Source organism: Oncorhynchus mykiss, chromosome 2 (genome assembly GCF_057628025.1).
Source record: "Oncorhynchus mykiss isolate SJ-2025 chromosome 2, ASM5762802v1, whole genome shotgun sequence".
In the NCBI taxonomy this organism is placed as follows: Eukaryota; Metazoa; Chordata; class Actinopteri; order Salmoniformes; family Salmonidae; genus Oncorhynchus; species Oncorhynchus mykiss.
In genome coordinates, this window is record NC_143023.1 from 19,277,390 (window position 1) to 19,342,807 (window position 65,418).

Below are 65,418 nucleotides of genomic sequence, written 5' to 3' on the forward strand. Positions count from 1 at the left end.
CAGCTCTCTCCGCCATACCCAGCCCAGCTCTCTCCCCCACCCAGCCCAGCTCACTCCCCCATCCCCAGCCCAGCTCTCTCCCACATCCCCAGCCCAGCTCTTTCCCCTATCCCCAGCCCAGCTCTCTCCCCCATCCCCAGCCCAGCTCTCTCCCGCATCCCCAGCCCAGCTCTCTCCCCCATCCCCAGCCCAGCTCTCTCCCCCCATCCCCAGCCCAGCTCTCTCCCCTATACCCAGTCCAGCTCTCTCCCCCATCCCCAGCCCAGCTCTCTCCCGCATCCCCAGCCCAGCTCTCTCCCCCATCCCCAGCCCAGCTCTCTCCCCCCATCCCCAGCCCAGCTCTCTCCCCCCATCCCCAGCCCAGCTCTCTCCCCCATCCCCAGCCCAGCTCTCTCCCCCATCCCCAGCCCAGCTCACTACCCCATCCCCAGCCCAGCTCTCTCCCCCACACAGCCCAGTTAACTTCCCTATCCCAAGCCCAGCTCACTCCCTCATCCCCAGCCCAACTCTCTCCCACATCCCCAGCCCAGCTCTCTCCCCTATCCCCAGCCCAGCTCTCTCCCCCATCCCCAGCCCAGCTCTCTCCCCCCATCCCCAGCCCAGCTCTCTCCCCAATCCCCAGCCCAGCTCTATCCCCTATACCCAGCCCAGCTCACTCCCCCATCCCCAGCCCAGCTCTCTCCCCCCATCCCCAGCCCAGCTCTCTCCCCTATACCCAGCCCAGCTCTCTTTCTAGATAGATATCCCCCTGCGGCAATGGAGGAGACGGGTCCAGCCAAGACGCAGCCACTCTGGAGAGTGAGAGGCAGTGAAGGGGATGAGGAAGAGATGAGGAAGAGAGAAGAAAGAGAGGAGAATGAGAGGAAGAGGAAGAGAAGAGGAAGAGAGGAGCAAGAGAGGAGAAAGAGAGGAGAAAGAGAGGAGAACAAGAGGAGGAGGAAGAGAGCAGGAAGAGAGGAGAAAGAGAGGAGCAAGAGAGTAGGAAGAGAGGGGGGGGGGGTGACAGAGCATGGCGGCCATGCCAAACAAACAACCATAGATCTGCAGCAGCTGCCCCTGCAGCTCGGACTCCGGCGGCGACTTGACAACTCCCACTGACATGGGAAGAAGCGCTTGAGCATCATCTGTCTTTTTATTTCAGAGGCCCTGCTGCAAACGAGCGATGCAGAGCTGGATATGAACGTGGGGTCTCTGTTCTGGTTGGCTGGTGCTGGTGGTGACAGCTGTGGTGAGGCTAGTTGACACGTGGGAGGCAGGCTGAACTTGTAGCGGGCTGGTGTGTGAGAGAGTTTGGCCGGGAAACAGCTGAGCACCAGAGCTCCAGATGGTACAAAGAGAGCGTATGGGGAGGCTGTGGGTGAAAGCGTAAAAGCCAGTCTGTCAGACAGAGAAAGATGCGGGGGGATGGCCTGTTCCTGAAAACATTTCTTCCCTCTGCTCCACCCTCCAATGATACATACACCTGTCATGAGAGGGTAGGCCATGCCTCATTACTCCAGCTTAGTTATTAACCCCACCACCTGTAGGACCCTGCATGGGTTACCATGACTGACAGCCTGGGCTAAGAACTAAGCAGTGGTCACCAAGTTCTTTCTCCAGCCCTACACTAACCGGATTCATCTGATTCAACGAATAAAGGCCAGTACAATCGGGGGATAAGTGGGGAAAGGTGTGGTCTGTCTGGAGCTTTATGTCACAGATGGAAGTGCCTTCAGTCTACCAAATGGTTGCTGGTTTAAGTCACACTTTATTTGTGCACCCTCAATATCAGTTAGTAAATCCAATTGATTCTGCAAAGCAAATGTGAAGCACGGTGCTCTGTAATAGATAACCGTGCTTCATTTCTTCTATCTGTCGTTAGTGGTAATGATATAGACAGTAGCAGTGTTGTCCACATGCCAACACACACACAGCAATCTGATAATAATATTCTCCTGTCAGCATTAAAGGCAAGATGGCGTGTCAGTTTCATAACTCACTCTCAGACTGAGTCACTGTGTTCACCAGCAAGGACACGCGCACACACACACACACGCAGGCACTCTCATAATCACTGCCTTTTTCTCCCAAACACACTGATCAAGGGTTGTCACCCTACACCGTCACCGAGACACTCACATAATTGAGCAACAGAATGATGACGCATCGGCAAGGCCAGATGACACACACACACACACTTTCACTGAAGTAGTTCTTCACTGAGTCGTTCACCTTGACTGTGTTTATGTGTCAGTTGATTCAGTCCTCAGCCAATCAATGCTCCAATCACTGTGCTTGTGAAAAAAGGGTTCCAAAAGGGTTCTTCAGCTGTCCCCATAGGATAACACTTTTTGGTTCTGGATAGAATCCTTTTTGGTTCCAGGTAGAACCCTTTTGGGTTCCATGTAGAACCCTCTGTGGAAAGAGTTCTACAAGGAACCAAAAGGGTTCTTCAAAGGGTTCTCCTATGGGGACTGTCGAAGAACCCTTTAAGGTTCTAGATAGCACCTTTTTTTCTAAGAGTGTGGAGTGAATCGTATCTGTCTGTCTGTCTGTCAGCATTTTTTATCAAATCAATGTCAGGGAATCCCTTTCAGTAATGAAATATCATAATCAAAGCAGTGTAATGGAGTAAGCTGGCGGCAGTCAAGCATGCGTGCACACACACAGTTTATACATACACACTGTATACATTGTCGTGTCTTTGGCTATGCCGGATTAAGTGATATGACATGCTATTCTATAAAATAATTTATCTGTAATTAATATTACCTGATTAAGCTAATCAGGTAAATGTAATTAACTAGAAAGTCGGGTTACCAGGAAAGAATATTTATAGAGCTGTTATCTTCCAAATAAACTCTTAAAGACCTAGTAATCTTTTACATCAGTAGCAGTCAATATTTAATCATGACTTTATTCATTCTCATCTAAAAGTTGTAAATTCTTCACGAACCCTAGCTAACAAGTTGAATCAGCAATACAACATTTGGTTTAATTATTTATTTACTAAATACCTAAATAATCACACAGAATTGATCATACATTGATTACAAATTATGTCATAAAGGAAAACGTCCCTAGCGGACAGAACAGATATGACAGCTGGTTACACAAAGAAAGGGAGTTGGGTTTTGAATGAAAGAGCGGGAAGACTGAGTAACAAAGGGAAAAGCTATGCTATCGTAAATACAGAATCTTACGCATTCTAAATAACCTCCCATTTGGAAAAGGAAAATGCAAGGAATATTTACTCTGAGCTGTGCTTCAATAGGTTTGTCGTAGATGGAAGGCCGGGTTGCCCAGCAGGGATCTCTTGTCCTCTGAAGAATGTCTTTGGTGGTAAACTGGATACGTTGTAGTATCGTTGTGTGTGTTAGACTGCATACGTCGTCTGTCCTTTCCTAGCCCACAATCAACAGTGGCTGCTGCTAACTCAACGGCTAGGAGGTATCACTTCTGGAGTGAATAAGAGTTCAAGGTTCATACCAAGTTGCCATACTTTTAAGATCGTGCTATATTTTTGCAGTTATAGTCGAAATTCATCCTTTCGGTGTGTTGATAGTCACCTTCACATTGAACACAATGCTAATTTCGTTAGGTTATTTTCTGAGCCCTTTTAACGTAGGACTGTCATCCTCACGTCCTCGGAACAGAAAGTTGAATTTTCTTGTATGTTTCATAGTTTACAACCAATGTCTGTTCACTTGGGCGGGCCTCTGAGTGAGCAGAGTTTCTCTATGACACACCGTTCTCTCATTTAAGAAGCTAAAATTACATTTAATCTTTTCACAAATAGTTTCATATTTAAGCATTTAAGCATTTAATCTGATAACTAGAATGTGTCGACTTTCCAAGGTACAGTTTATGTCATCCTGTCATTAGTAGTAATATCTCAGACAACAACTGATCTGAGATCATATTCATTAAGTACCAACGCATATTTTCAACTGGTTGGATTACCGAAATATGGTTCCGTTTCCCACCTTTTGGATGTTACCAGACTCTCTATGTTACAAAGTCTTTACAAGAGTCAACTCTATAAAGTAGAGAGAGAGAAAAGGGGAAAGGTATTTATAGGGGTCATAAACCTCCCCCAATAGGCCAACGTCATGACAACATACACATACAACACACACACTAAAGCACACACCTCAAAAAGAGGAGAGAGTTTGCACACACACACAAACACACACACACACACACACACACACACACACACACACACACTAGAGCACACACTCCAAAAAAGTATGCTCACACACACACATGGGTCATTCTCACGGAACTGACATTTGACGCAAAAATTCTCACGTGTAATTTTTCTTGTCATTTTCTCTTGGATCACTAAGATTAGGATCTGTACTTACAGTGCCTTGCGAAAGTATTCGGCCCCCTTGAACTTTGCGACCTTTTGCCACATTTCAGGCTTCAAACATAAAGATATAAAACTGTATTTTTTTGTGAAGAATCAACAACAAGTGGGACACAATCATGAAGCGGAACGACATTTATTGGATATTTCTAACTTTTTTAACAAATCAAAAACTGAAAAATTGGGCGTGCAAAATTATTCAGCCCTCTTAAGTTAATACTTTGTAGCGCCACCTTTTGCTGCGATTACAGCTGTAAGTCGCTTGGGGTATGTCTATCAGTTTTGCACATCGAGAGACTGACATTTTTTCCCATTCCTCCTTGCAAAACAGCTCGAGCTCAGTGAGGTTGGATGGAGAGCATTTGTGAACAGCAGTTTTCAGTTCTTTCCACAGATTCTCGATTGGATTCAGGTCTGGACTTTGACTTGGCCATTCTAACACCTGGATATGTTTATTTTTGAACCATTGCATTGTAGATTTTGCTTTATGTTTTGGATCATTGTCTTGTTGGAAGACAAATCTCCGTCCCAGTCTCAGGTCTTTTGCAGACTCCATCAGGTTTTCTTCCAGAATGGTCCCGTATTTGGCTCCATCCATCTTCCCATCAATTTTAACCATCTTCCCTGTCCCTGCTGAAGAAAAGCAGGCCCAAACCATGATGCTGCCACCACCATGTTTGACAGTGGGGATGGTGTGTTCAGCTGTGTTGCTTTTACGCCAAACATAACATTTTGCATTGTTGCCAAAAAGTTCAATTTTGGTTTCATCTGACCAGAGCACCTTCTTCCAAATGTTTGGTGTGTCTCCCAGGTGGCTTGTGGCAAACTTTAAACAACACTTTTTATGGATATCTTTAAGAAATGGCTTTCTTCTTGCCACTCTTCCATAAAGGCCAGATTTGTGCAATATACGACTGATTGTTGTCCTATGGACAGAGTCTCCCACCTCAGCTGTAGATCTCTGCAGTTCATCCAGAGTGATCATGGGCCTCTTGGCTGCATCTCTGATCAGTCTTCTCCTTGTATGAGCTGAAAGTTTAGAGGGACGGCCAGGTCTTGGTAGATTTGCAGTGGTCTGATACTCCTTCCATTTCAATATTATTGCTTGCACAGTGCTCCTTGGGATGTTTAAAGCTTGGGAAATCTTTTTGTATCCAAATCCGGCTTTAAACTTCTTCACAACAGTATCTCGGACCTGCCTGGTGTGTTCCTTGTTCTTCATGATGCTCTCTGCGCTTTTGACGGACCTCTGAGACTATCACAGTGCAGGTGCATTTATACGGAGACTTGATTACACACAGGTGGATTGTATTTATCATCATTACTCATTTAGGTCAACATTGGATCATTCAGAGATCCTCACTGAACTTCTGGAGAGAGTTTGCTGCACTGAAAGTAAAGGGGCTGAATAATTTTGCACGCCCAATTTTTCAGTTTTTGATATGTTAAAAAAGTTTGAAATATCCAATAAATGCCGTTCCACTTCATGATTGTGTCCCACTTGTTGTTGATTCTTCACAAAAAAATACAGTTTTATATCTTTATGTTTGAAGCCTGAAATGTGACAAAAGGTCACAAAGTTCAAGGGGGCAGAATACTTTCGCAAGGCACTGTATCTATGCTTTTTCTATTAGATATGATGTATTTTACCACAACGATCAACACAAACATTCTCATTACCGAAACAATCCAAAAAAGTCATAAACAAATCCATTTTTTTTTACACTGCTCCCCTAATTAATATTGTTTTAGCATTATCACGTCATTATTTTATTAGTGTATTTACAGTACCAGTCAAAGGTTTGGACACACCTACTCATTCCAGGTTTTTACATTTTTTTGAACTATTTTCGACATTGTAGAATAGTGAAGACATCAAAACTATGAAATAACATATATGGAATCATGTCCAAAGGTTTTAGATTTTAGATTATTCAAAGTAGCCACCCTTTGCCTTGATGACAGCTTTGCACACTCTTAGCATTCTCTCAACAAGCTTCATGAAGAATGGTTTTCCAACAGTCTTGAAGGAGTTCCCACAAAAGTATTCATCCCCTTTGGCATTTTTCCTATTTGTTGCATTACAACCTGTAATTTAAATAGATTTTTATTTGGATTTCATGTCATGGAAAAAAACTACTTAAACGAAAACGGAAAAATGGCATATGAATTCACCCTTTTGCTATGAGGCCCCTCAATAAGATCTGGTGCAACCAATTACCTTCAGATGTCCACCTGTGTGCAATCTAAGTGTCACATGATCTGTCACATGATCTCAGGAAATATACACCAGTTCTGAAAGGCCCCAGAGTCTGCAACACCACTAAGCAAGGGGCACCACCAAGCAAGTGGCACCATGAAGACCAAGAAGCTCTTCAAACAGGTCAGGGACAAAGTTGTGGAGAAGTACAGATCAGGGTTGGGTTATAAAAAATATCTGAAACTTTGAACATCCCACTGAGCACCATTAAATCCATTATTACAAAATGGAAAGACTATGGCACCACAACAAATCTGCCAAGAGAGGGCCGCCCACCAAAACTCAAGGACCAGGCAAGGAGGGCATTGATCAGAGAGGCAACAAAGAGACCAAAGAAGACCCTGAAGGAGCTGCAAAGCTCCACAGCGGAGTTTGGAGTATCTGTCCATAGGACCACTTTCAGCCGTACACTCCACAGAGCTGGGCTTTACGGAAGAGTAACCAGAAAAAAAGCCATTGCTTAAAGAAAGAAATAAGCAAACAAGTTTGGTGTTCACCAAAAGGCATCTGGGAGACTCCCCAAACATATGGAAGAAGGTACTCTGGTCAGATGAGGCTAAAATTTAGTTTTTTGGCCATCAAGGAAAACGCTATGTCTGGCGCAAACCCAACACCTCTCATCACCCCCCAAGAACACCATCCCCACAGTGAAGCATGGTGGTGGCAGCATAATGCTGTGGGGATGTTTTTCATCGGCAGGGACTGGGAAACTAGTCAGAATTGAAGGAATGATGGATGGCACTAAATACAGGGAACTTCTTGAGGGGAACCTGTTTCAGTCTTCCAGAGATTTGAGACTGGGACGGAGGTTCACCTTTCAGCAGGACAATGACCCTAAGCATACTGCTAAAGCAACACTCGAGTGGTTTCAGGGGAAACATTTAAATGTCTTGGATTGGCCTAGTCAAAACCTAGACCTCAATCCAATTGAGAATCTGTGGTATGACTGAAAGATTGCTGTACACCAGCGGCACCCATCCAACTTGAAGGAGCTGGAGCAGTTTTGCCTTGAAGAATGGGTAAAAATCCCAGTGGCTAGATGTGCCAAGCTTATAAAGACATACCCAAAGAGACTTGCATCTGTAGTTATTGCAAAAGGTGGCTCTACAAAGTATTGGCTTTTGGGGGGTGAATAGTTATACACGCTCAAGTTTATTTTTTTGTCTTATTTCTTGTTTGTTTCACAATAAAAAAATATTTTGCATCTTCAAAGTGGTAGGCATGTTAAGTAAATCAAATTATACAAACCCCCCAAAATCCATTTTAATTACAGGTTGTAAGGCAACAAAATAGGAAAAATGCCAAGGGGGGTGAATACTTTTGCAAGCCACTGTAAGCTGAGCACTTGTTAGCTGCTTTTCCTTCACTCTGCGGTCCAACTCATCCCAAACCATCTGGGTTGTGGAATTATGTTTTACAAATGAATTAAAAACGAAAACCTGAAATGTCTTGAGTCAATAAGTGTTCAACCCTTTTGTTATGGTAAGCCTAAATAAGTTCAGGAGTAAATATTTGCTTAACAAGTCACAAAGTAAGTTGCATACGCTGTGTGCAAAAATTGTTTTTATCATGATTTTTTAATGACTACCCCATCTCTGTACCTCACATATACAAATATATGTAAGGTCTCTCAGTCGAGCAGGGAATTTCAAACACAGATTCAACCACAAAGACCAGGGAGGTTTTCCAATGGCTCACAAACAAGGGCACCTTTTGGTAGATGGGTAAAAAAAATAAAAAGCAGACATTGAACACCCCTTTGAGCATGGTGAAGTTATTAATTACACTTTGGATGTTGGATGGTGTATCAACACACCCAGTCTCTACAAAAATACAGACTACCTTCCTAACTCAGTTGCCAGAGAGGAATCTGCTTGAAAATCTATGCCATGACCTTAAAATGGTTGTTTAACAAACAATTTGACAGAGCCTGAAGAATTTTGAATGGAATAATGGCCAAATGTTGCACATTCCAGAGTGGAAAGCTCCTAGATATTTATGCAGAAACACTCACAGCTGTAATCACTGCCAAAGGTGATTTTAACATGTATTGACTCAGGGGGTTGAATACTTATTTAATCAAGACATATTAGTGTTTTTTTGTTTTTTGTTTTTACAAAATGACAGTTAAATCCATTTGAATCCAACTGTGTAACACAACAAAATGTGGAAAACATTTTCTGAATGCACTGTAGGTAGAGAACATTGAACAAAACAAGGCTATGTCAATAATTAAGAAGCTCTCGATTACCAAAATGAATGTTTTCTTTCCCAAAATGACATGGTAATGAGAAGTTTGTGTTTTGGTAATAAGGGACCCTTAGCTCAATCTGCAAATATTAGGAAACAGCCATTATGATTCAGATAAAAATTGACCACATCGCTAAAGTCCATTCGTGCCTCCACATTGGTAAAGTAATGGTTCTCTGACTTTTCCAATTTTAGTCGTTCTGGTAATGAGGACAAGTGGGGTGAAGGGGGAGTTTGAAAATAAGAACCACATTCTGAAGGCATATAAGCAAATAAACTAACAAAGACATCCTCCAGCCATTTTAGAACTTCTACTGTTGAAAACCGATATGCCAAGCATAAATACAGTAAATTACACACACTAAAGGATGAAATAATGTGTTTTGAGCAAAATAGAGCTTTTTAGACACAACTGCAAACTTCAAGGAGTAGGCCATTGAAGGAGTCGGTCTGATGGTGGCCTCTGATGTCATCAGCCTCCCCCCTTGATTGAGGAACAAAATAGGAAAGCGCCACTGGTGTTACAGAAAAGTGATGTGGTATAATGTAGGAATCAACACCACTGGTGTTACAGAAAAGTGATGTGGTATAATGTAGGAATCAACACCACTGGTGGTACAGTATAGTGATGTGGTTTAATGTAGGAATCAACACCACTGGTGGTACAGAATAGTGATGTGGTATAGATATCAACACCACTGGTGTTACAGAAAAGTGATGTGGTATAGGATTCAACAACACTGGTGGTAATGAATAGTGATGTGGTATAGGATTCAACAACACTGGTGGTACAGTATAGTGATGTGGTATAATGTAGGTATCAACACCACTGGTGGTACAGAATAGTGATGTGGTATAGGATTCAACAACACTGGTGGTACAGTATAGTGATGTGGTATAATGTAGGAATCAACACCACTGGTGTTACAGAATAGTGATGTGGTATAGGATTCAACAACACTGGTGGTACAGTATAGTGATGTGGTATAATGTAGGAATCAACACCACTGGTGGTACAGAATAGTGATGTGGTATAATGTAGGAATCAACACCACTGGTGGTACAGAATAGTGATGTGGTATAATGTAGGAATCAACATCACTGGTGGTACAGAATAGTGATGTGGTATAATGTAGGAATCAACACCACTGGTGGTACAGAATAGTGATGTGGTATAATGTAGGAATCAACACCACTGGTGGTACAGAATAGTGATGTGGTATAGGAATCAACACCACTGGTGGTACAGAATAGTGATGTGGTGTAATGTAGGAATCAACACCACTGGTGGTACAGAATAGTGATGTGGTATAATGTAGGAATCAACACCACTGGTAGTACAGAATAGTGATGTGGTATAATGTAGGAATCAACACTACTGTTGGTACAGAATAGTGATGTGGTATAATGTAGGTATCAACACCACTGGTGGTACAGAATAGTGATGTAGTATAATGTAGGAATCAACACCACTGGTGGTACAGAATAGTGATGTGGTATAATGTAGGAATCAACACCACTGGTGGTACAGAATAGTGATGTGGTATACTGTAGGAATCAACACCACTGGTGGTACAGAATAGTGATGTGGTATACTGTAGGAATCAACACCACTGGTGGTACAGAATAGTGATGTAGTATAATGTAGGAATCAACACCACTGGTGGTAAAGAATAGTGATGTGGTATAGAAGGCGAGGTCAGTACAGGTGCATCAAAGCTGGGACCGAGAGAATGAAAAACAGCTTCTATCTCAACAGCTTCTATCTCAAGGCCATCAGACTGTTAAACAGCCACCACTAACATTGAGTGGCTGCTGCCAACACACTGACACTGACTCAACTCCAGGGCGACACCCTGGACCCAAACTGTTACAGACCTATATCCATCCTGCCCTGCCTATCTAAGGTCTTCGAAAGCCAAGTCAACAAACAGGTCACTGACCATCTTGAATCCCACCGTACCTTCTCCGCTGTGCAATCTGGTTTCCGAGCCGGTCACGGGTGTACCTCAGCCACGCTCAAGGTACTAAACGATATCATAACCGCCATCGATAAAAGACAGTACTGTGCAGCCGTCTTCATAGACCTTGCCAAGGCTTTCGACTCTGTCAATCACCGTATTCTTATCGGCAGACTCAGTAGCCTCGGTTTTTCGGATGACTGCCTTGCCTGGTTCACCAATTACTTTGCAGACAGAGTTCAGTGTGTCAAATCGGAGGGCATGCTGTCCGGTCCTCTGGCAGTCTCTATGGGGGTGCCACAGGGTTCAATTCTCGGGCCGACTCTTTTCTCTGTATATATCAATGATGTTTCTCATGCTGCGGGCGATTCCCTGATCCACCTCTACGCAGACGACACCATTCTATATACTTCCGGCCCGTCCTTGGACACTGTGCTATCTAACCTCCAAACGAGCTTCAATGCCATACAGCACTCCTTCCGTGGCCTCCAACTGCTCTTAAACGCTAGTAAAACCAAATGCATGCTTTTCAACCGTTCGCTGCCTGCACCCGCACGCCTGACCAGCATCACCACCCTGGATGGTTCCGACCTTGAATATGTGGACATCTATAAGTACCTAGGTGTCTGGCTAGACTCTAAACTCTCCTTCCAGACCCATATCAAACATCTCCAATCGAAAATCAAATCAAGAGTCGGCTTTCTATTCCGCAACAAAGCCTCCTTCACTCACGCCGCCAAACTTACCCTAGTAAAACTGACTATCTTACCGATCCTCGACTTCGGCGACGTCATCTACAAAATTGCTTCCAACACTCTACTCAGCAAACTGGATGCAGTTTATCACAGTGCCATCCGTTTTGTCACTAAAGCACCTTATACCACCCACCACTGCGACTTGTATGCTCTAGTCGGCTGGCCCTCGCTACATATTCGTCGCCAGACCCACTGGCTCCAGGTCATCTACAAGTCCATGCTAGGTAAAGCTCCGCCTTATCTCAGTTCACTGGTTACGATGGCAACACCCATCCGTAGCACGCGCTCCAGCAGGTGTATCTCACTGATCATCCCTAAAGCCAACACCTCATTTGGCCGCCTTTCGTTCCAGTTCTCTGCTGCCTGTGACTGGAACGAATTGCAAAAATCGCTGAAGTTGGAGACTTTTATCTCCCTCACCAACTTCAAACATCTGCTATCCGAGCAGCTAACCGATCGCTGCAGCTGTACATAGTCTATTGGTAAATAGCCCACCCATTTTCACCTACCTCATCCCCATACTGTTTTTATTTATTTATTTTTATTTTTCTGCTCTTTTGCACACCAATCTCTACCTGTACATAACCATCTGATCATTTATCACTCCAGTGTTAATCTGCATAATTGTAATTATTTGCCTACCTTCTCATGCCTTTTGCACACAATGTATATATAGACTCCCCTTTTTTCTACTGTGTTATTGACTTGTTAATTGTTTACTCCATGTGTAACTCTGTGTTGTCTGTTCACACTGCTATGCCTTATCTTGGCCAGGTCGCAGTTGCAAATGAGAACTTGTTCTCAACTAGCCTACCTGGTTAAATAAAGGTGAAATAAAAAATAAAAATAAAAAAACTCCAGCCACTTTAATAATGGGAATTGATGGGAAATGATGTAAATATATCACTAGCCACTTTAAACAATGCTACCTTATATAATGTTACTTACCCTACATTATTCATCTCATATGCATACGTATATACTGTACTCTATATCATCGACTGTATTCTTATGTAATACATGTATCACTAGCCACTTTAACTATGCCACTTTGTTTACATACTCATCTCATATGTATATACTGTACTCGATACCATCTACTGTATCTTGCCTATGCTGCTCTGTACCATCACTCATTCATATATCCTTATGTACATATTCTTTATCCCCTTACACTGTGTACAAGAGAGTAGTTTTGGAATTGTTAGTTAGATTACTTGTTATTACTGCATTGTCGGAACTAGAAGCACAAGCATTTCGCTACACTCGCATTAACATCTGCTAACCATGTGTATGTGACAAATAACATTTGATTTGATTTGATTTGATTTATAATGTAGGAATCAACACCACTGGTGGTACAGAATAGTGATGTGTTATAATGTAGGAATCAACACCACTGGTGGTACAGAATAGTGATGTGGTGTAATGTAGGAATCAACACCATTGGTGGTATAGTTTAGTAATGTGGTGTAATGTAGGAATCAAAACCACTGGTGGTACAGAATAGTGATGTGGTATAATGTAGGAATCAACACCACTGGTGGTACAGAATAGTGATGTGGTGTAATGTAGGAATCAACACCATTGGTGGTATAGTTTAGTAATGTGGTGTAATGTAGGAATCAAAACCACTGGTGGTACAGAATAGTGATGTGGTGTAATGTAGGAATCAACACCATTGGTGGTATAGTTTAGTAATGTGGTGTAATGTAGGAATCAACACCACTGGTGGTACAGAATAGTGATGTGGTATAATGTAGGAATCAACACCACTGGTGGTACAGAATAGTGATGTGGTATAATGTAGGTATCAACACAACTGGTGGTACAGAATAGTGATGTGGTATAATGTAGGCATCAACACCACTGGTGGTACAGAATAGTGATGTGGTATAATGTAGGTATCAACACCACTGGTGGTACAGAATAGTGATGTGGTATAATGTAGGTATCAACACCACTGGTGGTACAGAATAGTGATGTGGTATAATGTAGGAATCAACACCACTGGTGGTACAGTATAGTGATGTGGTATAGGAATCAACACCACTGGTGGTAAAGAATAGTGATGTGGTATAATGTAGGAATCAACACCACTGGTGGTACAGAATAGTGATGTGGTATAATGTAGGAATCAACACCACTGGTGTTACAGTATAGTGATGTGGTATAGGAATCAACACCACTGGTGGTACAGAATAGTGATGTGGTGTAATGTAGGTATCAACACCACTGGTAGTACAGAATAGTGATGTGTTATAATGTAGGAATCAACACCACTGGTGGTACAGTATAGTGATGTGGTATAATGTAGGAATCAACACCATTGGTGGTATAGTTTAGTAATGTGGTATAGGAATCAACACCACTGGTGGTACAGAATAGTGATGTGGTATAATGTAGGAATCAACAGTGATGTGGTGTAATGTAGGTATCAACACCATTGGTGGTATAGTTTAGTAATGTGGTATAGGAATCAACACCACTGGTGGTACAGAATAGTTATGTGGTATAGGAATCAACACCACTGGTGGTACAGAATAGTATAATATAGGAAACACAACTGGTGGTACAGAATAGTGATGTGGTGTAATGTAGGTGTCAACATCACTGGTGGTACAGAATAGTGATGTGGTATAATGTAGGAATCAACACCACTGGTGTTACAGTATAGTGATGTGGTATAATGTAGGAATCAACACCACTGGTGGTACAGTATAGTGATGTGGTATAATGTAGGTATCAACACCACTGGTGGTACAGAATAGTGATGTGGTATAGGAATCAACACCACTGGTGGTACAGAATAGTGATGTGGTATAGGAATCAAAACCACTGGTGGTACAGAATAGTGATGTGGTGTAATGTAGGAATCAAAACCACTGGTGGTACAGTATAGTGATGTGGTATAATGTAGGTATCAACACCACTGGTGGTACAGAATAGTTACGTGGTATAATGTAGGTATCAACACCACTGGTGGTACAGAATAGTGATGTGGTATAATGTAGGAATCAACACCACTGGTGGTACAGAATAGTGATGTGGTATAGGAATCAACACCACTGGTGGTACAGAATAGTGATGTGTTATAATGTAGGAATCAACACCACTGGTGGTACAGAATAGTGATGTGGTGTAATGTAGGAATCAACACCACTGGTGGTACAGAATAGTGATGTGGTATAATGTAGGAATCAACACCACTGGTGGTACAGAATAGTGATGTGTTATAATGTAGGAATCAACACCACTGGTGGTACAGAATAGTGATGTGGTATAGGAATCAAAACCACTGGTGGTACAGAATAGTGATGTGGTATAGGAATCAACACCACTGGTGGTACAGAATAGTTACGTGGTATAATGTAGGTATCAACACCACTGGTGGTACAGAATAGTGATGTGGTATAATGTAGGTATCAACACCACTGGTGGTACAGTATTGTGATGTGGTATAATGTAGGAATCAACACCACTGGTGGTACAGAATAGTTACGTGGTATAATGTAGGTATCAACACCACTGGTGGTACAGAATAGTGATGTGGTATAATGTAGGAATCAACACCACTGGTGGTACAGAATAGTGATGTGGTATAGGATTCAAAACCACTGGTGGTACAGAATAGTGATGTGGTGTAATGTAGGTATCAACACCACTGGTGGTACAGAATAGTGATGTGGTGTAATGTAGGAATCAACACCACTGGTGGTACAGAATAGTGATGTGGTATAGGAATCAACACCACTGGTGGTACAGAATAGTGATGTGGTATAGGAATCAAAACCACTGGTGGTACAGAATAGTGATGTGGTGTAATGTAGGAATCAAAACCACTGGTGGTACAGTATAGTGATGTGGTATAATGTAGGTATCAACACCACTGGTGGTACAGAATAGTGATGTGGTGTAATGTAGGTATCAACACCACTGGTGGTACAGAATAGTGATGTGGTGTAATGTAGGAATCAACACCACTGGTGGTACAGAATAGTGATGTGGTATAGGATTCAAAACCACTGGTGGTACAGAATAGTGATGTGGTGTAATGTAGGTATCAACACCACTGGTGGTACAGAATAGTGATGTGGTGTAATGTAGGAATCAACACCACTGGTGGGACAGAATAGTGATGTGGTATAGGAATCAACACCACTGGTGGTACAGAATAGTGATGTGGTATAGGAATCAAAACCACTGGTGGTACAGAATAGTGATGTGGTGTAATGTAGGAATCAAAACCACTGGTGGTACAGTATAGTGATGTGGTATAATGTAGGTATCAACACCACTGGTGGTACAGAATAGTTACGTGGTATAATGTAGGTATCAACACCACTGGTGGTACAGAATAGTGATGTGGTATAATGTAGGAATCAACACCACTGGTGGTACAGAATAGTGATGTGGTATAGGAATCAACACCACTGGTGGTACAGAATAGTGATGTGTTATAATGTAGGAATCAACACCACTGGTGGTACAGAATAGTGATGTGGTGTAATGTAGGAATCAACACCACTGGTGGTACAGAATAGTGATGTGGTGTAATGTAGGAATCAACACCACTGGTGGTACAGAATAGTGATGTGTTATAATGTAGGAATCAACACCACTGGTGGTACAGAATAGTGATGTGGTATAGGAATCATAACCACTGGTGGTACAGAATAGTGATGTGGTATAGGAATCAACACCACTGGTGGTACAGAATAGTTACGTGGTATAATGTAGGTATCAACACCACTGGTGGTACAGAATAGTGATGTGGTATAATGTAGGTATCAACACCACTGGTGGTACAGTATTGTGATGTGGTATAATGTAGGAATCAACACCACTGGTGGTACAGAATAGTTACGTGGTATAATGTAGGTATCAACACCACTGGTGGTACAGAATAGTGATGTGGTATAATGTAGGAATCAACACCACTGGTGGTACAGAATAGTGATGTGGTATAGGATTCAACACCACTGGTGGTACAGAATAGTGATGTGGTATACTTTAGAAATCAACACCACTGTTGGTACAGAATAGTGATGTTTTAAACCATATGTAACAACACCACAGGTGGTACAGAAAAGTAACGTGATGTACTCCAGGAATCAACACCACTGGTGGGACAGAATAGTGATGTGGTAGAATGTAGGTATCACACCACTGGGGGTAGAGAATAGTGATGTGGTATAATGTAGGAATCAACACCACTGGTGGTACAGAATAGTGATGTGGTATAATGTAGGAATCAACACCACTGGTGGTACAGAATAGGGATGTGGTATAATGTAGGAATCAACACCACTGGTGGTACAGAATAGTGATGTGGTATACTGTAGGAATCAACACCACTGGGGCTAGAGAATAGTGATGTGGTATAGGAATGAACACCACTGATAGTACATTATAGTGATGTGGTATAGGTGGTATAGTATCTCAATGTGGTATAATGTAGGAATCAACACCACTGGTGGTACAGAATAGTGATGTGGTATAGGAATCAACACCACTGGGGCTAGAGAATAGTGATGTGGTATAATGTAGGAATCAACACCACTGGTGGTACAGAATAGTGATGTGGTGTAATGTAGGTATCAACACCACTGGTGGTACAGAATAGTGATGTGGTATAGGAATGAACACCACTGATAGTACATTATAGTGATGTGGTATAGGTGGTATAGTATCTCAATGTGGTATAATGTAGGAATCAACACCACTGGTGGTACAGTATAGTGATGAGGTATAGGAATCAACACCACTGGTGGTACAGAATAGTGATGTGTTATAATGTAGGAATCAACACCACTGGTGTTACAGAATAGTGATGTGATATAATGTAGGAATCAACACCACTGGTAGTACAGAATAGTGATGTGATATAATGTAGGAATCAACACCACTGGTGTTACAGAATAGTGATGTTGTATTGGAATCAACACCACTGGTGGTACAGAATAGTGATGTGATATAATGTAGGAATCAACACCACTGGTGTTACAGAATAGTGATGTTGTATTGGAATCAACACCACTGGTGGTACAGAATAGTGATGTGGTATAATGTAGGAATCAACACCACTGGTGTTACAGAATAGTGATGTGGTATAGGAATCAACACCACTGGTAGTGCAGAATAGTGATGTGGTGTAATGTAGGTATCAACACCACTGGTAGTACAGAATAGTGATGTGGTTTAATGTAGGTATCAACACCACTGGTGGTACAGTATCGTGATGTGGTATAATGTAGGAATCAACACCACTGGTGGTACAGAATAGTGATGTGGTATAATGTAGGAATCAACACCACTGGTGTTACAGAATAGTGAAGTGGTATAGGCATCAACACCACTGGTGGTACAGAATAGTGATGTGGTATACTGTAGGAATCAACACCACTGGTGGGACAGTATCGTGATGTGGTATAATGTAGGAATCAACACCACTGGTAGTACAGAATAGTGATGTGGTATAATGTAGGTATCAACACCACTGGTGGTACAGAATAGTGATGTGGTATAATGTAGGTATCAACACCACTGGTGGTACAGAATAGTGATGTGGTATAATGTAGGTATCAACACCACTGGTAGTACAGAATAGTGATGTGGTATAATGTAGGTATCAACACCACTGGTGGTACAGAATAGTGATGTGGTATAATGTAGGTATCAACACCACTGGTGGTACAGTATAGTGATGTGGTATAATGTAGGAATCAAAACCACTGGTGTTACAGTATAGTGATGTGGTATAGGAATGAACACCACTGGTGGTACAGTATAGTGATGTGGTTTAATGTAGGAATCAACACAACTGGTGGTACAGAATAGTGATTTGGTATACAGTAGGTGTCAACACCACTGGTGGTACAGAATATTGATTTGGTATACTTTACGAATCAACACCTCTAGTGATACAGAATAGTCAATCAGTTAGCAGGCTATTTATCAGGTGCTTACTAAGAACTGACATTGCATATGTAACCAATGTGAAATGGCTAGCTAGTTAGAGGGGAGCGCACTAATAGCGTTTCAAACGGTGACGTCACTCGCTCTGAGACCTTGAAGTAGTTGTTCCCCTTGCTCTGCAAGGACCTCGGCTTTTGTGGAGCGATGGGTAACGATGCTTCGAGGGTGGCTGTTGTCGATGTGTGCAGAGGGTCCCTGGTTCGAGCCCAGGTACGGGCGAGGAGAGGGACGGAAGCTATACCGTTACCGCTTTGCTCCAGTGTGTAGATACTCTGTCTTACTCCAGTGTGTAGATACTCTAGTCTTACTCAAGTATGTAGATACTCTAGTCTTACTCCAGTGTGTAGATACTCTGGTCTCAGCCCAGTGTGTAGATTCCCTAGTCTTACTCCAGTTTGTAGATACTCTGGTCTTACTCCAGTATGTAGATACTCTTTCTTACTCCAGTACGTAGATATTCTGGTCTTACTCCAGTGTGTAGATACTCTGGTCTTACTCCAGTATGTAGATACTCTGGTCTTACTCCAGTATGTAGATACTCTAGTCTTACTCCATTATGTAGATACTCTGTCTTACTCCAGTGTGTAGATACTCTGTCTTACTCCAGTGTGTAGATACTCTGGTCTTTCGCCAGTGTGTAGATACTCTGTCTTACTCCAGTGTGTAGATACTCTGTCTTACTCCAGTGTGTAGATACTATGGTCTTACTCCAGCGTGTAGATACTCTGGTCTTTGACCAGTGTGTAGATTCCCTAGTCTTACTCCAGTGTGTAGAAACTCTGTCTTACTCCAGTTTGAATATACTCTGGTCTCACTCCAGTGTGTAGATACTCTAGTCTTACTCCAGTATGTAGATACTCTGTCTTACTCCAGTATGTAGATACTCTGTCTTACTCCAGTGTGTAGATACTCTGCCTTACTCCAGTGTGTAGATATTGTATTCCTCTGTCTCCTCCTGTTGATCTGTGGTTGGCAGGGAGGACTGCAGCTGAGGAGGCTGATCAATACTGGACACTAAACCCATTCTCACCCAGGACAAACACTGTTGCCACACCCAGGCAGGCAGACCTACACACCACGCTGCTCTCTCCAGCTCTTTACACTGCAGTATCAGCAGCACACACTCACTTCTTCACTAAATCAAGTGTTAAACAACAGCTTAGAAGAACCCTAGCCTAAATTCAGTCACCATGGTGGTCAAAATCGTAAGACAGAAACATTGCCATAGTTACAACATGCTTGACATTTAAGAATGATTCTGTTTTTCACATTTCCTGACATTTAATCATTGTAAAAAAAATGCCTGTTTTAGGGCATTTAGGATCCCCACTTTATTTTAAGAATGTGAAATGTCAGAATAATAGTAGAGAGAATTATTTATTTCAGCTTTTATTTCTTTCATCACATTCCCAGTGGGTCAGAAGTTTACATTGACTCAATTAGTATTTGGTAGCATTGCCTTTAAATTGTCGAACTTGGGTCAAACGTTTCGGGTAGCCTTGCACAAGCTCCCATTCCTCCTGACAGAGCTAGTGTAACTGAGTCAGGTTTGTAGGCCTCCTTGCTTGAACACACTTTTTCAGTTCTGCCCACAAATTTTCTAAAGGATTGAGGTCAGGGCTTTGTGATGGCCACTCTAATACCTTGACTTTCTTGTCCATAAGCCATTTTCCCACAACTTTGGAAGTATGCTTGGGGTCATTGTTAATTTGGAATACCCATTTGCGACCATGCTTTAACTTCCTGACTGATGTCTTGAGATGTTGCTTCAATATATCCACATCATTTTCCGACCTCATGATGCCATCTATTTTGTGAAGTGCACCAGTCCCTCCTGCAGCAAAGCACCCCCACAACGTACTTCACGGTTGGGATGGTGTTCTTCGGCTTGCAAGCATCCCCCTTTTTCCTCCAAACATAACGATGGTCATTATGGCCAAACAGTTCTATTTTTGTTTCATCAGACCAGAGGATATTTCTCCAAAAAGCACGATCTTTGTCCCCATGTGCAGTTGCAAAGCCTAGTCTGGCTTTTTTTATGGCGATTTTGGAGCAGTGGCTTCTTCCTTGCTGAGCAGCCTTTCAGGTTATGTCGATATAGGAATCGTTATACTGTGGATATAGATACTTTTGTACCTGTTTCCTCCAGCATCTTCACAAGGTCCTTTGCTGTTGTTCTGGGATTGATTTGCACTCTTCGCACCAAAGTACGTTCATCTCTAGGAGACAGAACACGTCTCCTTCCTGGGCGTTATTACGGCTGCATGGTCCCATGGTGTTTATCCTTGCGTACTAAGGATGAACCAGACTTGTGGAGGTCTACAATTATTTTCTGAGGTCTTGGCTGATTTCTTTAGATTTTCCCATGATGTCAAGCAAAGAGGCATTGAGTTTGAAGCTAGGCCTTGAAATACATCCACAGATACACCTTCAATTGAGTCAAATGATATCAATTAGCCTATTAGAAATATCTAAAGCCATGAAATCATTTTCTGGATGTTTCCAAGCTGTTTAAAGGCACAGTCAACTTAGTGTATGTAAACTTCTGACCCACTGGAGTTGTGATACAGTGAATTATAAGTGAAATAATCTGTCTGTAAACAATTGTTTGAAAAATTATTTGTGTCATGCACAAAGTAGATGTCCTAACCGACTTGCCAAAACTATAGTTTGTTAACAAGACATTTGTGGAGTGGTTGAAAAACGAGTTTTAATGACTCCTACCTAAATGTATGTCAACAAGTTCAGGCAGTTGAAACAATGATAATAGTGGGTAGCTTTACATTTGTTAACTGAATTTCAAGTAATTTCCTGCTGAATTTAAATGGAATTGATCCCATCCTTGTTCACCTCTAACCTACCTGTGTCCTTCAGCCATTTAAAACTACTAGGTACTGTACCTCAGTGCTGAGAAAGACTACTACAATACTAATATCACTTCAAGTAAGTAGCCTCCAGTATGTCTAGAGGTTTTTGCTTAAAGGGAAAATCCACTCAAAAACGACATTTTGCTATTCTTTTCAGTAGTCCACTGTTGATACAGTCCGAGTTTTCAAGCGATTGGACATTCAAGAAGCAACGTGTCCCCGGCCACATCATCATGCTGTACTGAGTGTTCAGGAATCATTATGTATTGAACATTCGTTTGTGATTGTACAAAGTGGATGACAAATATTTCACAATGCACTTTATGTAAGTACTTTAGGCCTATATTTAAATCCAAAGTAAACCCGATGAACACATTTTGCACACAGAACAGACCAATGCAGTCATCATCTATAGACTACTGGGACGTCCTCCTCTGTTTTTCTGTAGCATATCACAATCCACTTGTTGTTGATGTTTCCTATTGAAGATGCTACTGTACACATTAATCATTTCATATTCTCATTCTGTACATACATTATATGATTTCTGAGGTGTGTTTACCTTTAATCGTATGCATTATTGTTTACTACCTCGCCCCCCCACCCCACCCTGACTCCTCAGCAGTCCTGACGTTGATTTACCTAAAGTGTCACAGATGGGTATTGTCCAGGACAATCTCAACCTGAACAGCCCTCCATGCAATCCCATACACTCTTTCTCTCACGTATTCCCCTCCCTCTCCCCCTCTCCATCTCAACCCCTCCCTCCAGCTCCTCTCCTCTTTGCCTGCAATACAATTCAGCATGTCTTCCCTCTCTCTGCTTGCCTTTCTCCCTCCAGCCCACCTCATCTCTCTTTCTCTCTCTCTGTCTCTGCCTGCCTCTCTCCCTCCAGCCCAGCTCATCTCTCTTTCTCTCTCTCTCTATTTATACACATAATACTACACTATACAGTAGAATATTCCCCTCTTTCTTCCCTCTCATTCTCTTGCTTCATCTATCTTTCCCTCTCCTTCTCTTCCCTTATCTATCTCTCCCTCTCTGTGAACAGCAACTGTCATAGCATTTTCAATCTGCCCCCCCCCCCCCCCCCCCCCGTCTCCCCCGTCTCCTCCTCTCCATCCTTCTCACTCTTTCCCTCCCACACACACATATACTCTGCCAGGCATCATCCTGAATCAAGGCAGGAGAAGAGGGTGGGATGGAGGGAGGGAGGGAGAATGCACACACTCAGCAGCGCATTTTAACACATATTGTCTCTGACATCTTGGCCAAACGTGAATTGTCAAGTCCCATTTAAACAGTGACGTGGTTACCATCCACCCCCTTCTTCATCCCGCGGTCCTCACAGCCTACACACACACACACACACACACACACACACACACACACACACACACACACACACACACACACACACACACACACACACACTGTACGTAACAGCAGCAAGCAGGACCCCTGTCCCCTCACCCAAGCCCCAGCCCCCAGCCCCAACCCCAGCCCCCAGCCATAAGGGAAGAATAGCAGGTCTTACTGAGTCTCCGTGAGCCGATGCATCCCATGGTGTATTCACAAAGGCCCTGGATACAAGCAAGGAAGCGTTACCCTGACACCATACATTCTCTCTCTCACGCTTCTCTCTCTTGCTCGCTTCGCTCTCACTCGCTGTCCTGCACACTGTCTCTCCCTCCCTCTCTGGCTCTCTCTCTTCTGCGCTTGCTCGCTCAGTCTCTCTCCCTCTCTCTTTACCAGTGCAGTGAGAGTCTTATACGATCCCGTTAGTAAGTTAGTATGACTGAGGGAGACAGCTTTTAGTTAAAAATGGAAGAGTGATATCATTATTATTATTATTGCTATAACTGTAACTTGTATTATTACTATTATTATCATCAACATGTGTTGACATTGTGAACATTATTATTACCATAATTGTATTATATCTGTAGTGAAATCCAAGAGATATGGTGATTGGGAAATCAGGCTAATAGGAAAGGGAAACATCATATTATTGACAGGCAATAATCTTGTCCATTAGCCTGTGAAGGGCAGTGTGTTGAATGCTGTGGCTTGTAACCATACCATTAGAGGTTCAATAGCAGGGGACTGAGTGGTGGGCTTTGTCATTGTTGTCATTGTTGTGGATATAACTGCACTGCTGTAATCTTGGAGCTCTAAAACGGGGTTCTCTCTCTGTCTCCCTCTCCTGTGCACGAGCTGCCTAACAATGCACTGCAGCGGTTTCCCAGCCCTCTACCCATCCTTCTCTCCCCCGCTCTCTGTCACGCTCACGCTCTCAAATAACACACACACACACACACACACACACACACACACACACACGCACACACACACACACACACCACACACACCACACACACGCACACGCACACACACACGCACACGCACACCACACACACGCACACACACACACCACACACACGCACACACACACCACACACACACGCATACACACGCACACACACACGCACACCACACACACCACACGCACACACACACACACACACACAGAATCATGACAAAACACAGGAGGGTATTCCTTCAGCATCAAAGCTCTCCAAAGCCTTTGCTCTGTGTCATCCCTCTCTCCATCGATCCTATTCTCTGTCATCTCTCTCTCTCATCTCCCTCCTTCTCTCTCTTGATTTAGCTCTCTCTGTATTCTCTCCATTTATTCTCTCTCCCTCCCCCTCTCTGTTTTTCCCTCCCTCTCCTCCTCTTACCATCCCTCTCTCTCTCACTCTTCCCCTCCCCTCCACCCCCCTCTTTCGTAGTGACAAAAACAATGAGAGGAGTGGCCTAATTATCTGCACCCATCTATCTCTCTCATCTCATCTGACCTGCATACACCTCCCACCATAAACTCACAGAAGTTTCAAAAGAATAAAGACATTTCAAAGTAAAATTATGTATATATACATTGTTGTAACGATGTGCAAATGGTTAAAGTACAAAAGGGAAAATATATAAACATAAATATGGGTTGTTTTTACAATGGTGTTTGTTCTTCACTGGTTGCCCTTTTCTTGTGGCAACAGGTCACAAATATTGCTGCTGTGATGGCACACTGTGGAATTCCACCCAGTAGATATGGGAGTTCATCAAAATTGGATTTGTTTTCGAATTCTTTGTGGATCTGTGTAATCAGAGAGTAATATGTGTCTCTAATATGGTCATACATTTGGCAGGAGGTTAGGAAGTGCAGCTCAGTTTCCACCTCATTTTATGAGCAGTGTGCACATAGCCTGTCTTCTCTTGAGAGCCAGGTCTGCCTATGGCGGCCTTTCTCAATAGCAAGGCTATGCTCCCTGAGTCTGTACATAGTCAAAGCTTTCCTTAAGTTTGGGTCAGTCACAGTGGTCAGGTATTCTACCACTGTGTACTCTCTGTTTAGGGCCAAATAGCATTCTAGTTTGCTCTGTTTTTTTGTTCATTCTTTCCAGTGTCAAGTAATTAATTATATTTGGTTGGGTCAAATTGTGTTGCTGTCTTGGGGCTCTGTGGGGTCTGTTTGCTTAGGGGACTCTTCTCCAGGTTCATCTCTCTGTAGGTGATGGCTTTGTTATGGAAGGTTTGGGAATCACTTCCTTTTAGGTGATTGTAGAATTGAATGGCTCTTTTCTGGATTTTGATAATTAGCGGGTATCAGCCTAATTCTGCTCTGCATGCATTATTTGGTGTTTTACGTTGTACACAGAGGATATTTTATCAAAATGCTGCATGCAGAGTCTCAATTGGTTGTTTGTCACATATTGTGAATTCTTGGTTCGTGAGCGGACCCCAGACCTCACAACGAAAAAGGGCAATGGGGTCCATAACTGATTCAAATATTTTTAGCCAGATCCTAATTGGTATGTCGAAATTTATGTTCCTTTTGATGGCATAGAAGGCCCTTCTTGCCTTGTCTCTCAGCTCGTTTGCAGCTTTGTGGAAGTTAGGTGTGGCACTGATGTTTAGGCTGAGGTATGTATCGTTTTTTGTGTGCTCCAGGGCAATGGTGTCTAGATGGAATTTGTATTTGTGGTCCTGGCAAATGGACCTTTTTTGGAACAGCATTATGTTTGTCTTACTGAGATTTACTGGGCTCCCGAGTGGCACAGCAGTCTAAAGCACTGCATCTCAGTGCTAGAGGCATCACTACAGACCTGGTTTGATTCCAGGCTGCATCACAACTGGCCGTGATTGGGAGTCCCGCACAATTGGCCCAGCTTCGTCCGGGTTAGGGTTTGGCCAGGGTAGGCCATCATTGTAAATAACAATTTGTTCTTAGCTGACTTGTTAAACATTGTTTTCACTGAGGAATTGTATGAGTCTGCTGTTAATGATAATGCAGAAGATTTTCCCAAGGTTGCTGTTGACGCATATCCCATGGGAGTTATTGGGGTCAAATTTGTCTCCACTTTTGTGGATTGGGGTGATCAGGCCTTGGTTCCAAATATTGGGGAAGATGCCAGAGCTAAGGATGATGTTAAAGAGTTTAAGTATTGCCAATTGGAATTTGTTGTCTGTATATTTTATCATTTCATTGAGGATACCATCAACACCACAGTCCTTTTTGGGTTGGAGGGTTTGTATTTGGTGCTGTAGTTCATTCAATGTTATTGGAGAATCCAGTGGGTTCTGGTAGTCTTTAATAGTTGATTCTAAGATTTATATTTGATCATGTATATGTTTTTGCTGTTTGTTCTTTGTTATACGGCCAAAAAGATTGGAGAAATGGTTGATCCATACATCTCCATTTTGGATAGATAACTCTTTGTGTTGTTTTTTGTTTAGTGTGTTCCAATTTTCCCAGAAGCGGTTAAAGTCTATTGATTCTTCAATTACATTGAGCTGATTTCTGACGTGCTGTTCCTTCTTTTTCTGTAGTGTATTTCTGCATTGTTTTAGTGACCATAGTGAAGGCGTAGACTCAGGTTTTCTGGGTCTCTATGTTTTTGGTTGGACAGGTTTCTCAATTTCTTTCTTAGGTTTTTGCATTCTTCATCAAACCATTTGTCATTGTTAATTTTCTTGTTTGACATTGTTAGATTTGATAGGGAAGCTGAGAGGTCATATATACTGTTTAGGTTTCCTACTGACAAGTTTATACCTTCAAAATTACAGTGGAACATTTTGTCCAGGAAGTTGTCTAAAATGAATTTAATTTGTTGTTTCCTAATTGTTTTTTGGTAGGTTTCCACACTACATTCCTTCCATCTATAACATTTCTTAATGTTATTCAGTTCCCTTGGCTTTGATGCCTCATGCTTGAGTATTGCTCTGTTCAAGTAGACTGTGATTTTGCTGTGATCTGATAGGGGTGTCAGTGGGCTGACTGTGAACGCTCTGAGAGACTCTAGGTTGAGGTCAGTAATAAAGTAGTCTACAGTACCACTGACAAGAGATGAGCTATAGGTGTACCTACTCTCTCCCTCTCTCCATTCATCTCTCTCTCTCTTTATTTCTATCTACCCAGGCTAACCTCCTGTCCCTCTCTAGAGGGACTATATATATTTATGATGGGCTGTTTCTGTTTCTAGAAGTGTTTGTCTGCCAAATGACGCAGGGCTGGCACAAGCAGCAGGCATGGTCAATCATGTTTCCTTGAGTTCACACACACTGAGGAAGGCAGACAGAGGAGGGAGAGAGAGGGGGAGGGACAGATGGAGACAGAGAGCATGAGGGAGGCAGATGGGGGGGGGGAGATAGTGAAAAAGAGCGGGGGATGCTTTGAGTCATGGAAGGCTGAGCAGAGGTGAAGACGAGACACTCAAATTAGTATTGCAGGAGGGACGGAGAGAGGGAAGGAAAGAGGGAGGGAGGAGAGAGGGAGGGAGGGAGGGAAGGAAAGAGGGAGGGAGGAGAGAGGGAAGGAAAGAGGGAGGGAAGGAAAGAGGGAAGGAAAGAGGGAGGGAGAGAGGGAAGGAAAGGAAAGAGGGAGGGAGGGAGAGAGGGAAGGAAAGAGGGAGGGAGGAGAAAGGGAAGGAAAGAGGGAGGGAAGGAGAGAGGGAATGAAAGAAGGAGGGAGGAGAGAGGGAAGGAAAGAGTGTGGGAAGGAGAGAGGGAAGGAAAGAGGGAGGGAAGGAGAGAGGGAAGGAAAGAGGGAGGGAAGGGGAGAGGGAAGGAAAGCGGGAGGGAGGGAAGGAAAGAGGGGGGGACGGAGAGAGGGAAGGAAAGAGGGAGGGAAGGGGAGAGAAAGAGAGATGGAGGAAGAGAGGATGGGGAATTGGAAGGGGGAAGGTTTTAGAGAAGTGGAGAGAGATGGAGGAGTTGGGGAAGGATAGTTAAATTTGTATGCAATAACTGGCCAGACATTTCAGTTCAGTTATAATCTGTCCAATCCTGGTATTGTTGCTATATATAGACCATTGGCTCCCCTCTCAGCTCCTTAAACTGTTGAGTGTGAAAAACCCACTAGCGTTGCAGTTCTTGACACATTCAAACTGGTGCGCCTGGCATCTACTACCATACCCATTGAAAGGTACTGAAATATTTTGTCTTGCACACTACACAATCCATGTCTTAATTGTTTCAAGTCTTAAAAAGTCTTCTTTATCCTGTCTTCTCCCCTTCATCAACACTGACTGAAGTGGATTTAAAAGGTGACATCAATAAGGGATCATAGTTAAATATGGAAGATTCACCTGGTCAGTTCATGTCATGGAAAGACATTGTCTAATGTTTTGTACACTCAGTGAATCGTGAAAGGGGACATTTATTTTGTGAAGTTAAATGTGTGGTTAAGTGTGTGTGTTTGTGTACAGTGAAGACAAAAACAATTTACAGTAGAGAGTAATGTGAGCTGCTAGATGGAGGAAGGTTTGGGGTTAGATGTGATGTCACAAGGTGACCACTAGGGGGTGAATAAGGTAGGAATTAGATGTGATGTCACAAGGGGACCACTAGAGGGTGAATAAGGTAGGAATTAGATGTGATGTCACAAGGTGACCACTAGGGGGTGAATAAGGTCCAGGGGTTAGATGTGATGTCACAAGGTGACCACTAGGGGGTGAATAAGGTAGGGGTTAGATGTGATGTCACAAGGTGACCACTAGGGGGTGAATAAGGTAGGGGTTAGATGTGATGTCACAAGGTGACCACTAGGGGGTGAATAAGGTAGGGGTTAGATGTGACGTTTCTCTCGCTCTCAATTCACTTCAATTTAAGGGGCTTTATTAGCATGGGACACATATTGCTACATTGCCAAATTAAGTTAAATAGCTTAATAAACAAAAGTGAAATAAACAAAAACAATTTTTACAGCAAACATTACACTCACAGAAGTTCCAAAAGGATGAAGACATTACAAATGTAAAGTTTTTAAATAATATAGACATTTCAAATGTTATATTATTGGCTAAGTACAGTGTTGTAACAATGTGCAAGTAGTTTAAGTATGAAAGGGAAAATAAATAAACAGATAAATATAGGTTGTATTTACAATGTTGTTTGTGCTCCTCTTGTTACTTTACTGTTTTCTCAAGGCAACGGGCCACAAATCTCGCTGCTGTGATTGCACACTGTGGTATTTCGCCTAACAGAAATGGGAGTTTATTCAAGTTTGATTTGTTTTCTAATTCTTTGCGGGTCTGTGTGATCTGTGGGAAAAATGTGTCTCTAATGTAGTCATACATTTGGCAGGAGGTTATGAAGTGTAGCTCAGTTTCCACTTCATTTTGTGGGCCATGGGCACATAGCCTGTCTTCTCTTGAGAGCCATGTCTGCCTATGGAGGCCTCTCTCAACAACAAGGCTATGCTCACTGAGTCTGTACATAGTCAAAGATGTTCTTAATTTGGGGTCAGTCACCGTGGCCAGGTATTCTGTCACTGTGTACTCTCTGTTTAGGGCCAGATACCATTCAAATTCTCTCTGTTTAGGGCCAGATACCATTCAAATTCTCTCTGTTTAGGGCCAGATACCATTCCAATTCTCTCTGTTTAGGGCCAGATACCATTCCAATTCTCTCTGTTTAGGGCCAGATACCATTCAAATTCTCTCTGTTTAGGGCCAGATACCATTCCAATTCTCTCTGTTTAGGGCCAGATACCATTCCAATTCTCTCTGTTTAGGGCCAGATACCATTCCAATTCTCTCTGTTTAGGGCCAGATACCATTCCAATTCTCTCTGTTTAGGGCCAGATACCATTCCAATTCTCTCTGTTTAGGGCCAGATACCATTCCAATTCTCTCTGTTTAGGGCCAGATACCATTCCAATTCTCTCTGTTTAGGGCCAGATACCATTCCAATTTTCTCTGTTTTTTGGTAGATTCTTTTTGCTTTTTCAACATTTGTTTTGGTCTAAATACGTTTCTGTCCTCGGGCTCTGTGAGGTCAGTTTGTGTTTGTGAACAGAGACTCTTTTCTGGCTGAGGGGCCTCTTCTCTAGGTTCATCTCTTTGTAGGTGAGGGCTTTGTGGTGGAATGTGTGGGCATCGCTTCCTTTTAGGTGTTTGTAGAATTTAACAGTTCTTTTCTGCACACACACACACACACACACGCACACAAGATATTCCACCTGCATGGTTAACACAGCCAGGGTATTTGCTTCATCCAAACCGAATCACTCAAGTATCTCGCTGTCTCTCTCCATCAACTGACAGAAGTGGATGTCCTTGACTGCTTTCATGTTTAAAGACAATGTGTTCATTCATTTTAGATATGACTTGTTGAAATCAAAGATTAACAGTACAATGGGAACACAAGGCTTCAAAATGACTTGACAACAAGAAAATCTATCTTGTCTTCTGACTGCATAGTAAATTATCTCCTTCTCTCCTTGACTCTAACTTCACTTTCTCTCCTCTCTATCACCATGCCTTACTTTCTCTCTCCTTCTCTCTATCACCATCCCTTACTCTCTCTCCTCTCTATCACCATCCCTTACTCTCTCTCCTCTCTATCACCATCCCTTACTCTCTCTCCTTCTCTCTATCACCATCCCTTACTCTCTCTCCTTCTCTCTATCTGTCACGACTTCTGCCGAAGTCGTTGCCTCTCCTTGTTCGGGCGGTGCTCGGCGTTCGAAGTCACCGGTCTTCTAGCCATCATTGATCCATTTTTCATTTTCCATTGGTTTTGTCTTGTCTTCCCACACACCTGTCTTCAATCCCATTCATTACCTGTTGTGTATTTAACCCTCTGTTTCCCCTCATGTCTTTGTCAGAGATTGTTTATTGTCAGTGTAGTGGTTTTTGTATAGGTGCGCGACGGGTCTTAGTACCCATATTTGTTTATATAAATTTTTCTATTTAGTGTTATGGAGCATGTTACTTGGAGATTTATTAAAAGACTCCATTTTACACTCCGTTTGACTCTCCTGCGCCTGACTTCCCTGTCACCTATACATATATATCTGACACTATCACAATCCCTTACTTTCTCTCCTCTCTATCACCATCCCTTACTCTCTCTCCTCTCTATCATCATCCCTTACTCTCTCTCCTCTCTATCACCATCCCTTACTCTCTCTCCTTCTATCATCATCCCTCACTCTCTCTATTCCTTCTCTCAATCATCATCCCTCACTCTCTCTCTCCTTCTCTCTATCACCATCCCTTACTCTCTCTCCTCTCTATCACCATCCCGTACTCTCTCTCCTCTCTATCACCATCCCTTACTTTCTCTCCTCTCTATCACCATCCCTTACTCTCTCTCCTTCTCTCTATCATCATCCCTCACTCTCTCTATTCCTTCTCTCAATCATCATCCCTCACTCTCTCTCTCCTTCTCTCTATCACCATCCCTTACTCTCTCTCCTCTCTATCACCATCCTGTACTCTCTCTCCTCTCTATCACCATCCCTTACTCTCTCTCTCCTTCTCTCAATCATCATCCCTCACTCTCTCTCTCCTTCTCTCAATCATCATCCCTCACTCTCTCTCTCCTTCTCTCTATCACCATCCCTTACTCTCTCTCCTTCTCTCTATCACCATCCCTTACTCTCTCTCTCCTTCTCTCAATCATCATCCCTCACTCTCTCTCTCCTTCTCTCAATCATCATCCCTCACTCTCTCTCTCCTTCTCTCTATCACCATCCCTTACTCTCTCTCCTTCTCTCTATCACCATCCCTTACTTTCTCTCCTCTCTATCACCATCCCTTACTTTCTCTCCTCTCTATCACCATCCCTTACTCTCTCACCTCCTCTCTATCACCATCCCTTACTTTCTCTCCTCTCTATCACCATCCCTTACTCTCTCACCTCCTCTCTATCACCATCCCTTACTCTCTCTCCTCTCTATCACAATCCCTTACTCTCTCTCCTCTCTATCACCATCCCTTACTCTCTCTCCTTCTCTCTATCATCATCCCTTACTCTCTCTCTCCTTCTCTCAATCATCATCCCTCACTCTCTCTCTCCTCTCTATCACCATCCCTTACTCTCTCTCCTCTCTATCACCATCCCTTACTCTCTCTCCTCTCTATCATCATCCCTTACTCTCTCTCCTCTCCATCACCATCCCTTACTCTCTCTCCTCTCTATCACCATCCCTTACTCTCTCTCCTTCTCTCTATCACCATCCCTTACTCTCTCTCTCCTCTCTTTCACCATCCCTTACTCTCTCTCCTCTCTATCACCATCCCTTACTCTCTCTCCTTCTCTCTATCACCATCCCTTACTCTCTCTCTCCTCTCTTTCACCATCCCTTACTCTCTCTCCTCTCTATCACCGTCCCTTACTCTCTCTCCTCTCTATCCCCATCCCTTACTCTCTCTCCTCTCTATCACCATCCCTTACTCTCTCTCCTCTCTATCACCATCCCTTACTCTCTCTCCTTCTCTCTATCACCATCCCTTACTCTCTCTCCTTCTCTCTATCACCATCCCTTACTCTCTCTTCTTCTCTCTATCACCATCCCTTACTCTCTCTCCTCTCTATCACCATCCCTTACTCTCTCTCCTTCTCTCTATCACCATCCCTTACTCTCTCTCCTTCTCTCAATCACCATCCCTTACTCTCTCTCCTCTCTATAACCATCTCTTACTTTCTCTCCTCTCTATCACCATCCCTTACTCTCTCTCCTTCTCTCTATCACCATCCCTTACTCTCTCCTTCTCTCTATCACCATCCCTTACTCTCTCTCTCCATCTAATCTCCCTGTTCTCGCTCGGTGTATGTGTGTGTGTGTGTGGTGGGGAGAGGGAGGAGGGAGGTTTGTTGTTAGGCTCTGATGTAACCAGAGGAGGCTGGTGGGAGGAACTATAGGAGGATGGGCTCGTTGTAATGACTGGAAAGGAATAAATGGAACGGAGTCAAACGTTTGGTTTCCATATGTTTGATGTGTTTGATACCGTTCCATCGATTCCATTACAAGGAGCCCGTCACACTAAAGCTCCTCCCACCAGCCTCCTCTGAATTTAACCTCACACCACCATTTGGACGAAAACAGCCCCTGGGAGAGAGAAAGCAAGATGGGAGGGGGAGGAGAACTTGTAGTAGGGTCAGAGGGGAAGGTGAGAGAGAGAGAGAGAGAGAGAGAGAGAGAGAGAGAGAGAGGAGAGAGAGAGAGAGAGAGAGAGAGAGAGAGAGAGAGAGAGAGAGAGAGAGAGAGAGAGAGAGAGAGAGAGAGAGAGAGAGAGAGAGAGAGAGAGAGAGAGAGAGAGAGAGAGAGGAGAGAGAGAGAGAGAGAGAGAGAGAGAGAGAGAGAGAGAGAGAGAGAGAGAGAGAGAGAGAGAGAGAGAGAGAGAGAGAGAGAGAGAGAGAGAGAGAGAGAGAGAGAGAGGAGGACAACGAGAGAAAGAGGGGAAGTTGTTGTATTATTGGGGAAAGAGGCTGTTTATGTCTGATAAGCTGTCTGTTTTGCCTGGCAATGCTAATGAAAATATGATTGTATGAGTCTGGGTGCAATGTAATCTATGTAATGTTTCTAGAATTTATATCATGTACTGGTATGTGTAATATTTGGGGTTAGTTTTCACCTTGTAAATGTGCAATGTTTGAGTGTGATTCATGTAAATGTCAATGTGGGCATGAAGTATGTGTGATGTGTGTAAAGGTCTTCGAGGAGATATATTAAACAGGCTGGGCCACACCAGACAGCTCTAATAGACAGCACACATGGCAGTGGGCGGAGAGCACACATAAGTCATGTCTCAAGGTCTCTGTGTGTGTGTGTTAGGAGATCCCAGTTCTCTTCTATAATTCAGTATTATTCTCTCTCTCTCTCCCCCTCATTCTCTCTCTCCCTCTACTCCTACTCTCATTCTCTCTCTCTACTCTTACACTCATTCTCTCTCTCCCTCCCTCTTTACTCTTACCCTACATTCTCTCTCCCTCCTTCTCTACTCTTACTCAACATTCCCTCCCTCCCTCCCTCCCTGCCTACCTACTCTTACCTTTCATTATCTCTCTCTACTCCCCTCGGTATCTAGACCACCACACTGTTTATCATTCATCTTCAGCCCTCCCCTGTATTAGTCTACACTCCTCCGCCTCAGCCTCTCCATCTGTCCAGTCCATATCTATCTCTCATCTCTGTCTGGTATAAGTACCTGGCTTTACCTCCAAAGACATCCCTCTCTTCATGTCCTCCTATCTCCATCCTTCTCTCTAACTGTGAGCCCTCAGACAGTCAGTGTAGTGTCATCTTCCCCAGGGCTCGCTCGCTCGCCCTCTCGCCCTCTCGCCCTCTCGCCCTGCCTGCCTGCCTGCCTGCCTGCCTGCCCGCCCGCCCGCCCGCCCGCCCGCCCGCCCGCCCGCCTGCCTGCCCGCCTGCCTGCCTGCCTGCCTGCCTGCCTGCCGCAGATGAAGATGTGCTACAGTGACACCTGCTGGGAGAAGAGGGAACTAGTCTGAGTTAGCCATATCAGTGACAGTGCTGTCGACAGGGGGCCAGTTGGCAATAGGAGGGTTTTTCCTCTGAGCAGTGGGGACTGGGAGAATGTGTATTGTTAGAATGTGCAGGTGTTTATCCTGTCTCTAATGTGCTGGGAAACTATTATACACTACTGTTCATATGTTTGGGGTCACTTATTAATGTCCTTGTTTTGAAAGAAAATACATTGTACATTAAAATAACATCAAATTGATCAGAAATACAGTCTAGACATTGTTAATATTGTAAATTATTATTGTAGCTGGAAACGGCTGATTTTTAATGGAATATCTACATAGGCGTACATAGGCCCATTATCAGTAACCATCACTCCTGTGTTCCAATGACAAGTTGGTACTACTCCCTTCACAGAACAGAGCAAACTGGCTCTAACCAGAATAGAATAGGAGTGGGAGGCCCCGGTGCACAACTGAGCAAGAGGACAAGTACATTAGAGTGTCTAGTTTGAGAAACAGACGCCTGACAAGTCCTCAACTGGCAGCTTCATTAAATAGTACCCACAAAACACCAGTCTCAACGTCAAAAGTGAAGAGGCGACTCCGGGTTGCTGGCTATCTAGGCAGAGTTCCTCTGTCCAATGTCTGTGTTCTTTTGTCCATCTTGATCTTTTCTTTTTATTGGCCAGTCTGAGATATGGCTTTATCTTTGCAATTCTGCCTAGAAGGCAATCATCCTGGAGTCGCCTCTCCACTGTTGACATTGAGACTGGTGTTTTGCAGGTACTATTTAATGAAGCTGCCAGTTGAGGATTTGTGAGGCGTCTGTTTCTCAAACTAGACACTCTAATGTACTTGTCCTCTTGCTCAGTTGTGCACCAGGGCCTCTCACTCCTCTTTCTATTCTGGTTAGAGCCAGTTTGCACTGTTCTGTGAAGGAAGTAGTACACAGCCTTGTACGAGATATTCAGTTTCTTGGCAATTTCTCGTATGGAATAACCTTCATTTCTCAGAACAAGAATAGACTGACGAGTTTCAGAAGAAAGTTATTTGTTTCTGGACATTTTGAGCCTGTAATCGAAACCACAAATGCTGATGCTCCAGAGACTCAACTAGTCTAAAGGCCAGTTTTATTGCTTCTTTAATCAGAACAACAGTTTTCAGCTCTGCTAACATAATTGCAAAAGGGTTTTCTAATGATCAATTAGCCTTTTAAAATGATAAACTTGTATTAGCTAACACAACGTGCCATTGGAACACAGGAGTGATGGTTGCTGATAATGGGCCTCTGTACGCCTATGTAGACATTCCATTAAAAATCAGCCGTTTCCAGCTGCAATAGTCATTTACAACATTAACCATGTCTACACTGTATTTCTGATCATTTTTATGTTATTTTAATGGACAATTTCTAAAAATGTCCTTTCAAAAACAAGGACATTTCTAAGTGGCCCCAAACGTTTGAAAGGTAGTGTACATACTACAGATGTTTTTAAATCACAGAGAGTTCAGAGAGTGAGAGTGAACATTGTGTAGAAATGGCTCTATAGACATGCTGAATTTGAGATGGTCTGTGTTGGTGCCAGGGAGGTAGAAATACAGTGTTAGTAATATAGAATGTCACTCAGTTCATTGTGTGTGTGTGTGTGTGTGTGTGTGTGTGTGTGTGTGTGTGTGTGTGTGTGTGTGTGTGTGTGTGTGTGTGTGTGTGTGTGTGTGTGTGTGTGTGTGTGTGTGTGTGTGTGTGCGCCTCTTTCGTCACCTCATGAATCAGCCCTGGATGCAGAGCAGGATCAAGATAATAACCCTGCACCTAGAAGGAAACAGGTAATGACTCACTGTAACAGAGGGAGGAGCAGAGAGAGAGGTAGATGGTGGGAGAAGGTGGGGAAGAGAGAAGGAGTGATTGAAGTAGAAGGATGGAGAAGGAAAGAAAGAAAAACTAAGTGGTAGAATATAGAGATTCATGGAAAAAGGTAATGATTGAATGAGAGAGGGAGAAGGAAAAAGAGAGCAAGTGTGAGACAAAGAAGGGGAGAGAGAGGAGGGAGAATAAGAGAGGGAGAAAAAGGAGGGGGAGAGGGCAGACTGTTCATTCCGGGGTTTGGCGACATTCCAGCCTGTCTGGCTGTGATTCTGACACTCTTCTGTGGTTTTAGCCTCACCTCCATGCAGGCCGCAGGACCCCACAGCTGCCCTACCACTGCCTGACTCCAACTACAACCTCCTTGTAAGCCCAGAGATATGTCTGACCTAGAGAAACTGGGGCCTAGTTATAGGCAATAGGAATTGTTCCTGGTCAGGTCACATGGTAAGAAAGAAACACCCTACACATGAGACCAGGATGTCTCTATCTAGCCATGCTGGAGAGTAAAACAAGAAAAAAAATTTGGGTTAGAGGTTAGGTTTAGGGTTTGGGTAAGGGGTTAGTAGTTAAGTTTAGGAGTTAGGTTTAGGGTTTGGGTAAGGGGTTAGTGGTTAAGTTTAGGAATTAGGTTTAGGGTTTGGGTAAGAGGTTAGAGGTTAGGTTTAGGAGTTAGGTTTAGGTTTTGGGTAAGGGGTTAGACATTAAGTTTAGGGTTTGGGTAAGGAGTTCGAGGTTAGGTTTAGGAGTTTGGTTTAGGGTTTGGGTTATGGGTTAAGGTTTTATGGTTAGGGAAAATAGGATTTTGGATACAAATAAATTTTAGGTCCCCACGAGGATAGAAAACATAACGTGTGTGTGTGTGATAGGGAAGCTATGTAAGAGGAAGCAGATGTGCAGGATGGGAGGGGTCATTCTCCGTGGTTGTGATATTACTGTGGGTTAGGGTTAGGCTCACATCCTCATGTCAGTAGGAACAGTTAGGGTCTATGAGGTACCATGTCCTTTTTTTCACTCAATCAAACTGAGTAACAGAAGGCCAAGGAAATAATGGTTATGCATGTATATGATATTTGAACCAAAATGCATGGAAATGCCTTTTACACCTGGACAGAAACAGGGCTTACAGCGAGTGCAATAGCACGATGTGATGTGGCCTTTCTCTTTCCCTTGTGTCCACCAACCATTTTAGTGTCTGTACCTAATCAAGCCTCCAACTCCAGTATCTCTCCCCTCCCTCTCTCTCATTCCCTCTCTCTCTGACCTTACAAGGAAAGGCAGGCAGCATTGATGTCATAGAATGAAGAATGTTGCAGGAATCCAGAGAGAGAGTGAGACAGGGAGAAACAGAGAGGAAAGACAGGGGCTACTGCCTTACAGCAGTTTATGAACATGCAGGATGAGATAGAGAGAGAGAGATGTGGTGTTGACATAGTAATATACACATCATGAGAGAAAGTCCAACGAGAAAGAACTTGTTAGGAAGGATGGTGTCATTCCTTTTCCATGGAAAGGGGGAGGAGAGAGAGAGAGAGAGAGAGAGAGAGAGAGAGAGAGAGAGAGAGAGAAAGAGGGGAGGAGAGAGAGGGGGGTCTAACAGCTGTAGGGGAACTGAGAGAGAGGGGTAGAGGAAAGTTAACAAGCACACTTTCTGTCTCGGTTTGGATCTACAACTAGGGAAAAGGAGAAGAAGAGATAGATACTGTAGGGGAGGGTAATAGTTTGCTCTCCCAACTGCACACATAGGTAAGAATATATTTTATACTGATTATATGAGTTATTGATAGGTAACAAGTTACAGTTTTTTCTGTTTCTGTTTTTTCAAGTTACCTCTATGATCGGTCTAAGCAATAATCAGATTGTGTGATATATAGTTTTGGTGCATTGCAGAGTTTCAACAGTTAAGAAAATGTATGAAAGAACAGTAGCAAAGTGCCTGATACGATTATTACTCATCTACCGGGGCGGGTGTTCCGCTTTTTAGCCACTGAGCAGTCCTTGTGCAAAGGACGCATTTACAAGTTTACAGCTTTTGATAGATACGCGCTCGCTCACAACGAAGAAAAATGCGGAAGCTGTAACCGGAAGTACAGTTTAGGAGGAAAAGTTAGCTGGCTGGTTAGCCAGACAGACATCTCACATTCCTTGGAAAATAGACAGGGAAAGGGTAATGGCAACATCCATTTACGGTGCAGATAGACCTACCGTTAAATAATAAATAGGAAGGGCCGGTTGAGGACGATAAACCGTGTTGTCAATAAACTCGAGAGAAGCGAGGAAGTAACGTTAGCCCCCTACAACCTCTCGCTAGCTACCAACTGTAGGGAAGCTGCTAGCCAGCAAAAAAATAGGTAAGTGTACAAACTAACTAGCCAGTATTTCTAGATTGATTGCGCTTTTCTATACATTTACCGTTTAAGTTATTTCAACTTCAACTTGTATGCAGGTGAATGCTAGACCAGGGCTATCAATACGGATTGACACACACTGACATTCTCTTGAATCAGGGTTAGACAGACTTTACCTAGTTATGACTACATGATTCATTGATGAACGTCGGATATTTTGTATATTATGTGTGTTCAGTTGTTCTTAGCTGTCTTGAGCTTAGCAGACAGTTATCTACCATAGCTAATCAGAGGCATGTTAAAAGGTGGGTGGGGCGCTAATGTAACACGGTGGATCATGGTTATCCATCAAGTTCCTACCAGCTGTTATTTCATCCAAAATGGGATTCCATTGTTTCACAAGATGGTTGTTCTCATGCAAACCCACTGACTAAAATGTAAAGAGAGAATATAGATTTAAAACGTTGAGTGCTGTGATAGTTTTCCAGCCCCATAGACACAAATGCAATTAAAGGGAAAATCAGCTCAAACTCTTTTGGTATTGTTGTCAATAATCCAAATGTTTTGCATGTCAGCAGTCAAGTTTTCAGGATATTGGACTTTCAAGAAGGGGTGGGTATAATTTGTGGAACGTTCCAACAGGAATCTGTTCCAAAAACTTCGTAAAGTACAAGGTTGCCAACAAAGAATGCATACACAGTAGCATGATCAATTCACTAAGCTAACTAGCTGCCGAATAGGCATCAACTCACCACGTAGCTTATTCTTAATGTTTGTCCATAGGCTACCAGAGTGAGGACAGACATTTTTCGGAATAAATGTGGTGAGTGGAAAACGTAATGAAATAGCTCACTCCCTATCCGGTATCTTATTCTGTCGCTATACAACTTTGTATGCGTTGTTTGTTGGCAACCTTGTTATTTTACAAAGTTTTTGGAACAGATTCCTGTTGGAACGTTCCACAAATTATACCCACCCCAGTGAAATGCTTACGGCCCTTCCCAACAATACAGAGAAAATATAGAAAAGTAATAATAGACTGAGTAATGGTAACTTGGCTATTTACAAAGGGGTACCGAGTCCATGTGCAAGGTACAAGGTAATTGACGTAGATATGTACATATAACTAGGAATAAAGTGACTAGGCAACAGGATAGATAATAAACAGTAGCAGCAGTGTATGTGATGAGTCAAGAAAGGGTAGTGCAAAAAGGGTCAATGCAGATAGTCCGGGTAGCTATTTGGTTAACTATTTAACAGTCTTCTGGCTTGAGGGTAGAAACTGTTCGGGGTCCTGCTGGTTGCAGATTTGGTGCATCGGTACCGCTTGCCATGTGGTAGTAGAGAGAACAGTCTGACTTGGGAGGCTGGAGTCTTTGACAGTTTTTTGGGGCTTTCCAATTATTTTTTTCTTAGTCACACAGAGCTCCTCATCAGTCGCACTTTAGAGCCCTGAGTGGAATGATGGCAGAAACCGACTGGTACCCAGGCTATCATCATAATACTTAATGCATAACATGTCCTCAAATCTCTCTCCCCTTGTAATTTATCATTAAACTTGCTTGTTCAGTTTAAAGCAGGCTAGGTTGTACTACGTCTGTGTGCGTGACTGTTTGGGTGGGAGTCTGGGAATTCCATTCACAAGCGTACCACAGCCATTTGACCTCTATAAGATCACTGTGATATAGAGGTCGACCGATTAATCGGAATGGCCGATTAATTAGGGACGATTTCAAGTTTTCATAACAATCGCAAATTGGTATTTTTGGGCGCCAATTTTTATTTATTTATTTTTATTATGATTTTTTATACCTTTATTTAACTAGGCAAGTCAGTTAAGAACACATTCTTATTTTCAATGACGGCCTAGGAACAGTGGGTTAACTGCTTTGTTCAGGGGCAGAACGACAGATTTTCACCTTGTCAGCTCGGGGGATCATACCTTGCAACCTTACAGTTAACTAGTCCAACGCTATAACCACCTGCCTCTCAATGCACTCCACAAGGAGACTGCCTGTTACGCGAATGCAGTAACCCAAGGTAAGTTGCTAGCTAGCGTTAAACTTATCTTATAAAAAACAATCAATCAATCATAATCATGTGGTTGATGATATTACTAGTTTATCTAGCGTGTCCTGCGTTGCATATAATCGATGCAGCGCTGTGGGATGGTTTAACAAAAGCACATTTGCGAAAACAGCACAATCATTGGACGACTGTACCTAACCATAATCACCAATGCCTTTCTTAAAATCAATACACAGAAGTATATATTTTTAAACCTGCATATTTAGCTAAAAGAAATCCAGGTTAGCAGGCAATATTAACCAGGTGAAATTGTGTCACTTTTCTTGCGTTCATTGCACGTAGAGTCAGGGTATATGCAACAGTTTGGGCAGCCTGGCTCATTGCGAACTAATTTGCCAGAATTTTACATAATTATGACATAACATTGAAGGTTGTGCAATGTAACAAGAATATTTAGACTTATGGATGTCACCCGTTAGATAAAATACTGAACGGTTCCGTATTTCACTGAAATAAAAAACTTTTGTTTTCGAAATGATAGTTTCCGGATTAGACCATATTAATGAACAAAGGCTCGTATTTCTGTGTGTTATAACTAAGTCTATGGTTTGATAGAACAGTCTGACTGAGCGATGGTAGGCAGCAGCAGCCTCGTAAGCATTCATTCAAACAACTTTCGTGCGTTTTGCCAGCAGCTCTTCGCAAGCGCAGCGCTGTTTATGACTTCAAGCCTATCAGCCTAATGGCTGGTGTAACCGATGTGAAATGGCTAGCTAGTTAGCGGGGTGCGTGCTAATAGTGTTTCAAACGTCACTCGCTCTGAGACTTGGAGTAGTTGTTCCCCTTGCTCTGCAAGGGCCGTGGCTTTTGTGGAGCGATGGGTAACGCTGCTTCGAGTGTGGCTGTTGTCGATGTGTTCCTGGTTCGAGCCCAGGTAGGGGCGAGGAGAGGGACGGAAGCTATACTGTTACACTGGCAATACTATAGTGCCTATAAGAACATTGAATAGTCAAAGGTATATGAAATACAAATGCTATGGAGAGAAATAGTCCTATAAATACTATATTAACTACAACCTAAAACCTCTTACCTCGGAATATTGAAGTCTCATTTTAAAAGTAACCACCAACTTTCATATGTTCTCATGTTCTGAGCATGGAACATAAATGTTGGCTTTTTTACATGGCACATATTGCATTTTTACTTCTCCAACACTTTGTTTTTGCATTATTTAAACCAAATTGAACATGTTTCATTATTTATTTGTGGCTAAATTGATTTTTATTGATGTATTATATTAAGTTCAAATAAGTGTTCATTCAATATTGTTGTAATTGTCATTATTACAAATAAATAAATAAAAATCGGCCGATTTAATCGGTATTGGCTTTTTTTTTTGGGTCCTTCAATAATCGGTATCGGCGTTGAAAAATCATAATCGGTCTACCTCTACTGTGATACAATTAATGTCATATGTCACCCATTCACTGTCAGTATAGCCTAACCTAGTACTACTGCCACACTGTGATGGAGATCCCAGTCCCCTTTGAAAGGCTAGTGACCTGTAAGATCAGACTCAATTAGGAGCGTTGTCAGTGCATGAGTAACTCCCCCAGACACAGTCACAGACAGACAGGCTTCCCAGCAAGAGCTGGGCGTGTCTGTGCATGAAACTCAGGGACAACGATGGAGCTTTAGCAACTGTAGGGTAGTCACTAGATTGCCATGGTAGAGAGGACAACACTGGCGTCAGAGCTGATGAGCAAGTAAGGAAGTATTTTTTGTTGTTGATTTAGGGCTAGAGTTATGGTAATGTTAGGGTCCAAGATAGTGTGGGGGATTGATACAGTTACATATCGGGATATTATTTTTGACGGTGTATTGTATCGTTTTGACAATATCGCAATATTATCAAATAATTATTTTTCCATCATAGCTTGTTCTCTGTCAAATAGGGAGACCATTTGTTTTCAGCACATTTATTTCCATGATTGATCAAAACTTGTTTTCTCATGGCTCTCGTCCTCCTGCAGCAGACATATGGTGAGCAATATGTTTGGAACATCTCCGATGCATATAGAATCGTGAGAATTGCAAAACATATTGTATCGTCACCTACGTATCGTGATAATATCGTATCGTGACGTCCCTGGCAATTCTCAGCCCTAGTTCAAGAGTGGCTTTCAGAATCAAGTTCTTCTGCCTGTTTTATACTCCTCATCTGGATTCCAAAGCGATTGCCCCCAAGCAGCGTGTTGGCTTGTCACTAGTGTTCTTATTGGTCTGGCACAGTATCTATTGTTGCTGTTGTTTCTCTCAGGTGAACACTTACAGACCAGCAGCCAGTGGTAAAACAACAGTGTGTTATAGTCCCATCCAACACAGAACGATGCTTCGATTGATGTCTGGGCCTTGCAAGCCATCTCAAATATCATCTCCTCTACCAAATTAATTGTCTTCTAATCCTCCTTTGTAGACCGACGACCAATCAACCATGTGGAAATCATAACGTACTCGATAAGCTATGAGCTATTATTTACAGTAGACGGTTTGCATGAGTTTAGCGCTCTCTCTGCACACAGGATGTCGCCTCATAGCCAAGCTGTAAAACTAGTTAAGATGATGAAATACAGACTGTGGTGATGTCATCCAACTGAAATGAGAGGAGGGAGCTTTTTTTTGGGGGGGGGGGGGGGGGGGCAGATTGGAGACGAAGGGAAAGGAAAAAGCAGACCATGGTGTTGATGATGTCATTCAACTGAAGTGCCAAACGTTCTCACCATGGGTCTCATCATCTCTGGATCCAATTTCACAATGGTTTACTTTAGTTAGGCTTAGGGGACGGTCCGGGAGGAGCCTGCAGCTGACCTCACCATATAAAACCATTAGCCAGGTCTACAGCCACATGGAATCTGTGGGGAATGTTTTTTGTCAATGCCTTTACAGTTGGTTGAGTAGTGAATAAAATAATACATCATAAAGGATGACATTTATAGCGGTATTTGGTTTTTTAATTCCTCAAATAGGTTGGTCTATTTCCAGGGGCACCATGAGGAACGTTTGCTCTTAGCATGTCTCAGTCCCGTGACCGTCTCATGCATTATCCCCAGGGCTTTTCTACAGTAGGCTAATATAATGAGACACTTTTAAATGAGAGCACTAGAACCAATAAGCCTAGTTCTCTGCCTCCACTTAGTGTAGAGCGCTGGCTCTCTAGAAAGATAGAAAGCCTTTAGATCAAAGCCTAGTAATATTTCCCTCACAACTGAACAGTCTGCTGGTATCCAATGCACTGGCCCTCATTAGCAGAGGTTTCAACAGGGTTCTATTGGCCAAGGAGAGCAGGTTTCTGTCTGACTGAGGATATTACAGGGGAGGTCTGCTCTGCTTGATGCAGGCTCTTTCATCACAGAGAGGAGCCAACGCTTTGTCAGTGGAGCGTTGGACTCTTACTAGGTTGGACTTTTACAGCCAGTTTCCAAGACCACTTTGTGTGTCTGTTCCCCCCCCTCTTTCCATCTGTTCTAGTCCCACTGGTGTTTTCTAAATAAGACAGCTATCCAGCGTAGCTGTGCTAGGGCGGGCAACCAGATTGGTTGATGTCCCCTTTGGTCATTTGCCTTTAATATTTCATCCTGCTCTTCTCTGCATTATTTAACAGTAAGTCCATTTTGAAAATAGAAAAGTGAAGATTTTGCAGTTTGTTGCTTTTTGTTGCTCACTTTGAAGGGGCTTGAGTGCAAATATGATAACTTCTCTCTTTGGATTCTTGTCAGTATTTCAACTGTTAAAGTAAGAAGTTATGAGTGAAATGTAGAAAACGCTGTGTTTTCCAGAGGATCCTAACAAACAAAGTTAGCTTACTTACGCTGTTTTTTTTCCTTCATACTGTGTTGAGGCCTGAGTCAGCATTTCAGGAACACTTTCACCCACTGTTGATGTCTTTATCTTGTCAGAACTTGTGTCCAGGCCCCCAAGTCACAGCTACATGCAATGTGGAAACCTCAATTTCAAACTGAAAAACTATTTGTAACTGTCCAGTGAAAATCTCACTTTAACGTTTATATTCTGTTACCTCGTCCTATACTCGGAATTGTGACCAAAGCATAAATTGGAGAAAAAACTCTTTCAAAATCCCAAATCCAACTTGTCTCTCACAGACCCTTTAAAAAGGTGCCTGCTATTTACTCCTAGAACATGATGTCATGTTGGCTGATTGGCTGAGCTTGAGAGTCGGCCGTCTACTTGCCTTAATATTTTTAATGAACAGTATACACCACCCACACCATTCTGTCGTTGGGGTACACCCACACCATTCTGCCGTTGGGGTACACCCACACCATTCTGTCGCTGGGGTACACCCACACCATTCTGTCGCTGGGGTACACCCACACCATTCTGTCGCTGGGGTACACCCACACCATTCCAACACAGAAAAGCTGCTTTTTAACCTACTTAATACAAATGAAATAACTATTTCACTCATATTATAATTAATTCTAGGTAATATTTCGTAGAAATCTGGTAACACTGGGAAGGAAGTTACGTTAAGTTTCTCATGAAACTGACATGGCGTAACATTATAGTCAAGCCACATCGCATTTACTAGGCTAGTTCTGGGGCATTGCTTTTCCTTCCAAAACAAACAAGGCCTGAAGAAACCCATGTATATTATCACCATGGTAATGGTTCCTAAATATGTAGTTGCTCTGTGAGCTAACAAAATCATTTCACATTATGGACAAAACCATGTTTCTAAACAACCCATTAGGCTTATTTATGATCCAGCGATGAGGCACTACGACCCATCATTGCCATTATATATTTTTATTTTATTTAACCTTTTATTTAACTAGACATGTCTTTTAAGAACAAATTCTTATTTACCATGACGGCCTACACAGGCCAAACCTAGACAACGATGGGCCAATTGTGTGCCGCCCTATGAGACTCCCAATCACGGCCGATTGTGATACAGCCTGGATTTGAACCAGGGTGTCTGTAGTGACGCATCTAGCACAGAGATGCAGTGCCTCAGACCGCTGCGCTACTCGGGAGCCCGAGTACAGTGCATTCGGGAAGTATTCAGACACCATGACTTTTTCCACATTTTGTTATGTTACAGCCTTATTCTAAAATGTATTAAATCATTTTTTACCCATCAATCTACACACAATAACCCATAATGACAAAGCTAAAAGAGGTTTTTAGAAATGTTTGCTAATTTATTCAAAATAAAAATCTGAAATATGACGTTTATGTAAGTATTCAGACCCTTTACTCAGTACTTTGTTGAAGCACCTTTGGCAGTGATTACAGCCTCGGGTCTTCTTGGGTATGACGCTACAAGCTTGGCACACTTGTATTTGGGGAGTTTCCCCCATTCTTCTCTGCAGATCCTCTCAAGCTATGTCAGGTTGGATGGGGAGCGTTGCTGCACAGCTATTTTCAGGTCTCTCCAGAGATGTTCGATTGGGTTCAAGTCCGGACTCTGGCTGGGCCACTCAAGGACATTTAGAAACTTGTCTTGGCTGGGTGCTTAGGGTCGTTGTCCTGTTGGAAGTTGACCCTTCGCCCCAGTCTGAGATCCTGAGCGCTCTTGAGCAGGTTTTCATCAAGTACTTCGTTCATCTTTCCCTCAATCCTGACTAATCTCCCAGTCTCTGCCACTGAAATACATCCTCACAGCAGGATGCTGCCACCACCATGCTTAACCAAAGGAATGGTGCCAGGTTTCCTCCAGATGTGACTCTTGGCATTCATGCCAAAGATTTCAATCTTGGTTTTATCAGACGAGAGTATCTTGTTTCTCATGGTCTGAGAGTCCTTTAGGTGCTTTTTTGACAAACTCCAAACGGGCTGTCACGTCCCTTTTACTGAGGAGTGGCTTCCGTCTGGCCTCTCTACCATAAAGTTGTCCTTCTGATGGTTCTCCCGTCTCCACAGAGGAACTCTGGAGCTCTGTCAGAGTGACCATCGGGTTCTTGGACACCTCCCTGACCAAGGCCCTTCTCCCCTGATTGCTCAGTTTGGCCAGTAAAGTTGTAGAAACATCTTAAGGATGATCAATGGAAACAGGATGCACCTGAGCTCAATTTCGAGTCTCATAGCAAAGGGTCTGAATACTTATTTACAGAAGGTATGTCTGTTTGTTTGTTTTAAACATTTGCAAAAATGTAAAAATAAACTGTTTTCCTTTGTAATTATGGGCTATTGTAACATAACAAAATGTGTAAAAGGGGAATGAGTCCTAATGCACTGTATACTCTGTAGGGCACTATATCAGCTAGCGTCTAGCTGATAGTAACGTTAGACAGGTACTGAGAAAGAGGAAGAAACCAAGAGGTACTGAGAGAGAAAGAGGGCCACGTCTCTTAACCAGGGGTCACCTACAGGGCCACAGGCGTTTGGGGAATCTGAGATAGAGCCGCTGTGGTAACATCAACATTTTTAACCACAAACACGTGAGGTAAATATTTGAGCTGACGTTGAATGACCCTCTTGATGTAGCTCACATGAACATGTTATGATGGTTTTACCCGTCTCAGGTCCGACCCGGTCAGCCCTATAGTAAACCATGCTGTAGTTCTCAACTGTTTTTATTACAATGAACGGTTTCATACTGAGAGTTGACCTTGAAGCAGCTGTAAGTGCTGCTATGGTTACGGTATGCCTCTCCTTACTGAGCCTAAGGAGTGGCTAGTGTGTATTTACAATCTAGGGCGAGGTACTGTGTAAAGCAGCCAAGATCTTTCAGGTGTGTGTGTGTCTGTGTGTGTTTCTGTGCATGCATGCTTTGGAGGTTCTCTCCTGTAGTTAGGCTACAGGGTTGTTAGATCCTTTGTTGATGTGTCCCCACTAATTCACCAAGGAGAAATATTCCCCTACTGTTTCAAAAGCTCTGTGTGCTCACCTCAGATAAGCTAATGCTCTATGGTTCATTTCTATATCAAAGGTTTAATTTATCTTCTCTGCTATCCTTTCTACAGCTGGCCTCCAGGTTTGCTAGACCTCCTCTGTAACACAGCCATCTCTTTAACAGTTGGCAGCCTCCCTACCGCTCATTTCAGTTTGTGTTGATTTGGATGGATTGTGTTTGTCCTCTTCTAAACCGTCGTAATAAACCAATATGGTCATAAACAACAGCTGTCCTCTTCTTCTCTCCTCAGACAGTAAAACGACAACATGGCTGACTCCAGCGGTAGTAAACCCTTCATGGTGACTTCCTCCATCAACCTCAAAGTCACCACCCCCTCCTTCTACAACCAGCCAAAGAAGTTTGCCTCGGTCAACCCGCCGCGCCCCAAAAGCCAGTCCGACCCGTGGCCTCCCCCGGGCTCAACTCCTCCCGCAGGTCCCTCTCCTCCCCCCAGTCTGGTCTCCTCAACACGCGGTGTCGGCACAGCTGTCATTGGTCGAGTTGGAGTGATGCCTCCACCCCCACCATCGCTATGCGAAGGTGATTGGCCGTTTTTGTTTGTAATTTTGTAAACATTTATCCCATGCATTGTCTGGTTTAATGTGACCCCTAACTCCTTCACTTGAACTCCTTCCCTTCACAGTGCAGATGTGAAGTAACTGGATAGGTGTACGAAAAATATGGTATTAGAGGTTAGGGGAAGTGACTAGGGGTTGTTTTAGGACCAGACTTATCTCGCAACAGAAGCATCAAGCATGTTATTATTTAGTTACAAGTATTTATCTTTGTTTCTGATAAAACAAGGATGTTGGATCCCAGAGTTTGAGCCTGGTGTTGGCAACCCAACAGATTGGTAGACTGCAACATGGCCCGTATCCCATCAATGAAACGCACCCTTCCTGTTTCTCACAAACTCTAATCACTGCATTTAAAGGGATACTGCGAGATTCTGGCAATTAAGCCATTGTTTTCTACTTAACCACCTATTTTCTTGACAGTAACATTTCACTGTCTCTGTGTGTAGAAACTGTATTGTCATGGAGTTCCCTTGAATGAATGTCTGGGTGGGTGCAGTGAATAGATGACAGGATTTGAATGAATTATAGAATGTTTAGAAACCATATGATTGCCATACCTTTGTTTTAATCAATCACCCCTCCCCGTTTCTATTAGACTTCCCGCCCCCTCCTCCTCCAATGGACGATGAGCTGCCAGCCCCTCCCCCCAATTGTGCAACCACACCTCCAGCCTCTGATGCCCCTCCCCCTGCCTTCCCTCCCCCTCCCGCAGTGGATGACCTGCCCCTCCCCCCCGCCCCGCCTGAGGAGAATGCCTGTCTCCCCCGTTCCCCGTCTCCCCCTCCTCCACCACCCCCTCCCCCTCTCCCAGTCTCTGGTCCCAGCAGTGTCCCCAGTGCTGGGGAGAACTCTCAGGTGAGTCTGGGTCACTAATCATAAGAATGGAATACGTTTTGTATTATAAACTGGGTGGTTTGAGCCTGAATGCTGATTGGCTGACAGCTGTGGTATATCAGACCATATACCACGGGTATGACAGAACATGTATTTTTACTGCTCTAATTACATTGGTAACCAGTTTATAATAGCAATAAGGCACCTCAGGGGTTTGTAATATATGGCCAATATACCACGACTAAGGGCTGTGTCCGGGCACTCCGTGTTGTGTCGTGACTAAGAACATCCCTTGGCCGTGGTATATTGGCCATATACCACACCCCCTCGTGCCTTATTGCTTAAATATAGAACTTTCCATAAGGTCCCAAAGCACTTGTCTTTGTATTGGTGTAGTTGTGTTGGATGACGGCCAGAACTCTCATCCACACATCTACTACCATGGTGGATGTCCCCAGTAAACAGATGTGGAAGTCTATTGCCTAACGTGATGTGTTTAAGTTCTGATCCATGCAAATCAGTTACATTCTGTTCTATCAGTACACTTCTGTGCACATTCCCCATTGACACACGTGTATGATTTAGGTGGCGGTTGGAGTTTGCTACATATTTCAAGTCAAGATTCAGCCTGTTGATAAACAATCATCCTCTCTCTCTCCCATTATTTCTCACTCTTTCACAATCCCTCACTCTGTGTGTCTGTCCATTTCCCCTCCCCTCTCTCCCCCCCCCCCCCCCCTTCTTTCTCACTCCCACAGTGTCTGGAAAAGCAGACTAGTTTTGACAAACAGCTGGGCTCTCTGACTGACCTGCTGTCTGAGATGGAGACCAGAGGACCCTTCAACCCCAAGGTACAGAGAAGGACAAGTATTTTGTATACTGTAGAGCGTCGTATACTGTAGAGCGTCGTAGAAGCACACAACTTCAGTAAACCAACAGGGAAAACGGAATGTAACAGAAGACTGCAGTAGACACAGCATTACACAGAGAGAGTAGGAAATACTTGGGACTGAGAAGATGGAAGGAAGTAAATGGAGGAGTGGGGAGGGGAATAAATGGAGGAGTGGGGAGGGGAATAAATGGAGGAGTGGGGAGGGGAATAAATGGAAGAGTGGGGAGGGGAATAAATGGAGGAGTGGGGAGGGGAATAAATGGAGGAGTAGGGAGGGGAATAAATGGAGGAGTGGGGAGGGGAATAAATGGAGGAGTGGGGGAGGGGAATAAATGGAGGAGTGGGGAGGGGAATAAATGGAGGAGTGGGGGAGGGGAATAAATGGAGGAGTGGGGAGGGGAATAAATGGAGGAGTGGGGAGGGGAATAAATGGAGGAGTGGGGAGGGGAATAAATGGAGGAGTGGGGAGGGGAATAAATGGAGGAGTGGGGAGGGGAATAAATGGAGGAGTGGGGAGGGGGAATAAATGGAGGAGTGGGGAGGGGGAATAAATGGAGGAGTGGGGAGGGGGAATAAATGGAGGAGTGGGGAGGGGGAATAAATGGAGGAGTGGGGAGGGGGAATAAATGGAGGAGTGGGGAGGGGGAATAAATGGAGGAGTGGGGAGGGGGAATAAATGGAGGAGTGGGGAGGGGGAATAAATGGAGGAGTGGGGAGGGGGAATAAATGGAGGAGTGGGGAGGGGGAATAAATGGAGGAGTGGGGAGGGGGAATAAATGGAGGAGTGGGGAGTGGGGAGGGGGAATAAATGGAGGAGTGGGGAGGGGAATAAATGGAGGAGTGGGGAGGGGAATAAATGGAGGAGTGGGGAGGGGGAATAAATGGAGGAGTGGGGAGGGGAATAAATGGAGGAGTGGGGAGGGGAATAAATGGAGGAGTGGGGAGGGGAATAAATGGAGGAGTGGGGAGGGGGAATAAATGGAGGAGTGGGGAGGGGGAATAAATGGAGGAGTGGGGAGGGGGAATAAATGGAGGAGTGGGGAGTGGGGAGGGGGAATAAATGGAGGAGTGGGGAGGGGGAATAAATGGAGGAGTGGGTAAGGGGAATAAGTGGAGGAGTGGGTAAGGGGAATAAGTGGAGGAGTGGCTAAGGGGAATAAGTGGAGGAGTGGGGAGGGGGAATAAGTGGAGGAGTGGGGAGGGGGAATAAGTGGAGGAGTGGGGAGGGGAATAAATGGAGGAGTGGGGAGGGGAATAAATGGAGGAGTGGGGAGGGGGAATAAGTGGAGGAGTGGGGAGGGGGAATAAGTGGAGGAGTGGGGAGGGGGAATAAGTGGAGGAGTGGGGAGGGGAATAAGTGGAGGAGTGGGGAGGGGAATAAGTGGAGGAGTGGGGAGGGGAATAAGTGGAGGAGTGGGGAGGGGAATAAGTGGAGGAGTGGGGAGGGGAATAAGTGGAGGAGTGGGGAGGGGAATAAGTGGAGGAGTGGGGAGGGGGAATAAGTGGAGGAGTGGGGAGGGGGAATAAGTGGAGGAGTGGGGAGGGGGAATAAGTGGAGGAGTGGGGAGGGGGAATAAGTGGAGGAGTGGGGAGGGGGAATAAGTGGAGGAGTGGGGAAGGGGAATAAGTGGAGGAGTGGGGAAGGGGAATAAGTGGAGGAGTGGGGAGGGGGAATAAGTGGAGGAGTGGGGAGGGGAGTAAAAGATCAGAGGAAAAAAGATTGACTCAGAAGTTTGAATAAAGGGGTTTCCAAAGTAGAGAGAAAGAGGGGGAGAGAGAGCAGGTCAGGAGAAACCGTTTGGCCAGATGCCAGGCTGTTTTGTGTCTGTTCAGGCTGATGGCTCTAGGATGAGTAAGCTGTTCGTTACTGTACACAGACAGACAATGAGAGAGTGATGTACAAAAACAGAGGAAGTGAGTGATGCAGAGAAACTTACACAGAATGATGTATATAAAGAAAGATGGCGATGCAAATAGAAAGAGGGACCGAGCAAGACCGAGAGAGAGAGAGGGAGAGTGGTACACAATGCGTACTCCATTGTGATCAGGCCTGTGTGTGTGGGGCCAAGCCAGCGGTCTGGGGAAACAGCCATAAATGGAGAGTGTTTTTATCCTCCTGGGAGGAACTGGATCAGAACAGGGAAATGTTGGCACAAGCTCTTGATAAAAACACTTGATGAGCTCAAGTTCCCCTGTATGACTCAGAGCCTGTGCTTTGTGGAAGTTGAACATTTGATACGATTGAAAATCGCTAACTGCAAACTTTTTGTGTTTTTTAATTCTGTACTTGAATGATCCTAATAGCCGTTTTCACCGTTCCTAAAAACACAGGCGGCTTGTTAAGGAGGGTGGATTGTTTCAAATAGTACTGTATAGAACATTGTATTTTCACCTGGAAACCGCCAAAATAGCTGAAGGGGCACTCAGTTCCTAATGCTTTTAGTCTAAAAGTAGGTTTGAGTTCCATACCACAGCTTGTTGTTGTGTGTTCTCTCATAGTTCTCTTCAACTCTTCAGTACATATAGCCTGTAATGTTTTCTTGTCTGATCTTGTCTCCCCAGTTGCCCAGTCAGTACTCAGCTCCTCCTCCTCCTGCCCCCAAGCCTGCAGGTCCTCCCCCCACTGCTCCCAAGCCCAACCTCTCCTTCCTCCCCCCTCCAGAGATGGGAGACAAGCCCCCTCCCGCTCCCTGGGCCGAGGAGCTCAAACTCCGGACGACACACCGACAAGCCAATAACCCTATATCCGCCCCAACTCCTGCTCCTGCACCACAGCCATTTGCTAAGGCACCAGTCGGTGCTTCTAAGGCTTTTGGGGGCATGAAAACAGGGACGTCCGTGCCTCCTGTGGGGCTGAAGAACCAGAACCACGCCCCGGCTCCATTTGGTGTTGCTCCTAAACTTTCCCCTGCAGCCAGCTCCTTCTCTCCTCCTCCTGCCGCTCCTCCCGCCCCACCAGCCAACAAAGTGGCTCCCCCAGCCTTCAATCACTCAAAGCCCTCTTCCATTGACTCTCAGATGACTGTGAGCCTGCCCCCTCCTGCTCCCGTGCCCCCTCCTCAGCCCAAAGCGATGACACCACCACCCTCTTCTTACAGCCAGCCAATGAAATCTCCCCCTTCATCAAAGGTATGTTAGGAGACCCTTTAGGGTGAGTGTGTGTTTAGTACTCCCCCTGTTAAATGTGTGTTTTCTGTCCCCCAGCCCTCGCCTCCTGGGCCTGTCTCTGTCCCAGGTGGAGGTGTTCCTCTCTCCATGAGGGAGGTGGAGGAGCTGGAGAGAATGACCAATGCATTCATCAAAGACATGGACACACACGCTCCCGTCATCACCTCAGCACCTACAGGTACACACACACCCTCCGCTCATCACCTCAGCACCTACAGGTACACACACACACCCTCCGTTCATCACCTCAGCACCTACAGGTACACACACACACCCTCCGTTCATCACCTCAGCACCTACAGGTACACACACACCCTCCGTTCAGCACCTACAGGTACACACACACCCTCCGCTCATCACCTACACTAGTTCATTGTTTCATACTACCATACCCAATGTATCAGAATGAACACTATTATCAGAGTGTCATTATCTTGTCCAGTTCCTGCCTGACAACACTTTTTCTCAGTATGCTATTGGTTCTGATGGTCTGGGCTGTAGTTCTAATAGTCTGGGCTGGGGTGCTGATGGCCTGGGCTGCTGTGCTGATGGGCTGGGGTGCTGATGAGCTGGGGTGCTGGGGTGCTGATGGGCTGGGCTGGGGTGCTGATGCGCTGGGCTGGGGTGCTGATGGGCTTGGGGTTTGATGGGCTGGGCTGGGGTGCTGATGGGCTGGGCTGGGGTGCTGATGGGCTGGGGGTTTTGATGGGCTGGGGGTTTTGATGGGCTGGGGGTTTTGATGGGCTGGGGGTTTTGATGGGCTGGGGGTTTTGATGGGCTGGGGGTTTTGATGGGCTGGGGGTTTTGATGGGCTGGGGGTGCTGATGGGCTGGAGTGCTGATGGGCTGGGGTGCTTATGGGCTGGGGTGCTGATGGGGTGCTTATGGGCTGGGGTGCTGATGGGGTGCTTATGGGCTGGGGTGCTGATGGGCTGGGCTGGGGTGCTGATGGGCTGGGCTGGGGTTTTTATGGGCTGGGGTGCTGATTGACCTTTCATCAAAATGATTGATCAGTGTAATTAGGTAGTAAGGAGCCTCCTCCCTACTCTCTCATTGGTGCTAGTAATGACTTAATGACTGTGTGGAATAGGACTGGCTGGGCTCTGCCTCTGTCAGCATCAACCAACTCTTATCCCCTCTCTCTTCTTCCTCTCCCTTTCTACCTCCCTTCTCTCTCTCCATCGCTCTCTCTCTCTCCTCATCTCTCTCTTTCAGAGGTATGTGGTAAGTGTGGTGAGGCTCTGTCTCGTTCCCAGCCTGCAGTGAGAGCCATGAACAAACTCTTCCACTCTGACTGTTTCTGCTGTATGAGCTGCCATCGCCCCCTGCAGGGCATGCAGTTCTACGACAAGGACGGGACGCCACAGTGTGACGACTGCTACACTGTGAGTACACACATGTACACACACAGTAATTACATGCACAAACAGCTTATAGTAATTCATTCACTCTCTCACACACAAAGACATGTACCGTGTTTGCTCTCCCACCCTCCTGTCTGTGTGTCTCTACAGAGTTCTCTGGCGGTGTGTTCTCGGTGTGGGGAGCGTATTACAGACCGTGTGTTGAAGGCGGTGGGCCAGTGTTTCCATGCCCATTGTTTCCGCTGCTGCACCTGCGCCTGCAGCCTGGAGGGGGCGCCCTTCATCACCGACGACGACAACAACCCATACTGTGTCCCAGACTACCACAGGTACGGCCTCTCATCTCCTTGTCTTTCTCTCTATCTCTCTCAGGTATTGTCCTGTGTGTGTGGTACAGTCTAATGTCCTCTCTGTCCCCCTGCTTGTAGGCGTTTTCTCTCCCCTGTGTGTGTGTGTGTGTGTGTGTGTGTGTGTGTGTGTGTGTGTGTGTGTGTGTGTGTGTGTGGTACAGTCTAATGTCCTCTCTGTCCCCCTGCTTGTAGGCGTTTCTCTCCCCTGTGTGTGAGCTGTAATGAGCCCATAGTTCCTGACGCCGGCAGTCAAGAGACCGTCAGAGTCGTGGCCCTCGACAAGAACTTCCACCTCAAGTGCTACCGCTGTGAGGTAAGGACAACAGACCTGCTACATCTAAAGTACTACCGCTGTGAGGTAAGGACAACAGACCTGCTACATCTAAAGTACTACCGCTGTGAGGTAAGGACAACAGACCTGCTACATCTAAAGTACTACCGCTGTGAGGTAAGGACAACAGACCTGCTACATCTAAAGTACTACCGCTGTGAGGTAAGGACAACAGACCTGCTACATCTAAAGTACTACCGCTGTGAGGTAAGGACAACAGACCTGCTACATCTAAAGTACTACCGCTGTGAGGTAAGGACAACAGACCTGCTACATCTAAAGTACTACCGCTGTGAGGTAAGGACAACAGACCTGCTACATCTAAAGTAATACCGCTGTGAGGTAAGGACAACAGACCTGCTACATCTAAAGTACTACCGCTGTGAGGTAAGGACAACAGACCTGCTACATCTAAAGTACTACCGCTGTGAGGTAAGGACAACAGACCTGCTACATCTAAAGTACTACCGCTGTGAGGTAAGGACAACAGACCTGCTACATCTAAAGTACTACCGCTGTGAGGTAAGGACAACAGACCTGCTACATCTAAAGTACTACCGCTGGGAGGTAAGGACAACAGACCTGCTACATCTTGTGCCAGATGTGAAGATAAACTCCTGAAGATGTATTATGAAGAGATGGTGAAATATCTTAACAGTTTGAATGGTGCCCCCCGAGTGTTTTGGATGTAAATGTTTTCCAGTGACCTTCTGCACATCCTGAAGTCTCTCTTCCTGGTTGCAGGATTGTTCCCGCCCCCTCTCCATAGAGGCGGACGCAGACGGCTGCTACCCATTGGACGGCAGGATCCTGTGCATGAAGTGCCACACCCAGCGGGCCAAGGCTATGCAGTGATTGGTGGACACATCTGTTATTCAAGTCGAACTTTGAACCAAATCCAAGGCACAGGATCCATTCAGCTTCCACCGTTCTGTCTTTGCAACAGGGCTTTACTTGTGCGCTCTGTGTGTGTGTGTGTGTGTGTGCATGCAGATGTTGTTATGTCTCTCTCCTCTGTCTGCTTATTCCCTCTCTCAGTCCAGAGGTAATGTACTGCACTGAGATAGACTTCCTCCTCCTCTCCCCGCCTTCTCCCTTTGTGTTAATGCCAGTCTTATCAAGGCCATGTTTTGTTTACGCTAAAATTCCCAGCATGTCTTGCACAAGTATAGCTTAGTCATGGGCTGTGTCCCAACAGTCAAAGATGGCTTCCTCTCTTCTTCTCTCTCCACTGATTGGAAAACATGTTGAGAAGGTTTCAGCCATACAACTTTGATTTGTCTTTCACTTTTCAGTGGTACAGAAGGAAAAGACGGGAAGTATTTCAGAGTATTTGAGACATAGTAACAGTAGTTTAGTGTAACTCCCTGACCCCAGTGCACGAGGAGTTGAACAAAAGTTTAAGGTGGACTAATTCATGTTCCCCTGCACCTCCCATAGGGCTGAGCTCTGGTGGGCTGGTGGCACCTGAAGCACTTTGGGAGTTGTAGTGCCTGCAAACATACAAGTTGCTTAACTGCCTTTAGAGAGTGCTTTCTACAGAACTACATATCCCATCAGATACGATGTAGCAGAGCAGTGTGCTGTGGGAAATGTAGTTCCTCTTGGGCTAAAAACAGTGCAAAAAAACGAACAAAAATATGTGAATGTCGCTCTCGTTTGTTTTTGTTGTGTGCGTTTGTTGCTTTATAGGCATGCATTGCTACAGATCACTGTCAGTTACTCTCACCATTTTATCAAACACAGAATGAGGGTACAATACGATCAAAATGACCATTTATTTCTTTGTCAAAAGAATAGAAGATTTAAGATCATGATTATAGACACTACCTAGAACAAAGGTCAGAAGTTAGCCCAGCACAGATTCCATTCCTATGATCTCCTCATGTTAAATAGAGTGCTGTAGTTTAAAGAGGACCACATGGCTTAGAACAGAACCTACGCTACAGGCAGAAGTTGCTCTTAACCGCTAGGATCAGATTACCCTACCTCATCCCTAATCTTAATTTAAAGGGGATGGAGGGAAAATGTTGGATCCTGCATCAGTAGTTAGGGGCAACTTCCAGGACCTACAGTACAGTATAATCCTATCATCCTCAATGAAGCGCTCTTGAACACATACTTATGTAGTGTGCAGGCGAGTTAAGATATCTAATGATTAACATAGAGATATTACCTCTCATTAATTCAATTCACCTAAAGGTAAACTCATGGATTTTTGCACTATACATCTGCATTTACAAATGCTTAGTATTTTGGGCATTTGCAGCTCTCTGAATAACATGATAAAACTGATTCTGAATCAGGGTTTTAAGTATTATAAACATGCAACAGATCAAATGGCCAGTCTGTTTTCCAGTAGAGTGTAGTAGGTCATTGACTGTAGCAGTAGCATGTAGATCAAACCAATACAGTTCAAGGTGATGGTAACACGTCACTCAAACGCATCACACTTTAAATTCACTGCCTTTGTTTTTGTGGAATTGACTTCAAGTTTTAATCATATTTTGTGTGCTTTACACAGTATATTGTTCCTCTTCCTCTCTCATAATACTCCAATGACTACCACTGTTTCCATTATTCCGCTTAGTGTTCTTTTATGTCTCGATATCAGTTATATTTACTCTGCTTGTAATCTTACCATACTGTATTTCATTGATAAGTACTTATTTTCTGTGATTTTTCTGTGAAACTTTGTGAGTTGCCATTTCCACCCTAGTATTCCTATCTCTCCTGTTCAGACTGGTTTGGCACCAAACACCCATCCTTATTACAATCCTCAGTCTGGCATAGCAAGACAACCCTAATGACCAAACTAACATCCTAAACCATATGGCCAAATACAACTCGATATGCATGTTATCTGGGTCGTCGGTATCATCTTTAGTATTCTCAGTTTTTTGTTTTTTATTCGCACACATGATTCCACCCTTGTGACCATGCCTTTGTCTTCACTGTCAGACCATTGGTGTGTGATGATGCCTTCAAAAACACCACGTTGCTCATTTATTTAATGATGATTGCCTTGTTCTTTTCATATAGTTGTTATAAATTCCTCTTATATTTGTGTGTTTACGGTTCCAAACATGCCAACATTAATTACCAGTTCATGTCATTCTTTTTCTTCTTTCATTTTACTGTACTCAAAATAAAACTGCTAATAGCCTAAATGCTGTGTGTTTTTATTGTGCCTGTTTGGCATTTGCAATAATTAAGTGTCTTTATTCCTGGAAGTTATTGTTCAGTATTGTCCTCATTCTCTCACATCAAATACAGTATCTCTCTCTTCCTCCATGTGTCCTCCACTATGCTATCAGTGGCGTGTTCCATTGCCAGATGACCTCTAGAACACCCTCGCTCTCTCTATCAATTCATACCAGACCCTCTGCTGCACTGATAGTGACGCGGGTAGACGGCTGTGTGTGCACTGTTTTTTCATTTGAGAACCCTGCATCGAGAGGACAATGTGTCCTCTTAATGTTTTGACTTTTTCTGTGTTTCAGAGTTCTGCTGATTTTATTGGCTCTGTACCGACCTGTTGCTTAGGGACGTTATGTTCTCATTACGGCAGGGTAGCCTAGTGGTTAGAGCAAGTTCGAATCCCCGAGCTGACAAGGTACAAATCTGTCGTTCTGCCCCTGAACAGGCAGTTAACCCACTGTTCCTAGGCCGTCATTGAAAATAAGAATTTGTTCTTAACTGACTTGCCTAGTTAAATAAAGGTAAAATAAAAACATTTGAGTTAAAACTCTGTCATTTTAGGGTTGTGGATTGAAGAGGATTCCTCCTACACATCAAACACACCCACGTGCATGTCACAGTCTAAATGAATCCACAGTGCCACCTGATAATGTAGCAGAGAGAGAGGTAGGCTGCCAGGTCAACTCTGTTTATCAGGAGGAGAGCAGTGAGTGATGAAAGAAGATAGAGAGCTGAGATGACAGCTGGCTGATGGAGGGAGAGAAAGAGGTCTGGAGGCTACGTGTGAGGGAAAAATGAGAAACGTCAGTGGCTGCAACAAGCTAAACCCAGACAGACAGAACAAGACACAACAGAGTATGGCAGAAATCACAGCAGAGCCTCAATTAAAAGACCGTCTGCAGGTTTTACCTATCTCATGAAATGTTATGAAGTTTATGCTGATCCTAGGTAATGTCAAATCAATGTGTTGGCATGCCACAGGCTGAACACTTTCTACTTAATGCATCAGTTCTTTTTCTGGGGGGGGGGGCAATATAGGTTATAATAAGATTGTCATGTGTCAAGTGAGTCCCAGCCCCTACCCCAGCTGGATAGCCTTCCTGAGCCCAAGCCCCTACCCCAGCTGGATAGCTTTCCTGAGCCCCAGCCCCTACCCCAGCTGGATAGCCTTCCTGAGCCCCAGCCCCTACCCCAGCTGGATACCCTCCCTGACCCCCAGCCCCTACCCCAGCTGGATAGCCTTCCTGAGCCCCAGCCCCTACCCCAGCTGGATAGCCTTCCTGAGCCCCAACCACTACCTCAGCCCGATACCCTTCCTGAGCCCAAGCCCCTACCCCAGCTGGATAGCCTTCCTGAGCCCCAGCCCCTACCCCAGCTGGATACCCTCCCTGAGCCCCAGCCCCTACCCCAGCTGGATAGCCTTCCTGAGCCCCAACCACTACCTCAGCCCGATACCCTTCCTGAGCCCAAGCCCCTACCCCAGCTGGATAGCCTTCCTGAGCCCAAACCCCTACCCCAGCTGGATACCCTTCCTGAGCCCCAGCCCCTACCCCAGCTGGATACCCTTCCTGAGCCCCAGCCCCAGTCTGAAGAGGAGGTGAAGCCCTGGTTGTGGATACTCCTTCTCTTCCTCTTGGCATCCTCCTCCTGTGCCTCCATAGTGGGCCTGGCCTACTACTCCCAGCAGCACCTCCCACCAGAGAGCACACCTCCAGCCTCTCCTCCATGTACCTCTCTGGCTTGTCACAGAGCTACCACCCGTCTGCCCGTCTCAGTCGACCCCTTCACTCAGCCCTGTGACTACTTCCTGTTTCCCTGTGGGTCTGAGGGGTGTCTCTGTCCACCAGGGGGAGACAGAGGAGCAAGGGTGTCCCCCTACACCCACAGGGTCATGAGCTGGGCAGTACAGGCAGAGAAAGAGGGAGGAAGGAGAGAGAGACAGGCAAAGACATAAGAGAAAAGGTTCCAGCAGACAGAATGCCAGACAGACAGACTGCGCTACTGCTGACAATGAGGGAGATTTTGGGTGAGAATCTAAGAACATTGCTCTGTTGATTTTGTACCGGTTCTTTGGGACAACGATTTAAATAGAACTGCTGAAACCGTTTCCATAACAGGACATTTTATCCTCACAATGAAACTTTGATTTAATGTTCCTCTGTCAGAAGCTGAGGACCACTCCAGCCCGGGTAACTCAGCTAGGCAGAAGGCCTGTATGTTCTATTTTTCTTGTATGGACACTGGCCCCACAGAGACTGCCGGGCCAGAACCCTTCCTCAGGCTAGCCCCCCCCCCCTAGCTGGGTGGCTGGGCTGGTAGACTGGGGTTCTGGGGCTAGTAGTGAAATACCTAATGGGTGTTCTACAGTATATACAGAAATGGTTTATATTCATACAGCACTTTTCACTGGAGCTTTGTGTTCTCCTCTATTAAAAAATGGTCAGATGAAGCAGATGCTAACTACAGGACTGTTTTGCTATCACAGACTGGAATATGTTCTGGGATTCTTCCGATGGCATTGAGGAGTACACCACATCTGTCACTGGCTTTATCAAGAAGTGCATCGAGGACGTTGTCCCCACAGTGACTGTACGTACATACCCCAACCAGAAGCCATGGATTACAGGCAACATTCACACTGGGCTAAAGGGTAGAGCTGCCGCTTTGAAGGAGCGGGACTCTAACCCGGAAGCTTATAAGAAATCCACTATGCCCTCCAACGAACCATCAAACAGGCAAAGTGTCAATACAGGACGTAGATTGAATCGTACTACACCGACTCTGATGCTTGTTGGATATGGCAGGGCCTGCAAACTATTACAGACTACAAAGGCAAGCACAGCCGAAAGCTGCCCTGTGACACGAGCATACCAGACGAGCTAAATAACTTATATGCTCGCTTCGAGGCAAGTAACATTGAAACATCTCCACAGCCAATGTGAGTAAGACCTTTAAACAGGTCAACATTCACAAGGCCGCAGGGCCAGACGGATTACCAGGACGTGTACTCTGAGCATGCGGTGACCAACTGGTAAGTGTCTTCACTGACATTTTCAACCTCTCCCTGTCTGAGTCTGTAATACCAACATGTTTCACGCAGACCACCATAGTCCTTGTGCTAAAGAACAATAAGGTAACCTGCCTAAATGACTACTGACCCATCGCACTCACGTCTGTAGCCATGAAGTGCTTTTTAAGGCTGGTCATCATCCAGGAAACCCTACACCCACTCCAATTTGCATACCGCACCAACAGATCCATAGATGACGCAATCTCTATTACACTCCACACTGCCCTTTCCCACCTGGAGAAAAGGACCGCACATTAACTCTGTACTGGTACCCCATGTATATAGCCTCGCTATTGTTATTTACTGCTGCCCTTTAATCATTTGTTATTTTTATCGCTTTCTTTTTTTGTTGGTATTTTCTTAAAACTGCATTGCTGGTTAAGGGCTTGTAAGTAAGCATTTTACTGTATCATGTTGTATTCGGCGCATGTGACACATTTGATTTGATTTGTGTGTGTGTTTAGAGAACAGAAAGACAGAAGGATGTAGGCTGTGATGAAGAATAGCAGCAACAAAATGTAAATAGAACATGTTAATTGTGTCCCATGCCTAATTGTCATGAGGAAGAGAGTTTAGAACACATTTTAGTGAACTGCTACAGAACTAAAGAAATATGGGTTCTGATGAGAAGTATATACACTGCTCAAAAAAAAAAGGGAACACTTAAACAACACAATGTAACTCCAAGTCAATCACACTTCTGTGAAATCAAACTGTCCACTTAGGAAGCAACACTGATTGAGAATAAATGTCACATGCTGTTGTGCATATGGAATAGACAACAGGTGGAAATTAGAGGCAATTAGCAAGACACCCCCAATAAAGGAGTGGTTCTGCAGGTGGTGACTACAGACCACTTCTCAGTTCCTATGCTTCCTGGCTGATGTTTTGGTCACTTTTGAATGCTGGCGGTGCTTTCACTCTAGTGGTAGCATGAGACGGAGTCTACACAAGTGGCTCAGGTAGTGCAGCTCATCCAGGATGGAACATCAATGCGAGCTGTGGCAAGAAGGTTTGCTGTGTCTGTCAGTGTAGTGTCCAGAGCATGGAGGCGCTACCAGGAGACAGGCCAGTACTTCAGGAGACGGGGAGGAGGCCGTAGGAAGGCAACAACCCAGCAGCAGGACCGCTACCTCCGCCTTTGTGCAAGGAGGAGCAGGAGGAGCACTGCCAGAGCCCTGAAAAATGACCTCCAGCAGGCCACAAATGTGCATGTGTCTGCTCAAACGGTCAGAAACAGACTCCATGAGGGTGGTATCCGACGTCCACAGGTGGGGGTTGTGCTTACAGCCCAACACCGTGCAGGACGTTTGGCATTTGCCAGAGAACACCAAGATTGGCAAATTCGCGGCCACCCGGGTAGCGCAGTGGTTAAGGGCGCTGTACTGCAGCGCCAGCTGTGCCATCAGAGTCCCTGGGTTCGCGCCCAGGCTCTGTCGTAACCGGCCGCGACCGGGAGGTCCGTGGGGCGACGCACAATTGGCCTAGCGTCGTCCGGGTTAGGGAGGGATTGGTCGGTAGGGATCTCCTTGTCTCATCGCGCACCAGCGACTCCTGTGGCGGGCCGAGCGCAGTGCGCGCTAGCCAAGGTTGCCAGGTGCACGGTGTAGCCTCCGACACATTGGTGCGGCTGGCTTCCGGGTTGGATGCGCGCTGTGTTAAGAAGCAGTACGGCTGGTTGGGTTGTGTATCGGAGGACGCATGACATTCAGCCTTCGTCTCTCCCGAGCCCGTACGGGAGTTGTAGCAATGAGACAAGATAGTAGCTACTACAACAATTGGATACCACGAAATTGGGGAGAAAAAAGGGGTAAAATTAAAAATAAAATAAAAAAAGATTGGCAAATTCACCACTGGCACCCTGTGCTCTTCACTGAGCACGTGACAGACGTGACAGACGTGACAGTCTGGAGACGCCGTGGAGAACGTTCTGCTGCCTGCAACATCCTCCAGCATGACCGGTTTGGCGGTGGGACAGTCATGGTGTGGGGTGGCATTTCTTTGGGGGGCCGCACAGCCCTCCATGTGCTCGCCAGAGGTAGCCTGACTGCCATTAGGTACCGAGATGAGATCCTCAGACCCCTTGTGAGACCATATGCTGGTGTGGTTGGCCCTGGGTTCCAAGACAATGCTAGACCTCATGTGGCTGGAGTGTGTCAGCAGTTCCTGCAAGAGGAAGGCATTGATGCTATGGACTGGCCCGCCCGTTCCCCAGACCTGAATCCAATTGAGCACATCTGGGATGTTGCACCACAGACTGTCCAGGAGTTGGCGGATGCTTTAGTCCAGGTCTGGGAGGAGATCCCTCAGGAGACCATCCGCCACCTCATCAGGAGCATGCCCAGGCGTTGTAGGGAGGTCATACAGGCACGTGGAGGCCACACACACTACTGAGACTCATTTTGACTTGTTTTAAGGACATTACATCAAAGTTGGGTCAGCCTGTAGTGTGGTTTTCCACTTTAATTTTGAGTGTGACTCCAAATCCAGACCTCCATGGGTTGATAAATTTGATTTCCATTGATAATTTTTGTGTGATTTTGTTGTCAGCACATTCAACTATGTAAAGAAAAAAGTATTTAATAAAAATATTTCATTCATTCAGATCTAGGATGTGTTATTTTAGTGTTCCCAGTGTATTTTTATGTATGTATAAGTCTTCAGGGTGTCTTCGATACTCACATGGATGACATTACTAAAGAATTCTGTTGGATCGTAACATGCATTGACATTACTAAAGAATTCTGTTGGATCGTAACATGCATTGACATTACTAAAGAATTCTGTTGGATCGTAACATGCATTGACATTACTAAAGAATTCTGTTGGATCGTAACATGCATTGACATTACTAAAGAATTCTGTTGGATCGTAACATGCATTGACATTACTAAAGAATTCTGTTGGATCGTAACATGCATTGACATTCCTAAAGAATTCTGTTGGATCGTAACATGCATTGACATTACTAAAGAATTCTGTTGGATCGTAACTGTTACGGTGAGTGAATGAGGACCCAAAAGCGAACTAACTTAAACAGAGCTTCTTTAATAACCAAACATAGGTAGGCTCAGATAGACCGGCAGATTCCGACAGGACAGGACAAGGTTACAGCAAACATGACGATAGTCTGGCTCAGGCATGAAACACAACAAACAAGAATCCGACAAGGACAGGAACAAAAACAGAGAGAGATATAGGGGACTAATCAGAGGGAAAAGGGGAACAGGTGGGAGAAGGGGTGACGAGGTAGTCAAGAGGAGACAAGGAACAGCTGGGGGAAAGCGGGGGAGAAAAGGTAACCTAATACGACCAGCAGAGGGAGACAGGGTGAAAGGAAAGGACAGAAAGACACAACATGACAATACATGACAGTACCCCCCCACTCACCGAGCGCCTCCTGGCGCACTCGAGGAGGAAACCTGGCGGCAACAGAGGAAATCCTCGATCAGCGCACGGTCCAGCACGTCCCGAGAGGGAACCCAACTCCTCTCCTCAGGACCGTACCCCTCCCAATCAACGAGGTACTGGTGACCACGGCCCCGAGGACGCATGTCCAAAATCCTGCGGACCCTGTAGATGGGTGCGCCCTCGACAAGGATGGGGGGGGGGGGGGAAGACGAGCGGGGGCGCGAAGAACGGGCTTAATACAGGAGACATGGAAGACCGGGTGGACGCGACGAAGGTATCGCGGAAGAAGAAGTCGAACTGCGACAGGATTAATGACCCGAGAAATACGGAACGGACCAATGAACCGCGGGGTCAACTTGCGAGAAGCCGTCTTAAGGGGAAGGTTCTGAGTGGAGAGCCAAACTCTCTGACCGCGACAATATCTAGGACTCTTAGTTCTACGCTTATTAGCAGCCCTCACAGTCTGCGTCCTATAACGGCAAAGTGCAGACCTGACCCTCTTCCAGGTGCGCTCGCAACGTTGGACAAAAGCCTGAGCGGAGGGGACGCTGGACTCGGCGAACTGAGATGAGAACAGCGGAGGCTGGTACCCGAGGCTACTCTGAAAAGGAGATAGCCCGGTCGCAGACGAAGGAAGCGAGTTGTGGGCGTATTCTGCCCAGGGGAGCTGTTCTGACCAAGACGCAGGGTTGCGAAAAGAAAGACTGCGTAAGATGCGACCAATAGTCTGATTGGCCCGTTCTGCTTGACCGTTAGACTGGGGGTGAAAGCCGGAAGAGAGACTGACGGAAGCCCCAATCAAACGGCAAAACTCCCTCCAAAATTGAGACGTGAATTGCGGACCTCTGTCCGAAACGAC

General features: G+C 44.7%; 2 protein-coding genes across 5 annotated transcripts in view; one reads left to right on the forward strand and one right to left on the reverse strand.

Moving 5' to 3' along the window:
* LOC110537330 (uncharacterized) overlaps positions 1–23,110 on the reverse strand; it is a 40,343-nt gene extending 17,233 nt beyond the window's left edge. For both annotated transcript variants that reach the window (XM_036941185.2, XM_036941174.2), the window contains exon 1: positions 22,963–23,110. In XM_036941185.2, coding sequence (XP_036797080.2) covers positions 22,963–22,990 — 28 coding nt within the window. In that variant the 5' untranslated portion in view covers positions 22,991–23,110. The remainder of the gene's footprint in view (positions 1–22,962) is intronic.
* A 14,251-nt stretch (positions 23,111–37,361) lies between these two features.
* Positions 37,362–58,047, forward strand: zyx (zyxin). 3 transcript variants are annotated; one of them, XM_036941198.2, is made up of 10 exons: positions 37,362–37,812; positions 47,612–47,901; positions 48,535–48,794; positions 49,532–49,624; positions 52,228–52,794; positions 52,870–53,011; positions 54,048–54,217; positions 54,347–54,525; positions 54,739–54,859; positions 55,622–58,047. In XM_036941198.2, exons 2-10 carry the CDS (start codon positions 47,628–47,630, stop codon positions 55,730–55,732), a joined length of 1,917 nt encoding a protein of 638 aa, XP_036797093.2. In that variant the 5' UTR covers positions 37,362–37,812; positions 47,612–47,627; the 3' UTR covers positions 55,733–58,047. The 3 variants fall into 3 exon arrangements, with proteins under 3 accessions (XP_036797093.2, XP_036797091.2, XP_090047801.1); XM_036941196.2 differs by having other exon boundaries at positions 37,621–38,417; XM_090191675.1 differs by lacking the exon at positions 37,362–37,812 and adding an exon at positions 42,095–42,208.
* Positions 58,048–65,418: the final 7,371 nt, after the last annotated feature.

Coding starts and splice junctions, on each gene's coding strand:
- zyx (XM_036941198.2), top strand. CDS start 47,628: ATGGCTGACTCCAGCGGTAGTAAACCCTTCATGGTGACTTCCTCCATC. Junction 48,795..49,531: donor GTGCTGGGGAGAACTCTCAG/GTGAGTCTGGGT, acceptor TCACTCCCACAG/TGTCTGGAAAAGCAGACTAG. Junction 52,795..52,869: donor AATCTCCCCCTTCATCAAAG/GTATGTTAGGAG, acceptor TCTGTCCCCCAG/CCCTCGCCTCCTGGGCCTGT.